The following is a 63,463-nucleotide window of genomic DNA, read 5'->3' on the forward strand; positions in this document are numbered from 1 at the left end:
TAGACAAATACAAGATTCCTCTGCACTCAACCCATTATCAATATATTTAAGACAGAGACATTTTGTGCATACTGCTACTGAAAAATGCCTTACCCTTTAAACAACACAGGGATTGTTTGTCCATATATTGCAATATATTTAAGCTGGCCAACTACGTCAAAGTCATCCCATATCTGGCCAGTCCTATGCTCAATTTTCATCTGATTCATTAAGAATTCTATGGTTTAATTATACATTTTATAAAAGGGACGAATACGTTTTACCTGCAACTTACTAGCTGCTTTCAAAGTAAAACTCCCAAACTTGGCTGCCCTTTTATTAGACACCAGTGGGATCACCTGACTATAGTTGGAGGGGGTGGGAGCTACAACATGGAGCTGGTCACTGCTCTTGTAGAACTATAACAAACAAGGGAAAGTTGTGCTCACCACTAGTTTTTAAAAACATTAGGCGGGGGTGCAATGAGGGTGTGACCACAAAATACATATAGACAAATACAAGATTCCTCAGCACTCAACCCATTATCAATATATTTAAGACAGAGACATTTTGTGCATACTGCTACTGAAAAATGCCTTACCCTTTAAACAACACAGGGATTGTTTGTCCATATATTGCAATATATTTAAGCTGGCCAACTACGTCAAAGTCATCCCATATCTGGCCAGTCCTATGCTAAATTTTCATCTGATTCATTAAGAATTCTATAGTTTCATTATACATTTTATAAAAGGGCCGAATACGTTTTACCTGCAACTTACTAGCTGCTTTCAAAGTAAAACTCCCAAACTTGGCTGCCCTTTTATTAGACACCAGTGGGATCACCTGACTATAGTTGGAGAGGGTGGGAGCTACAACATGGAGCTGGTCACTGCTCCTGTAGAACTATAACAAACAAGGGAAAGTTGTGCTCACCACTAGTTTTTAAAACCATTAGGCGGGGGTGCAATGAGGCTGTGACCACAAAATACATATACCGTAGTCAAATACAAGAGTCCTCAGCACTCAACCCATTATCAATATATTTAAGACAGAGACTTGTTTGTTATAGTTCTACAGAAGCAGTGACCAGCTCCATGTTGTAGCTCCCACCCTCTCCAACTATAGTCAGGTGATCCCACTGGTGTCTAATAAAAGGGCAGCCAAGTTTGGGAGTTTTACTTTGAAAGCAGCTAGTAAGTTGCAGGTAAAACGTATTCGGCCCTTTTATAAAATGTATAATTAAGCAATTGAATTCTTAATGAATCAAATGAAAATTAAGCGTAGGACTGGCCAGATATGGGATGACTTTGACGTAGTTGGCCAGCTTAAATATATTGCAATATATGGACAAACAATCCCTGTTTTGTTTAAAGGGTAAGGCATTTTTCAGTAGCAGTATGCACAAAATGTCTCTGTCTTAAATATATTGATAATGGGTTTAGTGCTGAGGACTCTTGTAATTGTCTATATGTATTTTGTGGTCACAGCCTTGCTGCACCCCCGCCTAATGGTTTTAAAAACTAGTGGTGAGCACAACTTTCCCTTGTTTGAGATATATATATATATATATATATATATATATATATATATATATATGTATACATATATACTGTATATGAGCATTGCACCTGTAGTTTTTTTTTGCTTTGAATTGAAAAAAGTTACTTTTATAATGCATTTTTTATTACACCAGGGATATCTTGCCAACCCTAGACCTCAGCTCTGAGTGGCTGCATGGATACCCAATGCTGGAAGGTGAGCCTACATAACATTTCTTTATGCCATTTACTGTATTTCATCATTTTCCATGCTAACTTATTAATGCCTCATTCATGAAGGGTGTATGCACACATACTTGCATGCTAATGGAAGTGCACTGTACTGCTTTATTATTACTACAGAGAAAAATGAATCTTTTTCTCTGAGCTTTCTGGATAATGGGTTTGTAGATCCCATACTTCTTGTACCTGAATAAAACCTGTATTATTATTATTATCCCTTGGTTATATAAAGACAACACATCTGCTATAGTGCTTTCCAGTAATCCATAACACTTTTCACATAACACACTAGGGTCAATTTCATCAGGAATCAATGAACCTGGCTGGAGTACCATAGTGAACTTACACAGATACAGGGAGTACATGAAAACTCCTCACAGATAGTGCCCATGTCATAATTATACTCTGGACCCCAGCACGACTAACCTCTAGGCCTCCACATACTACTCAGTATGTTACTAGGATAGTGATTTTACTAGGATAGTGATGTTTATAATGATTACATTACATGAGCTATACTATTTAGAACTGCTGTAACAGTATTAAGATAACTGCAACTCCTCCCTTCCCTCCTCCTCCTCCTTCATCTTTTTAAAGCACCTTCTCCCTCCCTTCCTCCTGAACTTGTGGGCACCGGCACAGCATCTCCAGCACACCTTTGTATCCAGCCACAGGTGAGTTCACTGATTCCCTAAACAAAGGTTGTCACTTTACTTCCGTCTGCCATATAGCTTATACCTTAATAAACTACCTTAATCAGCAAATGCCCTTTATAAAGTAAACATGGCAGTGGATTGATTAGTTAATTAACCCTGTGATCACAGTGCTGCACTTTAATAGGTAAAGAAGACCATGACTAACAAAATGTATTTTACTTTTTTCTGCAAGAGTAACCTGAATAACTCAACAAAAATTTTAGAGATCAATCAAGAAATGTTATATTATTTTCAAATACAGTTTTGCAGGGTAAAATTGGAGTTTTGCATTGTGGTACTCCAATTTGTTTATAATGACTTGGAATAGTTTTGGAATAATGTGTTAAAGCCCTTTGGGTGATATTTCATTTCTTTCCCAGAACAGGCAGCATGGCAGCTCCACAATGTTTATTTTTTGCATTTCATTTCTGCCTCTCTGTTAAGTGGGATTTAAAAGGCTTTTTTGTGTCGGAGCCTAACATATCAGAAAGCATATTGGTTAATGAGGGTTACTAGCAATTCAAGTCTGAAACATGCCTTTGCTTGGCTATTGTTTTAAAGGGCTGCTGCACAAATGATCATGTATATCAACCCTATGTTGTCCTACCTCTCCAGCTCCGATATTTCTAGATGGGCTGATATTGCACACCTCCTTCTCTATGATGTAAGCCAACCAGGTATTCCGATTATACTGTATAATAGGGGGCTCCTTGTGCCAGATCCAGTGCAAGGTGCAGAGCACAGCACTCTAATGAAAGCCTGTACACTAATGGATACAACTATTTGTTCTGATTTCAGGGATTGCAAAGAGTTGATCCTAAGAGTGTCAGGTGCAATTCAAGGATTGCAAGGTTCATTGTGGACAAAAAAAAATGTTTTTTGCACTTCATACCTCCATTGCAAATATGCCCTGTTGCCACACTGATATATGTTGATGCTTACTCTTTGGTCCTTAGTCGGAAAAACAACTTTTGTCTCTCATTATTAGATCTCCAGGTACAGAGCTAATGGAGGAGTATGTGCCACTGGTACATGAGAGCCTGACTTTTTCCTTATGGGATTATGGCGTCTTTGCTGTGATGCTATTGATGTCAACAGGTATCGGACTTTTCTACGCTTTTTCCCATGGAGGGCAAAAGACCTCAGATGACTTCTTTACAGGAGGAAGGAGTATGTCAGCAGTACCAGTAGGTCTGTCCCTCTCTGCCAGCTTTATGTCTGCAGTGCAGGTACTGGGGGTGCCAGCTGAGTCTTACCGATATGGTGTCAAGTTTCTGCAAATGTGCATAGGTCAGATTCTCAACAGCCTCATGACTGCCTACATATTCATGCCAATTTTCTACAGACTGGGGATCACCAGCACTTATGAGGTAGGAGCGATTATGGGTTTTTTTACTCATTGGGGCTCTTTTATTAACTCTAGGCAAATTACCTGATTGCATTAACCTCATCAACCATTCAGAGTTATTTGATTTTTGACCCCTGCTTTTTTTTCTGTTCAAAGTATCTTGAGATGCGATTCAGCAGAAGTGTTCGGCTTTATGGAACCATTCAATTTCTCTTGGGGACAGTAAGTCTTTGGGTCTCAGGGATCAGGATACCATCCTAATGTATCACATGGTACAACATTTTCTCAATTTATGTCCTTACAGATGTTTTACACAGGCATTGTGATCTATGCTCCAGCACTGATTCTCAATCAAGGTAATTCTAAAACTTGTGTATACAGTATTATGTGCTGAGTTTGGTTTCTTTATCTCAAATTCCCCTTATCTTTTTTTTTGTTTAGTAACTGGGTTGGACATCTGGGCTTCTCTATTCTCAACTGGAGCAATCTGCACATTCTACACAACTGTGGTGAGTTTAAATAGTTCTATTTCTTAAATGCACATAAAAAACCTTCCAAGAAATACATTTCTTTTATAGGAGAACTTTGTAATTATAACAGCTACAGAAGTCCAAACAGGTTGAGAAAATAGTATATGTGCTGTCTTAGAGCAACATTTTGGAAGTATTTTTTTTTTCAACTTAAAAGTTTTCCTGGTCATGAGACAATTCTACCATTAAGAGTATGAAAACTATACAAGTCAGGAAATTAACTATTCCTACCAGTTTAAAAAGACATTTAGTTTTGGATGAGGCCCCACAGAGCCTACCAGTAAACCTGACATTTAGGGCCCACTCTCATTATGGAGACCGTGCCAAATGTTATAGCTGTTAAACAGGCCTACGGTGGAGATAAGAAAAGGTTGATGGGAATTGCCCTAGGCTGGAGCCCTATAGGGCTTGAGCTAGTCTATTCCTGAAAACATTAACAAAATGGTATTCTACATATTAACATGGAAAGTTGGATAACACACATCCATCAAGTTCAACCTTTTATGTCTATAAAAACCCTGGTTACTGCTAGTCAATCCAGAGGAAGACCAAGCCCTTCTAAAGCCTCTCCAATTTGCCTCAGAGTGGGAAAAAAAATTCTTCCTGACTCCAAAATGGCCCAGTCCCTGGATCAACTTGAACTAAGAACTAATTTTTAAGAACCCTGTATTTCCTCATTGCTAAAAAAGCCATCCAACCATCTATCTAATATATCTGACAGTACAACTGATTCAGCGAGAGAATTTCACAGCTTCACAGCTTTCACTGTAAAAATCATAAAAAACCACTGGCTACACTGAACTGAGCCATCAGTGTCCCTATCAGGTGAATCTTGAAACTCTGACTCTTCAGTAGTATACATTGACTAATTGATTAAACACATTTACTGTACCTTTTCTGTATCCTTTATAACAACTTTGTTACCATTATTAATTGGAACCACACCCTAAACTCACTAACTCTAATCTTTTTACTATTTTACTATTAATATACTTAAAATGTTTGGGTTCAACAAACATATTATATCCAATATATCTGCTTATTTGTACTACAATGCTTTGAGTGTTTTAAGATGGAAGGTCCTCATGTGTCTCCAGCATTTTTAGTAGATGAGTAATATTACATTTGTAGATGTCATCCCCTTTTCTCCCTATTCATTAAAAAGTGCATCTGTAAAGGGATACTGTCATGGCAAAACATGTTTTTTCTAAAACGCATCAGTTAATAGTGCTGCTCCAGCAGAATTCTGCACTGAAATCCATTGCTCAAAAGAGCAAACAGATTTTTTTATATTCAATTTTGAAATATGACATGGGGCTAGACATATTGTCAGTTTCCAAGCTGCCCCAGTCATGTGACTTGTGCCTCCACTTGAGGATGGAACTACTTTCTGGCAGGCTGTTATTTCTCCTACATAATGTAACCGAGTCAGTCTCAGTGGGACTTGGCTTTTACTATTGAGTGTTATTCTTAGATCTTCCAGGGAGCTGTTATCTTGTGTTAGGGAGCTGTTATCTCGTTACCTTCCCATTGCTCTGTTGTTAGGCTGCTGGGGGGGCAAAAGGGAGGGGTGATATCAGTCCAACTTGCAGTAAAGAGTGACTGAAGGTTATCAGAACACAAGTCACATGACTGGGGGCAGCTGGGAAATTGACAATATGTCTAGTCCCATGTCCGATTTCAAAATTGAATATAACAAAATCTGTTTGCTTTTTTGAAAAATGGATTTCAAAGCAGAATTCTGCTGGAGCAGCACTATTAACTGTTGCATTTTGACAAAAACATGTTTTCCCATGACAGTATCCCTTTAACAGCCTTCTGTTACTTCAAGATCTCATGCATTTGTTTTCTAGGGTGGTATGAAAGCTGTAATCTGGACAGATGTGTTCCAGGTGCTGGTGATGCTTTCTGGATTCTTTGCAGTCGCTATTCGTGGTATACACCTAGTTGGAGGATTTTCCGATGCCATAGAAATTGCAGGAAACTATTCCAGGATTAATTTTGGAGAGTATGTAAAAACTGTTTATCACAGACAGAACATGACATTAAAAACAACTATTTAGATTGTAAGCATTACAGGGAAGGAACTTATCGTCCTCTTTTAACACTAGACACTTACCCCCATATGTAATAAAAAGCATGCATTTTACAGTAACCAACCAACAAATAAGATGTTTGCTTTTAAATAGGTTATCAGTAAATACTATCAACTTCCTATTGTTCCTTTGGGTGACAGCTTTTATCACAAAACCCCATTAATCTTAGTAGCTGTATATTTATGTATTTATTTGTCTGCACTGTTTGTTCTACCTGTCTGTTCTATTAATGTATTTGTACACAAGTAGACCTATATAGAGATATACATACATACTAGTTTGTTTTGTTTTTGACTAATACGTTTTGAAACACTGGAAAATAGATATTTTTACATCTAACCCTTGTGCTCACTACCCTTTAGATAAATACTCAAACTTTCCAAAGAGTAGTCAATGCCCTAAAACTTAGGGGATGGGTGACTAGGATTTATCCTTTTGTTTGATGTTTGACTGGCAGAATTTCTTACCAATGAAGGTGATAGTAAGTAAGACAGTTGCAGGGTTTTAAAATTGGTTTGATGCATATTTGTTTTGTTATAAAAGAACCATTTTTGCCTCAGAACATATATCTGTTTTTGTTTTCTTTACTTGGGATCAAACAGGTTGTAAAAGCATTTATGGGAAGATCTAAAAGAGAGAATCCTTAGTAAAACAAAATAGGGTATTCTTAAAAGACAAAGACCTGTGTCTTTAAGGTGGAGGTATAGTCAAGGGTCAAGGTGGAAGCATTCAAGCCTTAAGATAAACTGACTAACCAAGAGTTTAAGCACATATTAACTGGTTACTCTGTCTGGTGTCTGAATCTTTATTCATAGCTTTGATCCTGATCCTCGAAGGCGTTACACTTTCTGGACTTTTGTCATGGGGAGCACTTTCCTATGGTTGTCCATGTATGGAGTCAACCAAGCCCAGGTTCAACGATATGTAGCATGCAAAACAGAAAATGAAGCTAAGCTGTGAGTAAATGTTTTTCTATTATATATATATATATATATATATATATATATATATATATATATATATATATATATATATATATATATATATATATATATGTCTAACTGCTATGCACAATTGCTGCTACATAAAGATATGGACACCTTGATAAGTAGTGTACAGTCTGTTTTACGATGGATTTTTGATTTCTATCACTTAGATGCAATATTCTTTTTCTACGGGAATTTTTCTTAAATATTTCAGACATTTTCACTTTATCCCTTCACTTATTTATCTCATTATAATATATATAATAGCACATATGCAAGTCATGAACCTACCAAATAGCAGTCTGTGTGTTATCCCTATTTGCTGTAGGCTGTCTTACTTTACCTTATCAGCTGAGATAACGGAGGTAAAAAAGCCACGAACCCCAAGGTGGGGGCAAATCTTTGGCCTATAAGTGTTGTGTTGCACCTTCTTTGTGAGCAAACACATTTTATCTTTTTACACAAAAAAACAGGTGTAGAACACAGAAAGGGTATATTTACTTAGGCTGAAACAAAAAACTATTTCTATAGGTGTTGCAAATATCTTTAACAAACAGATATTTGATGGCAGATAAGAACAATGGGTCCCACCATTCACTTGCATACTCCATATTATCAACCATGTTCCGTCCTGGAATTCTTTCTTTTTGTTAGGTTGTTGCCATTTTGTTAGAACTTTGCTGGAATGCCAAACATCCATCCTACACTGATGGGTAATATTTAATAAATTGCAATATACACTGTCAGTACAAACTTCATCAATACATTTTTCGCATGGAGCTGCTAATTGTTCCAATCTGTTGGGAGAGCTATTTTATATTTTCATGAACATTTTCCTCCAGTTTTGGAGACAGTTCTCTATTCTCTTGCTTTTTCTCTGCCTACTTTCTACTACACCTCATTTCTTAAATTCCCATTGCCATAAAAAAATTTGTACAGATTTTAAATACCTTACTTTACACAAGCATGTTACTCCTGTTATGCAAAATATACATTTTTTAATTTTTTACATTTTTTGAGAGGCAAGATTAAACAACACCAGATTTTAGCATTCCAATTTATGATATCCCATAAGAAATTGGGTGAGGTTGGATAAAATAAAAGTTTCAAGGAGTTGGTTGGCAATTGGTTAGAAGGAAGGTCCAAGCACAAATTACTGGCATATCTATTTAGATTTCCTGACACTTGAATGCAGCTGCACATACTCCCACCGCTGCTTTGCTATGAAATACTCTAGATGACTAATTTACGCTAGCGAAACTACGCCATCATTCGGCTGCGATATCAACTTCTCATTTTAGTGAATTAGTGTTGTGGTAGCGAATTTGAGCCTAACGAAGTGGCACGAAGTGTGGCAAAGCCTTCGAAAGGCGAAAATTTGCCTTTAGTGAATTTGCCTCATTGACTTTATAATGTTTCCATAATCCCCAATAAAGGGCACATTATATTATATACTGGTCCTATTCACCCTGTTTTTTTTTAATACACAAACAACCTTCTTAAATGAAGCAGAACTTTTGTTATCTATAACTTGAACTTTCCATATCTATCAGTAGTATATCAATAGTTATTCTGCTGTTATACTGGTTAACATAAGCCCACACCATTTCCTAGACCTTCTATTTCTCTGGGTTTAGATGAATGTAGTACAGGTATGGTATCTCTATCCAGAAACCTGTTATCCAGAAAGTTCCAAATTACGGAAAGGCTGTCTCCCATAGGGGCAAATTCACTAACAGGCGAAAATTCGCCAGCGATGGCTTCGCGCACATCGCAACACTTCGCCAGGCGTAAATTCGCCTGGACAACGCTAATTCACGAAGATCCGAAGTTGCGCACAGGGTACCGGACGCTGGCGAAATTACGCCAGTGAAATAACGCTCAGCAGTCCGAAGTTACACTAGCGTTGGCTAATTAGCATACGGCGTGCAGTTAAAGTACAATGGCTGTATATGCTGCAGCAAATACATTACATTACACAAGGCCAGGGAACCTTAATAAAATTATATAAAAGTTGTTATAATAATTCCTAAAAAGGAAGGTTAACAGCTCCTTTAAAGGAATGCAGGTAGATTCCTAAACATATGTTTAATTAATTTTGATAATATCATCCTGTTATACATGGCATTAAGATAAGTCTAAAAGTTGATCTTCTGTGACCATTGCAAAGCTATAAAATATCTCATCCCTTATTTATATTAGGCCATGATTATTAACCCTTTCTCCGTAAACACAACCAGTTGTGTTATGATCTTGGCCCAGGCCCCCCCAAATTTCTCCTTGACCCCCCCTGGGACGAAATCACGGGTGATTCAAGGCACACAAAATCACGGGTCAGCCGCCTGCAGAAATAATCATGGTTGGCCTGCGATATTGCATGTGCCATATAGAATATATATAGAAAGCTTTTCAGCACAGAAAGTCATATAAAAAAGGCTTTTTGTTATTGACACTATGTTACACCAGGTGATCTATTATGTGGATGTGTAGGATCTTGGACAATTATAAGTAGTATTCCAAAACTGTATCTTATCTTCTGGGCCATCCCTGGACAAAGGTAGTGTACTGCATTATATCTGAATAAGCTCCTGAAACTAGGAGTTATATAAGGCTCCTAAAAAATCACCTAGGACAGAATTAGCACTACTAGTTACAATGTGATAAAATTAATTTGTCTATATTGAGTCAGTTGTGGACTGTAACACCCAAGTGAAATATTTATTTAGATGATACTAGTATAGTATCAGGAGTCAAAGCAATCTCTTCTTTTTCTAAGTTATTTTATAGAGCCATATATAGTAGTAATTAAAATAACTGGAAATTCCAGTTGCAGGTATATTTACAATGTATTTGAGTGATATAAGTCCAATCCAACCAGTGTCTCTTCACTTTTCTACATTCTCTTTTACCTGTATTCTCCATTTCTTCATTTTCTCCAGGTTCTCTTTCTCCATTTTTTCTCCAGAGATGGAACTTGCTACCATTTGTATGAAAAAACAAGCTCGGCCTCCAATTTAACTCTAAGTTTATATTTATAAAACTATTTTCTACTGCTCTTATACCCTTATTTCCCTTTTCTCACCTCTACTCTTTCTTTGTTCTCTCTATCTTTATTAGGCAAGATTTACATATTGTAACCTAAAGTCTCTCATATAGCCATACCAACAACTGTCTAATTTTTAGACACTGAATAACTTTTCACACATTCTCCTTGTCTCATTGCTACTGAAAAACCAATCACAATAATTCAATTGCTGAAAAATTACATACTTATAAACTAGCCAGTCGTTCAAGTGCACTACGTATATGACATTCAACATTTACATTAAGGGGGTTATTTAATAAACTTCGAATTTATCTGGTCAGTCTTTTTAAGGCAAAAAACTTTTCATGGAAAAAAAACCTAAATTTTTTTTGAGATCTATTATACCTCGATGCTGCTAAAAGCCCAAATCCGAAAATCCGCCATCTCTGTATAAGTCAATGGGAAAGGCACCTATCTCAATTTGAAGTTTTTGTGGTCTGTGCTGGGTTTAGCCTGAAAATCCGACTTTTTCTGAGTTTTCAGGCAATAACTAGAAAAAATTTAGCAATTCAGGAAAAAAAAAATCAAGCTATTCAGGTATTTGCTTGGTTTTATTGAGTTTTTCCACAATCCTATTCATTGGGGTTATTTTATTAATAAAAAAGGTCAAATCGAGCATGGGAGTTTGATTGTGGGTTTTTTAAATAAAATATGAGTTAAATTTGGATTTTAGTAAATTACCCCCTAAGATAACCCAAAGAGGGGTTAAAAAACAGAATAAAACATTTTATGGCATGATTACAGAATTACTTTCATTATGGAAATGACAATGACAAGTGTAATGCAACATAAATGTTTTATGTATGTACTGTATGTATGTCATTTTTAGTACTGTGGTTTGCTGTTTACTGTATATACTGAGACTATAATACTGCAGACTAACTGCATCTTGTTGAATCTAAGCAGTCATTGGTCTACTGATTAATGTTTACATAGCTAGAGATATGTTTAAACTGATGGTAGAACTACAGCTGTTAGGTACTATTTTAGCCGCATCTTACCAAATGTACAGAGCTTATTGTTAAAACAGGAACATATTCTGCGCAGATTTTATCACTTCAAATGGGCCCTCTAGCGTAAAAGAGTGTTTAGAAGTCCATGAAACTAATTTATTAAATAAAATGATATTCTTTGAAATAAACTATCTAGTTCCAACTTCAGCCCCAACCAGCAGATTTAACATAGGAGAATTTCTAGCCGAAAAAATGCTTTATTTGAACTCCTACTTTATTTCTCCCCAATACTGATTGTGTATGCCACCTGGATTTTTACATAGGTTTGTCCAGCTAGTTGTGTTTAGCACATATCTTGCCACCCAAGCTGCTTGGTGCATTGCAAACCCTACTAGCAACAAGAAGAATGAGCTAATTTTCATTTGGGGTGTTTCCTTTATTGACAAAAGAGGAGTACATTTAAGTTTATTTCCTGGTAGCCATGCAAATTTATCGGTATAATTTTGAGGGAAAGGCTGGCATGACCTAATAGAATGGAATCTGCAGTAACATGTTTATAATACACATAGGTGGTTATTAGTTTGATTGTACTCATGTCAATAGGGAAATAAGTCTTGATTTACTCTAAGAAATGGAAACCATAATAGAGGCATCATAAGACTAAGTATAGAAGTAGAATCAAAATCTGGGTTCTGTAGCAAATAAAATGGAGGCCATGAGCTTGATAAAAAATTAACAAGGAATATAGGCATTTTAAACTAATGCTTTGTTTTGAAACTTCTAATGAAATTGAACTAGTCAATGGGGAGGTGATTTAGAGTTTATGTCCCCAGCAGCTAGTGCTACAAATGTGCCAATGGCCTAATGGAGTAAAATACTTTAGACATGTACAAATCAAAGTCAATGCATTTAACCTACAGTATATTTAATAGATGCAATAAAGTACTCTTTGCTGATTCCCCTGAGCCCACCCATGTCCCTTATAATACCATTTGTTTATATGTATGCATTTTTTATTTTATACTGTATGTTTATGAAGTCTAAAATTGTCTCTGTAACACTCATTAGCAGTCAGATGGTTAAGAACTTTTTCTTTCCCTGTAAACCTCTGGTTTTGGCTGAGTGAAAATGTGAGTGTCTCTAATCACAGAGCCATACTGGTGAATCAAGTAGCCCTCTGCGTCATCGTGTCAAGTGCAGTCACCTGCGGCATTGTGATGTTCGTCTATTACCTGAACTGTGACCCCCTCTTGGCTGGATATGTTTCTGCCCCCGATCAGGTAAGAATAAATATATTGCATAAATACTGTATATGGATTAGTAAATCATTAATAATCACACACATTTGAAAGTGAAAGAAAGATAAAACACCTACATGTTCAGGTACATTATAACTAACATAGGCAGTCCATTCCCATCATAAAAGTATCAATATCATGAGTAACAAGAAAAATACAAGGAAAGCCTGTATTTATATTTCAAATGTTTCCTGTTTATATTATTTTATCTCTACTGTAATTTTCTTGCTTGTTTAGGTTATTATACACACTTAAAAGTAATAAATAATAATAAAAATGTACAGAACTATAACTTGCAAATAGCCTAAATCAGTGCTGTCCAACTTCTGTGGTACTGACGGCTGGAATTTTTCTGGTCTACGTGGTAGAGGGCCAATAATGGAAGCCAGTGTTGACCACTACCCTTTTTAAAACCACAACACTTTCAACCACACCCATGCCCTCACAAAAAAAACGTTAAGACCATAACCACATTAATGGTGGTCGCACACAGAAAAACAAAATGGTTGGTGCTCACTGCAGGAATATCACTCATCACTTATATGTGAAATAAGTTTATTAAAGGGGATGTAAAGGCAAATAAATAAAATCCAATGTTTACTTTCTTTAATGAAAAAGAAACCTATTGTATCTTAAATATACTTTAATTAAAAAATGTGTACCATTTTTATAAGAAACCTGACTGTATGCAGTGAAATTCCCCCTTTATTTTACTTGCTCTGACTGCTGCGGATAGGAAACATCAGATGGTCCCTAACTGCTCTGCAGAAAAACGATCAAACTTTCAAACAGCAGGGGGAGGCTTCCCCACCTTACTTCCCAAAACTCAAGCAGCTTTGTTTGTTTCCCTGTTAAGCAGCCGGTGACCATGTAGAGATTCATATCCACAGACCCAGTGCAGTCTGCATGATCTGATATAAATTAGTCTTGCTTTATCGGCTTCTATGGAAGATATTATTTAACTTGTTCTGTTTTGATAATTTATGACTATCCCTAAGCTTAACCTCCCAACAGAAGCGCAGACCACACTGAGCATGTGCATGGTCTTGGTCTTGCAAAGATGTTTAACAAAGTTACAAGATGATGATCCCCTGTGGTCAAATTTGAAAGCATAAATCATTTGATTAATTAGGCATCTGGTGCAGTAAGTTCATGTTAATATTTAGCATACAAAATACAGCATTTCTAGCATTATTCTATTTTAGACTTTAGTTCCCCTTTATGTCATAAAGACATACCTTTAAATCCATAAAAATATCCGGAAAAATCAGATTTTTCACCCGTTATTGCCAAAATCCCAGAGCACATCAAAAAATCATTGGGACTTCTCCCATTGACTTATATGCAACCTCGACAGGTCTGAGATGCTGGATTTTCAGATTCGGGCTTTTCCCATACTCGGGGTTTAATAAATTTAGAAAAATTCGTGATTTTAAAAGTCTGATTTTATAAAAAAAAAAATCACAATTTTTTTGTGATTTTTGCATTCGGAGTTTAGTAAATAACCCCCATTGTGTAGAGAGTGCAGATGTGTTCTCAACACTGGATGAGCCAAATTCTTGTCCAAAGGCCAGAAATTTGTCTCTTAAAGAATTTTGACAGTGCCTGATAAAATAGCCCCTGCAGCAAAATTTCATCTTGCTCATGTCAGAAATAGAACTGAACTTGTACAGTTTTTTATTTATGTGATGAACAGTAGCATATCATGCAATCCCCAGGCCTCATCACCATGTTGTTATGTGTAAATATGGGAGAGAATAGTCAGTCATTGGTCCATGTCAGCTCCCAACCCTGGTTTTGAATTTACACCCCAGGAGTCTGGTTTATATTAATTAGTTTTCAGTGCTCATAATGTGTACCCAATTGAGTTGCCCTTTCTTAACCATTTGAACCATATATGTCAAAAGTCACAGAGCATGGTTAAACAGCATTACACATAAGACCTAGGTAAATATTGCTACTGTAACCATAAATCATTGTTTTAATGAGTGACAGGAGTAATAGGAACTGTTATAAAAGAAAGTTATGTGAAACAATAAAAAGGTTATAGAGCAGATTTTAGGGGGCAAATGGAACAGTATATAGAGAGTTTTTGTTACGTAATTGGTATAGGGAGTGGCCATTTAAAGGATATGAGAAGGAGATTACACTATATAGCACAACTGGTACAAAAGTAAAATAATATATAGAAAAAGTGGTAAGGAGCAATGGGGGGTTATAGGACACAAATACAGGCATTACAGGGAAGACTTATGAGGAGCAATAAGAGAAATTACATGGTACAAGCCCTTAAGGTAGATTGTTTTACATCAATTGAAATAAAATGGTAAGTTTTTGTAGCCGTTACCCCTGCCCTTGACTATATATCCCATTGTAATATAGTAACATAGTGAGTTATGCTGAAAAAAAACACACATCCATAAAGTTCAACCTTTTAAGTCTATATACAGTATAACCTGCCTAACTGCTAGTTGATCTTGTTACAGTACATGCCATACTTTGTGCTGGAAATCTTTGATCAGTATCCTGGGATACCAGGGCTTTTCCTTGCTTGTGCATACAGTGGAACATTAAGGTAAGACGAACTTGTAGACTGTATTACCATTGCAGCCGTATTTTTTTAATTAAACCTAGGTTATATTTTACATAGACAATTAGTATGAGTATGAGTAATGGTTGTAGAGTTTAGTGCCAAAATAAACTTGATATGTATACTTTACTTTATGGTCCATTTAAAGTAATTCGAATAAAAGATGAATGCTACTCATAAAAATTACATAATTGTCCTTAAAGGAACTGTTCAGTATAAAATAGATAGGCTGTACAAAATAAAAAATGTTTCTAATACAGTTAGCCAAAAATGTAATGTATAAAGGCTGGAGTGAGTGGATGTCTATCATAATAGCCAGAACACTACTTCCAGCTTTGAAGCTTTCTTGGTTTCCACTGATTGGTTACCAGGCAGTAACCAATCAGTGACTTGAGGGGGGGCACATGGGTCATAACTGTTGCTGTTGAATCTGAGCTGAATGCTGAGGATCAATTGCAAACTCACTGAACAGTTATGTACCATGTGGCCCCCCTTAGAGTCGCTGACTAACTCTGAGATAGAGAGCTGAAAAGCAGGAAGTAGTGTTCTGGCTATTAAGTTACACATCCAGTCACTCCAGCCTTTATACATTACATTTTTGGCTAACTAACTTTATTAGAAACATTTTTTATTTTGCACAGCCTATCTATTTACCCAGCTTTTATTTTTACACTGAACTGTTCCTTTAAAATCTAACAGTGATTGCAAATGATGATGATATATAGATAGAGCAGTTCGGTGTGCACAGTGCTCGTTCTCTCAAAACATTATGGATTTAAAATAATTTTGAAATATTAACCTCCTAAAAAGTTGTTAATGCATGCTTATATTAAGTTACTTATTTCACACAAAGTAGAAGGAGCTATGGCATGTTTGGCCAGAGGAAATAACACTGTTGAAATTGTCTCCAAGTTGATTGCAGGCAGCTTTCTCCATTGCCAATGAGCTACTCTTACACTATTGCTGATATGATTCCAGTTTTAAGGCATTTCAAGTATTTTGCTGTGCATGCCCATTACAGATGAATATGCCCTTCTTTCAATTAAAAGAAGACTTCATTTTAAAGAATGGCAGAAGTATTGAAAAGCCACCTTGCTGTTTAACCATTGTAATTTGCACAGGTTGGAAAGCCTGCCTGCCATGTTCCATAAGAGAAAGTTTTAACTTGAATTAAAGTCACACTTTGTCTCATGAACCCTTCTTTCTCCCATAGTACGGCATCCACTAGCATCAATGCCATGGCTGCAGTAACAGTCGAGGATCTTATAAAACCAAAATATCCCAACATTCCAACAAAGAAACTAACATTCATTTCCAAAGGACTTTGTAAGTTTTCCTCTTCAGTTCAGCAAATCAGTGTCAAATCACTTGGGGGCACATTTACTAAGGGTCGAAGTGAATTCGAAGTGAATATTCGAATTCAAAAACTTCAAATTTCGAACTAGTCTTTGGGTACTTCGACCATCGAATAGGCCTAAATTCCACTTCGACTTCTATTCGAAGTAAAAAAGTTTGACTTCGAAAATCGAAGTACTGTCTCTTTAAAAAAGTTTGACTTTGACACTTCGCCACCTTAAACCTGCCGAATTGCTATGTTAGCCTATGGGGACCTCCTAGAACCTATAGCCAACATTTGGCTAAGTTTTTAGAAGTCGAAGTAAAATAGTTTGTTCGATTTGACTTCGACCGAATATTCGATTTAAAAAAACTTCAACTTCGAATATTGAAGTAATGCAATTTGATGGTCGAATTTCGAAGTTTTTTGCACTTCGAAAATCGACCCTTGATAAATCTGCCCCTAAGTATACTACATGATAAATGTGGTAGTGCTCATCTCATTTTTGAAGTATTTACTGCACTTTAAGTTGTAACTAGGGTTGGTTGGAAGTGATCTCCCACCAGGCTGCATCCATATGAGCCATTTTTCAGTTCTAAACAAGCAGTTGGGCCCTTGGGATGTCTGTTTACAAATCACATTCACTGGGATTCTGATACCAAATGGGTTCTGGTCAGTGGAAGTGGGTGCCAGGTTAGGGCCAGTGAGGTAGTAGCTGGCAGGACCAAGGGTTCAGGGGCGGAACTACCGGGGGAGCAGGGGGTGCGAGCGGGCCAGGGCCCGCACCCCCTCAGGGCCCCCCGGTAGTCCGCCCGCCGCATGTTCCCCGGCCAGTTCCGGGTGTACAGAGGGGGGCGGGGGGCCCGGCTGCGCGTCCTGCATTATTATTGTTAACATGTATTTATATAGAACCATCCTATTCCACAGTACTGTTCAATAGATGGGTGTATTCAATGAATATACAGATTACATGTAAATATAAATTGACACATAATACTGATTTTTTTCGCTGAGTATTTCTAAACTGTAATGCTTCTGTCTGTTTCCTTAACTTATCCTTTGCAGCTCTGATCTATGGATGCTCCTGCATAACAGTAGCAGCTTTATCATCTCTACTTGGTGGTGGAGTGCTTCAGGTATGATTAGGGTTTTAATTTGAAGGTATATTTATCTAACCATAATTTTAGTGAAGCTTCTAACTCTGTCTCTTTTATCACACAGGGCTCCTTCACAGTTATGGGAGTGATCAGTGGACCTCTGCTTGGAGCATTTATGCTGGGAATGTTTTTTGTTTCTTGTAACACCATTGTAAGTACATATGCTGTACATTCATCAGTAATTAACCAGTAGTCCCTCACCTTGAAATATATGCAACATATTTGTTTTGGTATGTTTGGTATGTTTAAAATTTGATCAGCATCAAGCGCAAGAGCAGGGATGCTGGAATAATGAGAAGAAATGCGCCTGTAAAGTAGTCCTATGGAGGCTAAGGGTTTTTTAGTTCTTCATTAAGAAAGAATGAAATAGGTAAAGGTGATTTGATGGAGTGTAAAAAAGGAATGAATTGCAGCAGTGTAAGCAAAATTCAATAATGGTACTTAAATGTTTTTTGGGAGTTTCTTTTTTTTTTCTATGCTGTTGTCAGTCAGGCTGGTTGTATGAAAGGTGAAGTTATTTGCAGTAGATAAAGTTCATTCAGTGACGGGGGAAGATGTTGAAGTTGGCTGTCCATCAAAAAAGATTAAGTAATAAGGAAGTAGTACTAGAAAAAAATAAAAAGAGCAAGCATACATTTGATTGAAACCAAGAAACAGCAGAGTAATGGAGGCCAATGAAATGTAGAATGTCCAAGGGTAGATAATGCATAGTATACAATAATAATATACATAATAATACTCTTCAGTGGTTATCCTGGACCGAATCGTATAGATTGAGGGAGGTATAGGTCCTTTTCCTTATAAAACATGCTTTTGGTTAGATAGCGGTTGCCCCAACACTTTTCTGTGATTTCAATATAATATAATAGACAGTGTACTTTGAAAGAGCATTTAATCACAGTTAAGTAACTATACTTTTTGCACTTACCATTTTCTCCATTCTCAGGGAGTGTTTGCAGGACTTTTGGTGGGATTAGTGTTGTCCCTCTGGGTAGCAGTTGGAGGTACAATTTATCCTCCCAGCGCAGAAATGATGGGTGTCTTGCCAACATATGCAGAGCACTGCCCTTTGTTTAACTCCAGTAAAGGAATAATCTATGGCCCAGCACCTGTCCAAAACATCACACATACTATGGAAAGGTAAGCATGTAATGGAATCATTAAAATAAAAAAAAAAACGGTGTCTGGAATGAGGAGTATAGATGTGTTAAAGGGCAGAGTTTTCTAAAACAGTGCTGAGTGTGGCCAATGGCATTTGGGTGGGAAGGAGGTGGATCAGGGCCATGGAGGGACAGGTAAAAAATAAATCTGCAGGCATAAGTACTCCAGTCTCAAGCCAAGCCTCTTGATATAGTCAACAACTAATTGTATTGTAACAGAATTGTTGTTTTATAAAAGCATATCAATGTTTCTTTGCACTCTCTTTATAGCATAAAGCAATGCTGCTCTTAACCTCCAACACTCGACTGTAGATACTGTTTATATCTATAGTCCATTTATACAAGGCATGCATTTTGGAGTAGCTCTGTCTTGTTCTACTAAACAATCTTATTCTTTTCTTGCTGTAAATCTGTCACAGGTATTTACAGTCAGCAGTGTAGTAAACATAAAGGGTAACTAAACCTGTGTTGTCTTCTGAGACACTGTCTCTGTAACTAATAATAAAAGCTGTGGATCATTGGTCTTGCAGATAAGGGATCTTTCCATAATTTGGATCTCCATAGCTTTTAAGTCTGCTCAGGGTTGGACTGGGGGGCCCGGGGCCCACCGGGACTAATGTCCAGGGCCCCCTCCGACCCCCCCTGCCTCCCTACTATGACGTGCCGAGCACGATTGCACGAAGGCGCTGCTCGGCGCGCCTGCGTGTAGGCGCCGTTCCTCAGTAAAAGGTGCCGCGCGCATGCGCAAATGGCGCTGCGCGGCACGTAAAAAAAACTTTTTTTCTTTTAAGGACGATCGGGACGGGGGACTAGCCCGGCGGGGGCCCATTAGGGGTCGGGGCCCACCGGGTTTTTTCCCGGTATCCCGCCGGGCCAGTCCGACACTGAGTCTGCTAAAAAATCATTTAAACATAAAGTAAACCCAATAGAATTGTTTTGCCACCAATATAAATTTATGCACTTAGTTACCATCAAGTACAAGCTACTGTTGTATTATTACAGGAGATGCATAAATGAAGGTTGATAATATCTAAATAGAACACATTTGTCCCTTTCTTGCAGGCCTGCTCTAGCTGAAGACTTGTATGCCTTGTCCTACCTTTATTATGGAGTCGTTGGCACATTTAGCACAATTATCATTGGAGTGATAGTCAGCAAATTTACAGGTAATATGATTTCTCAAATTCATTTTCATATTTTTTTACCCCTCCAATATATCAAAATGTTTACTATAGTACATATCATTGGAGTGATAGTCAGCAAATTTACAGGTAATATGATTTCTCAAATTCATTTTCAGATTTTTTTCTACCCCTCCAATATATCAAAATGTTTACTATAGTACAAACCATTCTGTCACACAGAAAATCTGCAAGTCAAATTGCAAAATAAAGTAGAAAACAAAAATACAAACCAATGGCTGAAAAATAACAATATACATGTGCTTTGTAGCAAGGATTTTTTTCATAATTGTTTAAGAAAAATTTCCCTGCCAAACATATCTATTGAGACATGTCTTGTCATCAATTTTGCATGGAGACCTTACTGATTTTTGCTGACTTGTTACAGGAAAATAAACAGCCACAAAACATTAACCCTCCATAAAAAAGGCCGAGAAGTAACAACCTGATACAAATAGTTATTTACACCTAAACATTGCATGCATTGCTGTGCATTTTTTATTTTATGACTATACTTTGGGGCAGATTTACATATGGTCGAATATCGAGGGTTAATTAACCCTCGATATTCGACTGGCGAATGTAAATCCTTCGACTTCAAATATCGAATTCGAAAGATTTACCGCAAATAGTTCGATCGAACGATCAAATGAAAAATCGTTTGTTAAATCGTTAATTAACCCTCGATATTCGACTGCCGAATGTAAATTCTTCGACTTCGAATATCGAAGTCGAAGGATTTACCGCAAATAGTTTGATCGAATGAAAAATCGTTCGATCGAACGATCATATCCTTCGAATCATTCGATTCAAAGGATTTTAATCCATCAATCGAACGATTTTTTTTCGACCAAAAAATTGTTAGAAAGCCTATGGGGACCATTGCACCTTGGTAGGTTTTAGGTGGCAAATTAGGGGGTCGAAGTGTTTTTTAAAGAGACAGTACTTCGACTATCGAATGGTCGAATATTCGAACAATTTTTAGTTCGAAACGTTCGATTCAAAGTCGTAGTTGAAGGCCAAAGTAGCCAAAAAAAACATTCGAAATTCAACATTTTTTTTTATTCTATTCCTTCACTCGAGCAAAGTAAATGTGCCCCTTTGTGTCATATTAAAGTGGCACCTGAGTAATGTGTAAAAAACGAAGCCCGACCAATCCTTCGAAATTAACGTGAAGTTAGTGGGATTCGAACGATTGTACATCTTACGATTTTTTGTCCGACATCTGTCGGCCAGGTTACAAAAATCTTTATCGATCCCAGTGCAATTTATCTATGTTTGCAGGGCCAAGCAGGCAGCTACCCTTTGTTTTCCTGGCAAATGGTAAAAATCTTTACATCTATGGCCAGCTTTAGTCATGCTTTGAGAGAGGATTACCAACCATAGAAATAAAGAAACATATATGTTATTTATATGCAGGTCCTACTAAACGGGAGACAATAGCACCAGGCTTGCTATGGTGGGACCTTTCTAACAGTGCTGCTTTCCAGCCGATGGAGAAGAAAGATGATCTAGAGAAAACAGAAGTTGAGGTAAGTGACTTAGCTGTGTATAGGAGATAGCAATGACCAAAGCACCCTAGAGTTACATGGTGAGAGAAAAATTGGGGTCATTTACAACAACCCAAGGCATAAGTGCAATAGCATTAAGGGGCCCAAGAGCATGCTTATCCAGCATGATGTAGAGAGCTGGGTGGAGGCCAGCCCTGTCCTTACCACCTGTCCAATGGCAAAATTTCAGCAATATGTTGTCACCTGCATCTGTCACTACTCCCTAACTTGCACATCTAAATGATGTACAAGTCTGGGGGCAGATAGGGAAAGATAGTAGGGATGCTTATGAAAAAAGGGCTGCCAAACATTGGCAGTGCTATATTCATGGGGGTAGCTTGGAAGTTTATATGCTGAAATAGGGTGCAGTGACCCGCAATTATCCATTTAGGAAAGGTGGCATAGAGGCACCCCCTCTTATACTCTTATGCACTTGATATAGAAGTGCAGGGGTGGAGCAGAGCCAGACCTCATGAGCAAGTGTTGTTTGAATAAGCACTAAAGGGCACACTTTGTGCCCCTTAGTGCTCTAGCACTTGCATTCCGTACTGTTTGTTGGAGAAGACTTTTTTTCTTGTTTTATGCTGGTTCTTAGGGTTTGTTTATATATTTTTTAACCAAACCATGATTATTCATGGTCCATGATAAAGCATCATGTTTTATTCAAAATGTAACTTGTTTACCAAGGTGTGTGAAGTGCAACAACTGTGCTGCAGCAGTTGCATATGCATAGGAAAACATTGGTGCAACTACTTAATTTAACTAACATTAAATCCCACAGAATTAAATACAAAACTCCTGCATGTTGGAAAGAAAGTACAATAACAGTGTTATGTTTCTTTGATATTCCCTAGGAGACCCTCTTAAAAAAGGACAACACCTTTCACTGCACTACCTTCCTTCCAAATCACCTACCACATTCTGAGACCAGCACATACCTTCTGAGCGAGGAGTATTCCCCAGGAAATGATTCATACAGCAATGGAGAGAAAACATATCCCCTCAAAACAATTAATGGCTATGAGGACAAAGAATCTCGTGTGTAGGCTATCTCTAATTTGGATGAACACTGCCCTAATCTTGGTGGCTGGACCCAAGACTTACTTTCAGCATCATTACTGTATATAAAGAGCCCTTTAAAACCAAGTCCACATGTAATAGAACTTAAACCATAACATTTTATTTTTTGGTATTTGGTTGAATGATTATGTCAGCAACTTGTCAGGAATTTGTTGCTTTCCATTGTCTTTTTCAAGCTGGGAGACAAAGATGCTTTTGAGGAATTAGATATATACTCTATGCTGTTTACAAAGCAAGAGGAGTATGAGGCCCATATTTCTGAATAAAAGATTAACACAAAAAATTAACACCATATCGGCATACGTGCTGCTAAAATGGTAAATATTTAGGATATAATCTGTGTTAATTTGCCTCAGTCGCCATTTAAACCTATTCTGGCTATTATTATTTTTCAAGATCTAACTATAAAAAAACAAGGAGAGGTGAAGAAAATAAAGTGACAACAGCCACTGGTCCCTCTCCCAGGACAAAACTTGTTTTCTAAGATTACATCGACAGACACAGTTCCACAAAGAATGCAGCATCTGCCTTTATCTTCACATAAAAAATATTAAAGAGACAGGCTCAGGCAAAATAAGCTGGCTGAATGTCAAGCAATGCAACAGAACTGCACACTTTTTTCACATTTGAGAAGTGTGTACCATCAGATTCAGACTTAGACATTGAATCAATAGAACATATTGCTTGTTCTCGTCTGACATGTCTTTGGCCAGCAGAAAACTAAAACCAGTTTGTAAGAAGATTTTATGTTCATTATAAACCAACAGTAAAGTTGTAGGGTATAACATAGTGCATACAACCTTTTTGCATATTTGCATTTATAAATTGGTAGGAGCTGCCATATGTCTGTCAGCTGAGGAGTTCTCTGTAAATAATAGTAACCGTTTATATGTATGACCATGGCAGGTATTGTTCTGTTGAAGCTTATGGAAATGTTTCCAGTCAAGCTTAGCAATATGAATTGTATGTATACAGCACTCAACTTTGCTGTTTTGAACACTTAGAAGGTAAACCTCCATTGCAAATTGTATTTAGTATTTATTTAGTATTTAGTGTTCCTGACTCCAGGGATACCATACAAAAAAAAATGTATAAGTCTCATTTACTAATGCAATGCAGTGTGGGAAGTTCAATTTTTGCATACAAATTGGCACTGTTTGTTTTCCTACAATGGAATGCTTTTTCCCCAGATTTCCCAGCAAAATTGCAGCCAAGGGCCCAATGTTTCAAAATGAGTGCAATTGTGCATGCACATGGGTTCAGTGAAGAATAAGTCATACTGAAAAGCAATTATTAGCTGTAAATCATTGATGAAGCACTTGCTCTTTCTTTCCCCTCTTCAGGCTTATAGTACACAAGGTATTTGGTTGAAGGCTGTGCTCAAGTTGAAAATGACTTGCCATAGTAGAGCATGGCAACACATGGCAATAATGGCAGTCAGACAGCTTCTGCTTAGAAAAACTAAAGTAAGCATCTCTGAGAAGAGGTCACCTGTTTTGACTTCTGTTGTTTCCCACCTGAGCTTAATCTGCCTTAAGCCTCAAGTAGAAACATATCTAATGAACAATATCTAGCCTATTACAATTAACTTAAATTAAAAATACTATGAACAAAGTAGAATCACCCTGTTCTTTTTATCTTTCTTCAAAAGAATGAATATAAATAATAGTAAAAAGCAAAACTTTTTTCTTTAATTAAACAAAACTGTGAACTAAGCAGGAGCTTAGGCTCTTTTATTCACTCCTCAATGATAATTAAGAATCATTGTTAATAGCATTTCACGTTTCTATGTACTTGTATGTATGTATCTTTCGATTAAAAATGTTATTTACAAGAAGTTTAAATCACATTTATTCTAAAGGAATTGGAAACTGCATTTCATGTTCAAAGCGTAAATAAAATTATTTGATTTAAGAATTATTGGACCTATGTGATATTATTAACCATATGGTACAATTATTAAAATCCTACCCTTATGTTAGGCTTGGATACTAAAACTGCATAATGAACTCTGTTTATTTTCCCACAAACGAGAATACTTCTAAAGAAATCTTTTGCAACATTACAGCTCTGGGGGACAATCTTTGGCAAGCAGCTTCCAGCCTAATGAGTACACCTTAGTGAACCTGTATTTAAGGGAGAAGTGAGGGGGGTGGGGAGGGATGGAATCACAAGTACCTCCCACATTCCAATGTGACCTCAATTAGGTATACTGACAAGTCCACAATATGCAATGTCTCTTAGTATAGTCCATATAAATTCCATGTGGTAATTCCCTAGTACAAAGTCCAAAGAAAAACATCTCCAATGAAAATCATTGTTCATTGAACAAACACAATTATATGTGAATATTAATTTTTATTGATATGTAATAATCTACCTACCTGAGACCTATAGTTCTGCATATGGCTCTCAGCACATTTCCTGAGACGCTTTCTATACACGCAGTTGTTCAGAATCACACTCAGGGTGTTCAATGTCGATTTATTAATAACCTTACAATAAAAACAAAGTAACAATGTTAAAATACATAAGGTGTGATGATACAGAGATTTAAAAGACAATATTAAATGCATTCAGGAGACTGACGACTTACATATGTATAAATGAAGATGGCGTATAATCCCTATTGAGATCCTCAAAGCCAAAGAGTGTCTAGTTTATGAATCCAAAACATTTCCCTATGTTTTAATTGGAGAAGTCTGTCACCCCTCTTCTGAGTATTTCAACTGTATCAATGATTTGGAATTTGAGCTGGCTGATAGAATGTTTCGCCTGGTGGAAGTGGGCTGGCAAGGAAGTGAGATTTCTACGAATTGTGGATTTGTGTTTGGAAAAACGTTCCTTCATTTGTTGGGTGGTCTCTCCGCTCCCCACACCCTCACTTCTCCCTTAAATACATGTTCACTAAGGTGTACTCATTAGGCTTGATAAAGGACCCGGAGGGATCCGAAATGTTGCCTTGCTTGTGAAATGCATATTGGCTAAATGAATCACCTTTTTTCACGCAGCAATCGTTTTTTGGTGTGCTTCTGGATTTTGTCTATACAAGTACTTCAGGTGACATGATATGGTTTTGGCGCTTCTCTGAAATATGTCAGGGGAGAAAATGCCTTGTGTGCAATCAGTTTATCAATAAGACATTTATTCTAAGAGAAAGGTAATTTGCTTAACTACCTTCTCCTCCCCCAATTATTATGAAGAAGCAGAAATTTGGAAAACGAAAGCACTTTCAGTTTTGGTATGCCATATAACAAGAACCACAGATGGTTCTTAATTATGACAGTAGGCTAGGCATATGCTTCACACAAGCCCTAGTATTCAGAATTATTCAGGTAGTATATTGCTCCATTAAAGAGAAAGTTGAAAATACAAACAGTCTAATCATATGCTATGTCATAAATTGAAAATTGGCATGATACGTAACAAATAGTAGGCAGAATTACATAGCTCTTTGAGACCGGACACGATTTCCCTTTGTGTTTATGATCAGGCACAGCCCAAGATTTAATTATAAGGTTGGCAGAACCTGTGTTTATTTTGTCTGTAAGGGTTACCTATAAACACATTAAATGGTTTCAGTCCAAGTATTTGATCAGAACACAGACTCTCAGAAGCTAAGTGAATAAATCTGTCAGTAGAAAAGGATGTGATCAAACATTGCATTGATCTAACAGAATGAAAACCAGATTCCCAAGAATTGTAATAGCACACAAGGCATTATTCTCTGCCAGCATTTTTCAGTCGATAGAGAAGTGCAACATCCTGAAACGTCTTTGTCCTTCAATTTACTACTATCTTACTCCATACCCCTAATCTGCTAGACCCTGTGCAGTCTGGTTTTCCTGCACACTCCATTGAGAATGGTTTATGTAGAATTGCAAACAATCTCCAGACTGCCAAAGAACACTATTCTATTCTCATTCACCTGGGAATTCTCTATTTCCTTGGTGTCAAACTAGCTGCATCTGGGTTCTCTTTCTGCCATTCTAAACACTCCTCTGTTGCATTTGCTAAAAAAGTTGAGCAGTTGAGCTTATTGTGTTGTCCTTAGAATTCTGTACACATCCCCCTGTAGTTCTCCCTGTACACACTCTCTTTTTTTCATTTGGCCTTAAATACCACTTATATTGAGATGACTTCCAGATGTATTTAGACTCCCCTTTATTAATCAATGACGTTCAGACACAGATCTCTAACTGCCTTCTGCTATCTCTTCCTGGATGAACACCGCCACTTCAAACTGAACCTAACTTAAACCAAGCTCATTGTCTTTCCACCCAAAGCTGGCCCTTCTCCTCCTCCTTTTACCATTACTAGTGATGGCCTGACTATTAACAATGTTAATTTGGAATCCATGCTCTTATCCTGTCCTTATAGATTATTGGAACCTCCTACTAACCTGTGTCCTAGACTCCTACCTCAGTCTTAAAATCCACTGCAAAAATTCTCCAGTTTTTCCTAGGTTGGAACCTGTTCATTGCCTCGTAAAATGTTTTTCTTGAAGCTTCTTACCTCTGTAATGCCATCCCTGATTTCCTCTATAGGAAACACTCTTTAACCCTCTTAAAAAAGAAACTCAGTATGTCACTGTGATTTATGGGGAAAAAAACACCAGAAGAAAAAGGCCAATCTGTTTCATACGCCATGTGTGTAGTGACAAAATTGACTTAGATCTGCCTATCACTACAAACATGGGGCAGATTTTGGGCAGAAAAAAAAAAACACAAGCAGTATTTTTAGACTGGCAGAGGAAATGCTCAATGTGCCATAGGACTTAGGTTAAGGACATACAGAGCTCTGCCTTGGCATCTCACTGCCTATATTTTGGGTGGAGAGAAGCTGATGTACTCTGTCGTTTTGACACAAAATGCATTTTTGCACTCTTCACCTGAGGAGAAAACGCAGAGGTACAGTTCCATGTGACTTTAGCTTTATGTTATACCCTCTGCTCTAAATAGATCTTTCCAGCTGCCCCTGAGTTTTGCCTCATATTATCTTTAATTCTCCCACAATTTCCCCTCAACGCCATTTTCAACCTGTATGCCCCTGCTTCTGTGATTTCTCCCCCCCCCCCTCCACCTTTTACAGTATCCTTTCCTGGCAGATAGGAATGGTGGTGAAGAACAGGCAGCTGCTATTAGGACTCATACCATTTCAAATTCACTTGTTGGACATGATTGCTGCAATCTGATCTCCAATCTGGAGAACTAGTCAAGGGGATCCAATTAGATTGCAGTTATCGCTTGAGAAAGAAAAGCATATCCAGCAGTGAAGGGAGGAAGGGCAAGTGATGTGATTCCTCCATCTCTCATAAGGGGGCCCAGCTGTGCTGCACTTACATAACTCCCAACATTTGAAAAACTAAGAGGGCCATGAATTAACTGACGTGTACTATGCTGGTGAATATTTTAGTCATGCCCACTGGTGGATACACTCAATAAAAATGAACTTTTATTAATATTTGGTTGAAGTAAATGGATAAGGAAAGAAAAATAAATTATTGTTTAAAAAGTGGGATCATTTTAAATCCACTTATTATCAGGGTTAAAAAGATCTGTATTTGCCACAGAGCCTCTGTTGCTCAGCTCTTTAATCTTTAATCAAAAGACCACTATACCCTGGTACTAGAGTGATGTAAAGCTTTCCTGGCAATTAACCCCTTGGATTTTACCAGGCTGACTGAATGCCACCTCGTCAAAAGAGCAGAGATTAGTGCATTGTGCTGTTAAGAGTTCATACCAAAAACAAAGAGGTATGTGGCCTAGGTGGAGATATTCTGGTTTCTCCCAAACAGTAGGTCCTTAGCAGAAAAATAAAGTGTAACTCCTTTTGTGAAGAAGAGAGTGGCTTTACATGACACCAAAATCACACCAAATACAACGTTTCTAGAGGTGTGTGTGTAACCCTGTCCATTCCTCAATGTGGGTTGCACATAGGGTTGCCACCTGGCCGGTAAAAATGATAGTTGATCCCAATGTTATTAATAGGAAAAAAAGATAAATATATAGGAAGGCCGGTATTTTTTTCCAGAGAAGGTGGCAACCCTAGTTGCACACCTGAAAAGTTGTATTTGGTGTGATTTTGGTGTCATTTAAAGCTACTAAATAAACACCCTCTCTTGTTCGCAAGCAGAGCTACACGAGTTATTAGAGTTCATGCATGTTTATAGAACTTGTGGATATATATTACCTAGAAGCCTGTATTATCTCACTACAGATCACAAAAAAACATTAGATGCAGAGTAGTTAAACTTTACAACACATAATGCTTTCCTTCTTATTAATTATATGAAATATTGTTCCACTATTGAAAATACTAGCATAGATTGGGTGCATGATACGCAAACCTTTTAAATGCTGTGTTATGGAATGGAGAGCTTGTGGACCATTTCACTTTTTATTTTCTTTTGTTTAATTAACAGGACTTCTTGTCTGCTTTATTTTTTTCTGCTTTTGGATTAAGCCAAGTATTGATCTGGGTATCACTGACACTTTATGATAATCCATTACTGGCTGTAATGAAATTATTCCTAGATATTAGTATAACGAATAGACTCTAAAGGTTTTACGATGTTTATAACTCCAAAACAACTTTCTAGCAGCTTCCCACTCTGCAGCGCTAAATAACGCTCCCTCGTCAGCGTGCTACGTTATGCGTCAACACGCATACGTGTTGACGGTGACGCCAATCTCGCGAGATGAGACTTGTCACGTTTAGATTTTATGTGTGACAGGAGGCTATGAGCCTGCAGTAGCGTAGCTTTGCGGGAGGTGTAAGTAGTGATCCTGAATTGCGGGCTGTATTATAAAACGCAGGGCTAACCTTTTGGGCAGTATTCACTTAATTGGATGAACTGGGCCCCCTACTGTCATTGAGCTGCACTCTTTGGAAACGAGATGCCTGTATGTTTGTCTCCTACAGCTGTTTGTACTGCTCGGTTTATCAGGAAGTTTAGGTCTTCTATAGAGATTGGATAGGCTGGGGAATGTAGTTTACAACCCATTCCCAGTCCTACCCAATTCCAATGCGGCTTTACCAAGACTCACATTTTTGCTTGGGGCCCAGCAATCTAAGGGCAAGACAGCTGCCCCACCTTCAGACCCCCCAAACCCACCAGGCCTAGACGACTGACTTGACTTGAAATGTATGTGTGTGGTGTGTGTATATATATATATATATATATATATATATATATATATATATATATATATTTTTTTTTTTATATATATAGATATAGATAGATACAGTTAGGAGCACTCACGGGTATAGTGATAAAGAAATATCTTTTATTGGAGTGTTACAAACTACCCCACAGTTTGTAACACAGTTTGTAACACTCCAATAAAAGATATTTCTTTATCACTATACCCGTGAGTGCTCCTAACTGTATCTATTTGTTTCCCTCTGAGGAGCACCCGGGATTTGATCAACTGAGGGTGAGTGCCGGAGAATCATATGACTATATAGATATAGATATATATATATATATAATACACAAAAGCCATGAATGTCTTGTAAATTATATCCTTATAAAGGTGAGTTCTGATGTCATTTCTGTCACATGACTCACTGAAATTTGTGTATTATAATAAATAAAGTACCCCCAGTTGCAAAATATGACGATGTTAGAAGTTGCCTCGGAATTCCATGACCTGTATAAAAACACTCGGCCTTCGGCCTCCTGTTTTTATATGTTCAAGAAACTCCTCAGTAACTTATAATATCCTTATAATTTATTCACTATATAGTTGCATGAGGCAGTAATATCTATCTGGTAATAAAAATTGATGACTGATGTTGGCTTCTGTTTTCTTCCAGCAGAGGGATGCCCAAAAAATTCCAGGGCGAAAACACCAAGTCAGCTGTTGCCCGTGCTCGCAAGGCTGAGGCAAAAGCAGTGTCAGATGGCAAACGTCAGAAAGAAATCGAGGATGCCTACTGGCAGGATGATGACAAGCATGTCGCCCGCAAAGGGCAGAGGAAGGTAGGAGAATGCATAGACTGTTATTTCTTATCTTGGAGCAGTGATGGTTTTGGTAGATTATGTGAAATATAATTTTTAAAGGGGATCTATCACGAAAATGAATTTAATATAAGCTTCATCTCACTGAAATAAGACACTTTCTAAATACAATCAATTACAATTTTTTTGCCATTTAAGAAATAATCAAGTAAGTCTTCAGTATCTCAGTATCCAAAACCTGTCACTCTTCATGCTCTCCTCATGCTGAGGTCTGGGTCAGATTTTAATAGACAGGTAGGTCTACTATGCCTTTTGAGGGCTCCCTTACTTAGCAGAGTAAATCAAATAACCAACTCCAGCACAAACAAAAGGAAACAAAATAACAGACTCTGGCAAACACCCTGCATGCAGAGAAACAAGATTTCCATCAGAGCCATTTTTTTTAAAGAGTGAGCACCTGGGTTAAGGGTGCAACCCCCCCCCAAAGGATGTAGAAGACCTAACTGTCAATCAAAAACTGACTCCAGCTACTGCATGTAGACAGAATGAAGAGAGACAAGTTGCTCAGAGGGGGAGAGTGAAGAATAACTTGATTATTTCATAAATGGTGCATACTTTTTTATTGATTATATTTAGAAAGTGTCTTATTTCAGCAAGATGATACTTATGTTACATTTTTATTTTTGCGATAGATCCACTTTGAGTATATAGCCTAGTAAAGTTAATTTTTTACTACAAAACTGCATGGAACATTATGAACACCCACATTCCATATGGAAAAAGTATATATACCATGTTACTAATGTATTTATCTCTAATGCATGGATGGACATTTTTTTTATTTGTGCTGAGTCATGTATGGCAATGGTTAAAATACTTTAAATATAATGAATATAAATATGAGTATATACCAAGCATTGTGTGGGCAATGACATTCGTATCTGTGGTTTCCTACAGAGGGCTTTTGCCGATCTTGCAATTGTTTGCAAGCGTATGTCTTACAGAGGCTAGCTTAATCCAACAGACCAGTCAGCTCTGGGGAGTAACCACACACACATTTGCACACCAAGGAAGTAGGATGACTAGCTTGGAAAAATCATTAAAAAACAAGCAAATGATTTAAAGTGATTCTTCATTGTGTGTGTGCGCTTCAAACATTTGTTGTCAGAACACCATTAATTGTACTCCACGCTCACTGTAGGGTGGATAATACATCTCAAAATGAGTCACAAAATCATGTAGGTCATGTAGCTGTCCGCCTCTTTGAGGTACAACTTTCTTAACAATAATTGTGCTGGTAAAGCTCCTTGTATGAGTTACATTTTTTTTCTTCTTTCGAAAAAGTCCAGAGTTGATTGTAGTATGAAAACAGGGTTAACTTACCAAAAAGGGGGGTCCAGGTGCACAAGCCACAGACCTTCCTCTTTTGGGAGGCAATGGATGCAATTCGATATTCATATAGGACTTTGTGCCATGAATAATGAATTACTATATGAATATTGAATTACATTTTTTTTCTTAAAGGGGTTGTTCACCTTCCAACACTTTTTTCAGTTCAGTTGGTTTCAGACAGTTTACCAGAAATAAATAGTTTTGCCATTTACTTTCTATTTTTTACTTTATACCATTTTTTCAAAATCTAAGTTTATAGTTTAATGGCCCCGTCTCTGGTGTTTGTCTGGCAGCTCAGTAATTCAGGTGCAGATTCTACTGTTACAATTTTGCAACATTTAGTTGATACATGAAATGTATTACAACAGCATACAGTCGGCTCCCCCCCTCCCGAGCTGCTTTAGATAAATTACATTTTACACTTCAGTATTGGAAAAACAGTCACACAGAAAATAGAAAGTAATTGGAAAAAGTCTTTATTTTTGGTAAACTATCTGAAACCACCTGAACTGAAAAAAGTTTTTCAGTTAGAATTGATACAAAAGTTGCTAATACTCCAGAAATGCTGCTGAGAAATGTATCAACTAAGAGCCCCATTTATCAAAGGTCGAATTCTGAATTCATGTAAATATTTTTAAATTTGATATACTCACAATTCGACTGGGAGTTTATTTAAGAAAAAATAATAATATTCAATCAAATGCTTCCGACCCAAAAATTCGAATCGTATTGGATTTGTATTCAATTCATACAAATCACATTTTTCTCCCGAACAAAAAACTTGAATGTCAAGAACACTATTAACATTTACAAATGGCTCAGCAGACCTCTGCCATTGACTTGTACATGACCTCAGCAGGTTTGAGGTGGCGAATATTCGAATTAGGATCATGATCGAATAAAGGGATTAAAACTAGAATGTGTGAATTTTTAAACTCGAAAATTCAAATTGACTAATCGACCCTTTGCCAGTTGCAAAATTGTAACAGTTTAGAGTCTGCACCTGAATTACTGAGCTGCCAGACTGAAATACCAGAGACAGGGACATTCAACTTGAACTTAGGAAAAAGTGGTACAAAATAGAAAGTAATTGAAAAAAGGCTTTATTTCTGGTGAACAATCGGAAAACAATTGAACTGAAAAAAGTGTTTGAAAGGTGAACAACCAGATCTGGTTAGCAAGCAGCATAATGAATTATGAAGTTTCCTAAATACCATAGGAGCATACAACTTATTTAAACCTAGACTGAGTCAAATGTATTCATGTTATATTAGCAGATCTTTATCAGCGAACATTGAAACCAACTAGCATGGTTATGTCACAGCTATTCTGAAAGGGGCTGCAATTCATTGCTGTGACAAATGACCTACCCATCTAAAATACCCAAAATTGATGTATAGAATGGCACCAAAATAACCAGCGTGACCTCATAGTGAACAAAATAAAATATGAAGTAAAACGTGAAGCAACACAAAGTCAGACTTACATTGACTGTATAGATAAGACAACAACAAATGTTATTTTAGACATGTTGCAATATACGTATAAATGTCAATTGTTACAATGTAACAAACAAGCTGGAAGAAAAGTAGCAGTTTTCTTAATATGGCTGCGAGATACTGCTGAAATCGTGCTGATGGGAAACATCCATGAAGTGTGTCCAAACATCATGGAAGTCCCGAATACAACTAAGTCATATCACAGAGTTTGATGTTGTCAGGTAGCATGGGCTATTACAGGAAAAAAATCAAATAAAATGGAAACTATACCCCTAAACATTGTGGGTCTCTAAAAATGTATTGCAATTGGGTAATTTTTTGAATTTTTCCGTTTAGACCAATAAATAACAAAAGACAAAGATCTTTTCAAATTAAAATAGGCAAAAACCAATGTTGAAAAAATGGGTTATATTGTCCCTTGAAGAGGGCATATAATTACTTTGTATAAATATATAAATGGCCATAAGAAGCTCTTGGATCCTTTATTCACTAGAAACTCCTTCCAGCAAACACGAGAGCATCCAGTCAGATTAGGAGAAAGGAGGTTCTTAAAATGCGGAAAGAGTCCTTGAAAGTGAGGATTGTGAACTTCTAGAATTCTCTCCATGATGCTGTTATATTGGCAGTTAGTTAAAAAAAAATGAATGTTCGATGCCTTGTTAGTAAGGAAGGTGCTAAAATATAATCTGCCATCTGTGTTTTTAAAAATGAGCTCCTCCTGTCTGACCAATGAGATTGCACCATTCCATAGTATTATAGAGCTACTAAGTGCAAAGGAGAAACTATATACATATGATTTGTCAAGGTTGCAGCATTTGCTCTATTTAACTGCAACCCTTATGCTGGATACATGTTCATTTAGAATTATTTTTATATATTGATAATGAGTGCAGAGGACCTCTTGTATTGGGATATATATATATATATATATATATATATATATATATATATATATATATATATATATATATATATATATATATATATATATATATACACACACAAAAATTAGGACAAGGAAGGTAGGATGAATAAGAACCACATGTACAGCTCACAGAAAAAACAACCCCTCAAATTACTCAGAAGTTGTCAGTGATTTCAAGAAAGGTGGATGGAGGTTTAAAGTGTCTCCCAAGTTTTTCTGATGAATTGAGATATTTAAAATACATGTTTTGTTGTTGCAGTTCTCGTGCTCTCCACTAAAGGGCATATTCTCTATGCAGATCTGCTGCACAAAATAAAAGGCATATTTACATTTACTCACTTGCTTATGGGAACCAGGATTTTTTTCTCCCAAACAGTGCAATTTCCCAACTGTTATCTACTGAAGGTTGATTAGGTGTAGACCATGCTAGGCAGAGCTTTTCTGTCACGTACTAATCACTGTGTCACCAAATGGCTTCGTAATATAAATATATATGTTTGTGTGTGCATGCAATTTATTACTAATTAATTATTCTATGTAAGTGACACACTTAGGCCATTTTTTGAGGTTTTAAAGCCTCTGTTTAAAATATATATTCCTCAAAACTAGAAACCATTCAGCAAAGGAAATGATCCTATTTGATACTTAAGAAAGAATCTGCCGAAATAGCTTACATTCAGTATTTTTTTACCAATTTTTTGGAGTACAGTCAGCATTCATTATATATTTTTGATGGTGCTAATCTGTGACGTATAGAAGTGTGTGACGATTTTGACAATGAAAACAAAAAAAAAAATGAATGAACTTCGTGAAGCACTTCTATTTGAATGTAACAAACTTACTACATGTTTTTCTGGAATACATGAATGCGAGGGATCTGTCTGAGCTTAGGAATCTTAGAAAGCAATATTTATGCAAATTTGCTCCCTGTCAGCAGCCTATAGCAACCAATCATTAATTTTCCTTTCATTATTCTTGTATTATTTGCCCACCGGCTGCTAGGAGTTACTGCAATGCAGCAAACTTGAACCCTATCGTACTATGACCAGAATTTTTTATTTAAATAACGGACATAAAATCTGGTTTCTTTTTTGTAACTTAGATTTTATTAATTTTAGATAGAAATGATATAGGCATAACAGTGGTAGCCGTCATAATTTTTTTGTATCATTCCAACCAGAAGTACCAGAACATAAATAGTTATATAAGAGTATATTGTCTGATTTCTTGATCATCTCTGGCTGCTCGTGGTCATTTTTGTTACATTAAAAATGTGAAAGTGGTTGTTCACTTCCAACAATTTTTCAGTTTAGTTGTTTTCAGATAGTCCACCAGAAATGAAATTACAATCTTTCTTCTGTCGTTTTTTTAATATTGAAGTTTAAAAGTTTTAATTTTTTACCTTTTAAAGTCTTTCTGAAGCAGCTCTGGGAGGGGGGTTGCCAATTCTCTAAGGCTGTTCTAAATTGATACATTAATTGATACATTTTGTTATCTTTTGTTCCTGTTGAGCATAATTCCTGAGTTTCATTAAAGGCAGCTGTTATAATTGATACAATTGTTACTAACATTCCATAGATGCTGCGGAGAAATGTGTAAACCGAATGTAGCAAATTGTAATAGTTCAGACTCTGCACCTGGATGACTGAGCTGCCAGACTGAAACACCAGAGACACGAACATTAAACTTACATTTTGGAAAAATTGTCAAAAATAAAACATGGAAAGTAACTGAAAAAAAGTTTTTATTTCTGGAGAACAATCTGAAAACAACTGAAATGAAAAAGTATTTGGAAGGTAACAAAAACCCTTTAATGGAATTCTATCTGCAAACTGTATTATTTTTGGGGCAGATGGGGAATAGTATATGTTATTCCTGCATGACTAACTTGCACCGAATCCAGGATTTAGTTCAGGACTTCTCCTTCTTCCTTTTCAGAAGGATTTGGATTCTGCCGAATCCTTGTGCCTGTCCAAAACGAGTCTGAATCCCATATGTAAATTAGGGGCCAGAAAGGAAATCACATGACTTTTCATTACAAGACAAGGAAGTAAAACATTATTTTCCACTTTACTTTCCCGTCCCTAATTTGCATATGAAAATTCGGATTCGGTATTCGGCCAAATCTTTTATGAAGGATTCGGGGATTCTGCCAGATCCCAAAATGTGGATTCGGTGCATCCCTAGTTTTTAACAGATTCGTTTTTTAATCTTCAGCCTAACATTGTCTATTGCAAAAACTAAACTATTACGATGGAATTATAATGAATAATTCCATTATGACGGAATCGTCCAGTTAGCGAAGATGAAATCTGTCAGTAAAAGCACAATTGTTTTGGTTGCAATTAGATTTTTGTACTATTAGCATTTTTTTGCCTACAGCTTTCAAGCTTAGAATTTAGACTTCCACCTTGTTTCTAGGGCATAAGTTACTAGCTGTAAGGCAGCAGGTTTGAAGCCTGGATTTGCCAGAAATGTACTTGCTTGTAGAATTGCAGATGAAAGCAAAGTGCATATATTACATTTATTTCAAATGTGCTCATATAAGTTCTTTCTGGTGTATAAAAGTTTACCTTATATTTACATACAATTACATGGTAGATCCCTTTTTTTGTTGGACTGGCAAGGACACAATTTTAAATTACATTGTGGTATATTTATCTAGCACCCACTATATATATATATATATATATATATATATATATATATATATATATATATATATATATATATATATATATATATATATATATATATATATAAAATAGCGCTGGTGTCGGCACTCCCAAATCATCAAAAATCAAAGAGGCAAAAGTGCTGGTTAAAGCAGGTTTATTTTATCCAACGTTTCGGTTCTATATTAGAACCTTCCTCAGGGAACAGAAACATTTTTACTTTTAATATCTTTAATATGGTGGTGTAGTTTCTAGGGATGTACCGAATCCAGGATTCGTATCCTAATTTGAATTTGCAAATTAGGGTCGAAATTTCGTGATTTTTTGTAACAAATCAAGGAAGTAAAAAATGTTTTCCCCTTCCAAGCCTAATTTGCATATGCAAATTCAGATTTTGTTTGGTATTCGGTCTAATCTTTCACGGAGGATTCGGGGGTTCGACCGAATCCGAAATATTGGATTCGGTGCATCCCTAGTAGTTTCAGCACTGGGGGCCCTAAATTTGGTTTGATCAATGTTGTTAATTTTATGTTTTCTGTGTGTATGTATATGTCTCTTCAAGGTGTTATAGTTTTCTCTGACACTAAAAAGCATATTGGTGTTTTATGTTTTCAGAAAGACAGACTCCTAATTTGTATGTGTTCTAGATCAGTGCTGTCCAACTTCTATGGTACCGAGGGCCGGAATTTTTCCAATCTACATGGTGGAGGGCCGATAACGGAAGCCAGTGTTAGCCACTCCCTGTTTTTAGACCACACCTATGTTACCGCAAGACCATGTCCACATTAATAGCACACCAAAAAAACAAATGGTTGGTGCTCACTGCAGGGATCAGGGCCAGAACTAGGGGTAGGCAGAGTAGGCGGCTGTCTAGGACGCCATCATTGAGGGGCGCACTTTTTTCATGCGTTTATTTAATAATTTGTTTCAGTAATCATGGTCACCCGTTGGGTGGAATCCATCTCCTTCCTCTTCTCCCTCTTGCCGGCAAGTAATGGCTCCTTCTGTGCAGTGCACCACGACGTGCATGCACGAGTCAAAGAAGCCACTGATGTGGTTGGGTGACAGAGAGAGTCAGAGAGCTGGGGGGCTGCTTGGTATGGCTCGCTGCTCTCAGCCTTGCACAGTTGCACTGAACTGAAGACATTCTTTCTATTACTGTGAAAGTGTGAAGCTTCCTGCTGGCACAGCCAGGTACAGATTTGGGCCCATATGTTTGCTGCTGGGCTGGGCGCTGGCACAGGTACATAAATACTTGGGGCAATATGATGGATCAGATTTATTTTTGGCTGCTGCTGACACAGGTAGAGATTGGGGGCAATATGATGGCTGCAGGAGGGCTGTATGATGGATGGCTGCTGGGCTTGCTTGCACAGGTATGGGGCAGTAATATAAATGATAAAGTTTCCTACACTTTCTTGCTCTCTTTATTTAAAAACCATCATGGTAAGGAGGGAAATGGTAATGCAGGACAGGGGGGCACTGATTGAAGCTCTTGCCTAGGGTGCCAAACTACCTTGTGTCTGCCCTGGCAAGGATGTCACTCATATGTGAAAAAAGTGAAGTCATATTAAGACATACCTATAAATCCATATGCCTCCTCCTCCCCTGTGTATAATACAGTACCCCAGCATATGATTAAACACCTTAGGGGCCACTAACAATACTTTTCAAATGCTAACAAACCCCCAGAACAAATATCAAAGTATGACACACACAGGGAGCATAGGGAAGACAGAGCAGGAGACAGGAATCAGGACCAGTCTAATATGTACTACATACAGTGACACAGTGCTGGTGCCCCATTAGCATTTTAAATAAAGTGTGAACAGTGTGGGCAGTTTCAGTCTGGGTCTCAGGTGTGAACAGTACAGGATTTTAGGGGAGTGAACAATAGAGGTGTCACAAGTGTGAACAATGCAGGGGGATCACAGGTGTGAACAAAGTCTGAATTTGAGGTTTAGACAATGCAGGGGCCAGTTAATCTCTGTAGTGATACCTTTTATATTTTACATATGGTAAACAGACACAGCAGGCAGACTTTGATGTGGAGGGCCACACGAGGGGGGGCCAGTTGGACAGCCCTGTTCTAGATTATAAACCCATTGTTCTCTAAACAAGGTACTGGTGGGAACTTGATGTGTTGTTTCTTTGTAGAGCACTAGTGATTTTCAGACTTTTTGGGTTTAAACCCCAAGTCTTCTTCTATGGTGCAAAGGGTATAATTGAAAACAAATCTTAACCTAATTGACTTTCAAAGTGGAACTACCTTTAACTTCACTGGGAGTACTTGGAAGGCAAGTTTCACATTTTGGGAAGCTCTGCCGTATTCTTTTGTGTTTGTAAATTAACAGTTAAAGTAAATTGACAGTTCTTCCAGTACAAAGGGAGACAAAGCTGTACCTAGTCTTTATATGGTAAGTACCCCTTTTTATGTATGTCCACTTACTGATATGCTGCTAAACACTGCCACAGAGAGTAGTGACTGTGTATAGATCTCTAACTGGATGTCTGTAAATCTTAACATTTCCTAAATAGACTCAACTTCTTCTTTTTTTTTTTTAAGCTTTGATTACGTTTGATACAAAAAATAGGACATAATTTTAACCCTTACAAAGAACACAAACTGTAAATGTTTTAACTGGGACACCGTTATTTGCTCAAGGGCACCTTTATTAACAGAGGGATTGGGCCTTTTTGTTAAACTGGTTTTAAAGCTAGATGCAAGAGCTTCTTGGGGGCTAATTGACCAACTTGGAAACAGCAGCATATATTCACAGGGCTGCACAGCTATTCACTAGGGCAGACACTGTCTTCCAAAATGCCTAAGGACTCCACGCCCCTCTAGCAGACACACACAGCGATTGTATTTGGGACTTCCCGCGGCATTCTCTCTCCTGTTTCTGGAGAGAAATTCTCTCTCTTACCGTTATGTTGAAGATGGTAATTTAGGACACTTGGGCAGTGGACATAAATGAGAAAGGAGCCTCAGGCTTAGAAGAGTAGACTTTAGATGTTTTGTCCAAAGCCATTTGTTAAATTGTGCAAGAGTTTGCATAGACATAAGCAAACAAAGAGCTGAATGTTTAGGAAGTCGGTAATTACATAGTTGGTGTATTTGGGGAAACATACAATTATCAAGGTCAGCCTTTCATGAAGCATCTGTAATACACACTATGTGTGTTTATAATTTTCCCTTTTTTCACAAACAGACAAAACTTATTTATAAATGCAAATGCATTCCTTACTGTACTGTCCCTTGCAAGGAACTAGTCCAGGCTGAGCATGCTGAAATTATGGTTTGGTTCTCATAGAGAATAACATCTACATTGTCCTCCTACCTGGACATTTTTTATCTCTCCAGATGTCCAATTCTCTAAAAAAAAAAAAAAAAAAAAAAAACATTCCCCAATGAGATTGCAGTAGGTACTGCATACTAGAAGGCAGGGCAAAGTATCTAAAAAGAAAAGCAGGTTTAACTAACGGTGGGTTGGAGCACTGCAGTTGCCCAAAGCATTCCATCAGCAATCACTTTTTATCTGCCAACAGCAAATTAGATGACCGCTACAAAGCTTTGTTTTCTAGGGGTTCCTGAACAGATGGAATTTACAGTATTACCTAGGTTAGCCAGTGTCTAAGGCAGTGATCCCCAACCAGTTGCTCGTGAGCAACATGTTGCTCTCCAACCCCTTGGATGTTGCTCCCAGTGGCCTCAAAGCAGGTGCTTATTTTTGAATTCCAGGCTTGGAGGAAAGTTTTGGTTGTATGAAAAACAGGTGTACTGTCAAACAGAGCCTCAATGTAGGTTGACAATCCACATAGGGGCTGCCAAATGGCCAATCACAACACTTATTTGGCACCCCAAGAACATTTTTCATGCTAGTGTTGCTCCCCAACTCCTTTTACTTATGAATGTTGCTCACAGGTTCATTAGGTTGGGGATCCCTGGTCTAAGGTAATGTTATGGGGCCTGTTATCCAGAATGCTTGGGACCTCGGGCTTTCCAGATAATGGATATTTCCATAATTTGGATCTTCATACCTTAAGTCTACTAGAAAATCATGTAAGCTTAAATAAACGAATAGGCTGGTTCTGCTTACAATAAGGATTAATTATATTCTAGCTTGTATCACGTACAAGGTACTGTTTTATTATTACAGAGAAAAAGGATAACGTTTTTAAAAATTTGGATTATATGGATAAAATGGTGAATATGGGAGACGGCCTTTCCGTAATTCAGATCTTTCTGGATAATTGGTTTCCGGATAACGGATCCCATACCTGTACAGTGAATTGTGTAAGGCTTAAGTTTAGTTTTGCAGTCTAAGACTTTCGTTTAATATTTGGTATGGAAAGATCCATAAAAAGGCAGCTTTGTCTGACTGAACACATTTCATTCATCCATATGCACTGCTGTATCGCTTGCACTTCAGACCTGTCACATGCAGAGGAGTTAATAGGTCAGTGTGTGCTGCTACACAGAGGCTCTCTAAAGAGAGAAGGAGCTCTTACACAAAGGCCCTACTCTGCATATATCCACCACCACCTCCTGTTTTATTTTCCTTCAACAAAATTCTGCCACAGAAACTTTTTAACCTATAACACCATCCATTGTGCATCTTACCTCCTTGTATATATTAAGTCAAAATATAATTTGGCCACACCCTACATTTGGGGTTGCTACCGTTGAAGCATTTTGGTGGCTGCTAGCAGTCACTTGCCATAGTTTAGATAGGAAAACTTGTTGGGTGTCTCAGCTGATGGTTTGAAGGAAGGAAAAAACTCACATGCCCATACTCTTCCATTGTGTCCAATCTCAGTGGTGTGTTGGTTCCCTCATACTGGTCTCCAGTCCAGTAGACATCACATGTAGGGGGTTTGGTAGGTGAGAAAACCATTCTTCACACATGAGATAAAATTCACTGTCCGGCTTTATAGGAATAATAAAACAACAAACAGGCATCTATTACAGATGTACTCCTACCCTATGACATGTTAGGTCACCTGACGCGTTTCATGCCTCCTTCTGGCACTTCATCAGAGGTGAGGTCACAGGATATCCTGTGCCTTATATACCTGTGTTCATTAAAAAAAATCTCAGCTGATGTTTTAACCTGGCTCAAAGGGGCAAATTCACTAAAGCGTGAAGCGGCTAAAGCTAGCCAGCGTGATGTCATTTCGTTACTTTTCCGATTTACTAACGGGCGCTGGCGTAAATTCGCTGGCAAAGTGGACCTACTCTAGTGCTACTTCACACCCTTATGCCAGGCGAAGTTGCGCTATGGCGAAGGGATGTAACTACGCTAATTCACTAACTTGCACATTTTAATTAACGTAACCTCTTGTGTAAGACTTGCCTTCGCCACCTCAGACCAGGTGAAGTGCAATAGAGTAGATAGGGATTGCTTCAAAAAAAGCTGTCACACATTTTTTTCAAAATGAATCAGTTAATAGTGCTGCTCAAGCAGAATTCTGCACTGAAATCCATTTCTCAAAAGAGCAAACAGATATTTTTATATTTAATTTTGAAATCTGACATGGGGCTAGACATTTTGTCAATTTCCCAGCTGCCCCAAGTCATGTGACTTGTGCTCTGATAAACTTCAATCTCTCTTTACTGCTGTACTGCAAATTGGAGTGATATCACCCCTTCCCTTTGCCCCCCCCAGCAGCCAAACAAAAGAACAATGGGGAGGTAACCAGATAGCAGCTCCCTAACACAAGATAACAGCTGCCTGGTAGATCTAAGAACAAGACTCAATAGTAAAAACCGATGTCCCACTGAGACACATTCAGTTACATTGAGAAGGAAAAACAGCAGCCTGCCAGAAAGCATTTCTCTCCTAAAGTGCAGGCACAAGTCACATGACCAGGGGCAGCTGGAAAATTGACAAAATGTCTAGCCCCATGTCAGATTTCAAAATTGAATATAAAAAAATCTGTTTGCTCTTTTGAGAAATGGATTTCAGTGCAGAATTCTGCTGGAGCAGCACTATTAACTGATTCATTTTGAAAAAATTTTTTTTTCCCATGACAGTATCCCTTTAAGCAAACATGCTTGAAACAAGCCAGTTATTTGAACTTATTTTAAACAAGGGTATGGACTGGTAGCTGTTTGCTAGGGACTATGTATCAGTTGCCAGAAAGCAGCTTGGTTTTTGTTACTAATTAGGTTCTTTCCTATCCTTCCTTCACTCTGAAATACATACAGTTGCCAAGAAGCATACATTCTTCATTGAGTCATAACACAGAAAATAAAATAAAAACATTAACAATTAATCACTGCACATGTTGTTTACGTATTATATTGGCTGCATCATACTAAAAAAATAATAATTTTTTAATGGGTATTTCTCCTTTAACTACTGCGAAGTCACTTGGAGTTTTTATTTATTTATTTTTTTGATAGATTTGCCCTATAATGCATCTTTGGCCCCTGTGGCTTGATGTCTAGTTGTGTTAGTAATGTGACACTCAATGCTCCGCGCCCCTCAGATCTTCTGTCCTGAGCATTGCTTACTGCATCACCCATGTCAGCACTCCCTTTGTTTTCTCTGGAAGCGGAGTATTGCTAAACACCTGATCAGACAACTATGGAAGTGGCATAAGTATTGCACAGGGCACTTAATTAAGAGTGCATAGCAATCTGACACCATCATTCAGAGGGAAGCTGTACAGCCTACTGACTTTAGCAGGAATAAGGTGACCTAAGGACATTCCTGTGTGTTATACCGTAGGGTTTGAATTTATTTTGTTTTTCTTTAAACGTACAGTTTCACACTTGAGCAAGACTAGGGATCCTTGTTTACCTGTTGTCCTATATATATTAGGGTACGGTATAATACTCTGGAGGAGAATCCCCTGACGCTATGCTTTCTAGTGACACTATTGAAGATCATGAAGATTAGTTGCATGCTTGCTTACCTTAAGCTGGCCATAGACGCAAAGATCTCATCATACGAATCGATTTTCGGAACGTGTGTGGAGAGTCCCGACATTTTTCGTCTGACGGAGATTGGTCGTTTGGGCGATCGGACAGGTTAGAAAATTTCTGTCGGCTGCGGATAATATCTCTGCGTGTATTGGCGATCGTACGATTTTCAGTGGGAGACTGTCACTAGCTTTTTCTACAGTACGATTGCTGTCAGGGGCAGCGGGGACGCCCGCCGCGTCCTCTTCCTTCCTAGGCACCGGTTTTCTAGGGGCGCACGCGGCGTGCTTCTGCTGCTTTTGTTTGCACATGCGTGCTACAGCGCAAAAAATTCAAATATTAAAAGGGCCATCATACTAGTTTTCATTTATAGGTTGTTCCTGGTGCCTTTAGCTGTTTGCTATTCTGATTCTGAGCCTGATTCTGACTACCTGTTGTGACCCCTGCCTGTTCCTGACAATTCTGACCTCTGTATCCTGATCCATTGCCTGAATTTCGACTACCTCTTCTGCCGTATCCCTCTGATTGATCTCCTGGTTTTGACCCTTGCCTGCCTGACCTCGCTTTGAACACTGCCTACCCAGACCCGGCCTGAATTGTTTACGCTGACTACTCTATTGCCTAACGCCTTGTACTGCGACCTTCTGTCCAAAGACTTTGCTCTACAGTCGTGCCCCTCTGCCTATCCAGAACCCTCATCTTGCACCTCTCGTTTAAGTCCAGGTGGCATCCAAGTAAGCCGAGGGCTCCTCCCGAGGCCCAAAGGCGGTCACACTACTGGTGAAGCACGAGCCGAGACCAGGGTGCCTGGTGTTTGTTCTGGTGTTGGGTGCCGAACGTGACAGTCGGAATGGTAAGACTTTGATCTGAATGTTAGTGGCAGGTCGGGAGATGGGAAAGTCCTTCGTACATTGATTCGTACTATCGGAACATTGCGTCTGTGGCCAGCTTTAACCAAGTCTCTTCATATATCAGGTGTGTGAATTCTGGTGTATCTGCCTGATAACAAAGAGTCAGAGCAGGCAGTAAGAAAGCAACTCACATACTGGGAACATCAAGATTCTTTCAAATTGCCCTCTATGAAGGTTACTTAAAATTTCTGATACAGACACTTGTCAGGTAATTGTTATCTAAAAATACATACTGTCTCACTTCAGAATGATCATAAAAGCCCTGTGTTCAATTGCCCGAACAAAATCTTTTTATTTTTGCTACATTAAAACAAACAATAAAGAACGTCATGTAATTCAGGGGCTACAGGATAGATACACTAAATTGCTATCAAACAAAACCTTATTATTAGTCGTGTGTACCACAAAAATAGAACAGGATGTGTTAACTCTCATGCACAGGCCTGCATTCACAATGTGTTCAGATATAGTTCACTGTACATAGGTCATAAGATTGCATGAATAGAACCAAACTCATGTATCTGTATATAATCTAAATGTGGTTTGATGAGTGTATGTGTATACATATACATACACGTTTCTTTGAGTACATACTAGAGCCTGGTGCTGTTTCTGCTTTGTTCCGTTTGATTTTAAATAGTACAAAATACCTGTTTGTGGTCTAGAAACTCGGCTTTTGAAATTAGTCTGTGTTAAAGGAATTCAAATACTATTAACATCTTGAATCCCTATTGGTGAATAGATACTTTAAAGGGGTTGTTCACCTTTGAGATAACTTTTAGTATGATGTAGAGGGTGATATTCTGAGACAATTTGCAATTGGTTTTCATTTTTTATTTGTGGTTTTTGAGTTATTTAGCTTTTTATTCAGCAGCTCTCCAGTTTGCAATGTCAGCAACCTGGTTCCTAGGGTCCAAATAACCCTAGCAACCATGCATTGATTTGAATAAGAGACAGAATAGGAGAGGCCTGAATAGAAAGATGAGTAATAAAAATTACTAATCACAATAAATGTGTAGCCTTACAGACCATTTGTTTTTTAGATGGAGTCAGCGACGCCCATTTGAAAGCTGCAAAGAGTCATTGGGGAAAAAGGCAAATAATTATAAAACTATAAAAAATAAATAATGAAGACCAATTGAAAAATTGCTTCGAATTGGCTATTCTATAACATACTAAAAGTTAACGTAAAGGTGAACCACCCCTTTAAGGATCTGGGATGTCCAATTTTTTAAACTATATTAAACCACACCAAAAGACATTAAGGACCTAGACTTAACTAAACATACATATTTCTTGTTAAAGAAAAAAAAACATATTTATTAATCAATTCAACCTTTAGCCTGCATAAATAAATAAAAAAAAAATGTTTTTTTTCTTTAACAATAAATATGTATGTTTAGTTAAGTCTTAACATCTGGGGGCTTAAGTTCTTAATGTGTTTTGGTGTTAATGTTAACAGGAATTAAAACTGCAATCAAAAATTTTGTGTGACCTTGGCAGAAGAAGAAATGTTCTTTTGTATAGTCAATCTATGTACCCCACGCTACTCCTTGTTTCACACACTCTTTGTAAGGCTGCAGTTCCATTCTGACTCGTCACATAATTATGGGCACCATCAGTGAGATTCATTCCGTGATATTTTTGGACTACCATGACTGGGATCTTGTGCTTTTTATCCATGTACTCTTGGATTCTGATGCCATTCATTGTTCTGCTAAAGTTGGACCTCTTGCAAAATAAAGGTTGTTGACTACGGTGTCATCTTTCTCACACATCAGAGATGGGAACAATGTGCCAAATAAATAAATATAACAGGAGATCATGCTGCAAACCTTTAGGGGGGGTTGATATTCTAGTTGATTCTCTGGGACAGTCACTGGAGAGTCTCTTATAGAAAGGTTAATGTTAGAATTTAAATTTTAAAGCGTATGATCCAAACAAATGTCTTTACTTATATTTAATGTTTAGTTAATATTTAAAAATTGAACTTTTTTAAAATAGATATAGCCACTTTTTTTTTTTTTTTTTTTTACAGGGAGACAATGAAATACAGTGGAACCCCGCTTTTACGTACCTGGATATGATATTGTTTCTTTATGTTCCGGTGCAGGAAAACCATAAAAGCTGGGTTCTACTGCATATTTCATTTAAATGGTTCTAGCTGTCTGTGTACATGGTTGTATTTTCTGTAGGGGCATCTGATGGCCATGCCTAGAGTGATCGATTCAGTGGGCAAACCAAGGGTGCTTATACAGGGAACACTTTTTTTTTTTTTTAAATGCTGGATTTTGCAACAACTGTCCAGGGTGATAGCAGGGGCTTTTAAAAAAAAAACATAAGCTGATTTATGCATGCTCATACACTGTATTGTGCACACTCTAGTTAGGTTAGAAGAGAGTGGATAGGGGGTCATTCCTACAGTGGTGCTGGGTATTAATCCGGCACTGTCTGTATAAAAGTGCCATGACTGAATCCGAGCCTAAATCAGTGAAACCTAGTGAGATAATATCATATGCTTTTATTTATTTTCTTAGTGCCGTCACTAAAATCATTGCGCTGCAGGATTCTATGAGAGCAAAAAGTTTCAAACCACTGACCATTTTTTTGAGGTGAGCTAGAATTAGTGCCTAGAGAGCGGACAGGGCCATGTCTACCAGCAAATGGGTAAACGGTAAAGTGGCTATAACTCTTTTTTTTTTAAATTAAAATAAATGGTAGGTTTTCATTTTTTCATTGCCATATGTATTTTGATGCTAATATTCATTAAAAAGGGGTACTTGGCATACCTGAAAAGTACAAATCTTGCTTTTGTTTTGATTCATGTTCACAAAATAGCCTCAAAGTGTGGTATCCCTTTTCTCTGTCTATATGGCCATTAATGACATCAGCTAAATATGTAAGGCAATACCTTTTAAATGGAACGGTGTGTTTGCTTTTTTTCTTACATTTGCATTCAAATATGAAGTCAAACATATATATTCCACTTCCATAAATGTGGCCTGGAATGATTGCCAGTACACCATCTGCCAAGGATCCGCACCTTTCTACATAATCGTAAATGGGAACACTAATCCGAAAGGATTTCACCTCTGCGGTCTTTTTATGAAAGGTTGCTGATGTTAGAAAGACTGGGTCCCTGTTAAATTATACATAATAGTGCTATTACTCTCTGCAGTTCGCTTTGGCACAAATGTACCGTTTTGATCTTTTTGAACTGTGCCAGTCAGTAGATGTGTTTTTATATAGTTTTGTATCCGTTTTTGTTTTTTAATGCAAAATCTTCTCCATGTTCATAATTTATCTTCATTTCTCAGATTTAACTATAAAACTACATCTACAGCAACAACTCTTTAAAGGAGAAGGAAAGGTTAAAACTAAGTAAGCCTTATCAGAAAGGTCCATCTAAATATACCAGTAAACCCCCAAAGTGGTGCTGCTCTGAGTCACCTGTCAAAAGAAACACTGCATTTCTTTCCTTCTATTGTGTACACATGGGCTTCTGTATCAGACTTCCTGTTTTCAGCTTAAACCTCATTGCCCTGGGCAAGAGCATGCTCAGTTTGCTCTTCATCCCCACCTCCCTCCCTTCTCTACTGTAATCTGAGCCCAGAGCAGGCAGAGACTTAGGCAGGAAGTGATGTCACACCATGTTAATACTGCAGCTCCTATCCTAAACAAACAGAGAGCTTCTAGAGCTGTTTACTCATGTATGGTAAAACATTCTACAGAATAAATATAGCATTCTAGCTTGCACTATTGCAGCTAATCTATTGGCAATAAAATGCCTCCATAGCTTTCCTTCTCCTTTAAGGGAGTAACCAAGGCACTTACCCCAATATTTAATTAAAGGCTCTAAGTTTGCACAGGTCAGTTAACCATAGCAACCAATAAGATGTTTCCTTTTAAGCAGGTGACCGGTAAAGTCTACCTGCTGATTGGCTGCTATGGCTTACTTCTGGGCAAACTTAGTGCATTTTATTACATAACACCCTATATCATAGACATGCAAACTTTGGCAGTATAAGGGCATCAAAATAGAGAGGGAAAAGGGTTTGCACCAAAGAATAAAATTAATGCAAAAAAAAAAAATAATAAGAAGCAGGAAGGTGCAGGACCATTAGTATCAGAGGGAGGTCAGCTGGTTGATGAGGGCAAAAAAAACATATATTATATATAGACATTAGGTTTTACAATTTTGTGGTGAGCACAACTTCCCATTTTTGTTGTAGTTTATACAGGAGCAGTGACCAGCTCCATGTTGTAGCTCCCATCCTTCCCAGCTATAGTCAGGTGATCCCACTGGTGTTAATAAAAGGACAACCAAGTTTGGGAGCTTTACTTACTCACAAACTCCCAAAGAATCTGACTGAAGGATAGATTACAAAGAGTGGTGATAAATGTTACATTTTCTGATTGGACCAGTATTGTTAGTGGAGTCCTGCATTGGTCTGTCCTTGGCCCTTTGCTTTTTAAATAATGTAAATGTCACACACTAAACGGTAGTGTATTGGGGCCAGGCTCTGTTGAGAAGAATCTGGGGATTTGTGAGGATAACAAGCGGTGTAACTCTAGGCAGTGTCACTTAAGCAAATAAAAACAACATTTTGCCTCTTTATAGGTCGCTAGTAACGCCTCATCTTGCAGTATGCAGTGCAGTTTTGGACTCCTCTGTTAAAAAAAAGATATTAATGAGCTGAAGAAAGTGCAGAGATGCATGGCAGGTAAAAGAGATGGAAGATTTAAACTATGAGGGAAGACAAAGCTGGGGTTGTTTTGTATGAAGAAAAGACTTTACAATACCTGGTAGTGCAGCGGGGACGCCCATCTCCATTCACATGGCCGCCCACAATCCTTTTATGCATGCTCAGTCTTTTATGCAATCTGGTGCAGTGCAATGATTTTGCAGCACTATGGCGTAATAGTACAAGATGCAAAATTCAAATACTTAAATCACCATTACCTATTTTCAGTTACCCAGCGCTGGTCTATCTAGTAATGTTCCTGTGTATTTGACCTTAGCATGACCTTGAACACTGCTGATTCGCTGCCTGAACTGACCATTTTGCCTGCCTTTTGACTAAAATGTTTTTAAGGGTGACTGGATGACTAGAACACTCATAATATCCAAGGCTATTGTTAGGTTAGTTTATATAGGTATCATTATATATAGCTTATATATTTGTGTGTATATATAGATCTGTGTTAGTGTGTATATCTTGATAGTCTTTGGTGTTTTTACAACCCAAACAAACTCCTTAACTATGTCTACATGGTAATAATTTTGATTATGATTTTCTCTTTACTGTACATGTATTTAGAATCATTCTGCTGTGTTTAGGTAGAACCAACATTTTATTTGATCGTTTTAAGCCTCTTTGGCGTGGGAAAACAGAAGGAAATACTATTTGGTCTTTTGGCGTTTAAAAAAGAAAAACCTCAAATGGACAATTTCTGTTATGCGTCCACCATGTTGCATGATTTATACACGCCAATCTATAGTTATTGATGCCAGATGTCGTGTACATGGGCCCATATTTTTTTTTATTGCTTGGTGCAAAACTTGCTATTAGCCAGGATGGCTGATATCAAGGATTTCAGAAATGGATAAGTTTGGATCCTGTAGATTTAGCTGGCTCAAATGCTGTAGTGGGCAAATCCAAACGGTCTTTGCCCATTCAGTTTCTCTAGATATTTATTTCAACAGAGTGTTCTCTTTTGGAAGAATGTCGCTGCATGGGAGGCAGAACGTTGCTCCACCATGCCCTTCCCCCTTTAATTTAAGGAATTTAAAGAAAGGTGATTTATTCCTGGATGGGCTTTGGCTTCTATCACTTGACACTGTGTTTAAATGGCATTTCAAATGACAATGTCCCTATTTCAACTTTATAGCTGCAATTTTTGTAAAAGATTCTTAGGGGTCTATTTATCATGCTGTGTAAAAAGTGGAGTGAAACATTACCGGTGATGCTGCTCATAGCAACAAATCAGATCTTTGCTTTTGTGTTCTATCTGTTGAAATCTAATTGCTGATTGGTTGCTCTGGGCAACATCACAGGTAAAGCTTCACTCCACTTTTTGCACAGCATTATAAAATAGGCCCCTTAATGTATTCTTACATTGTGCTGGATTCCTGCTACCTGGATCAAACCTGAATGTCAAAAATGGCTGCAGCAGTGATTAAACAATGCTGTGAGAAAAAACTGCGACCTGTACTTATATTACTTTAAAAGAAGAGACTGCATCATTTGTTGAAATTGTTATTTTGCTCATTTGTTGTATAAACACTGCTATGGGACAAACTTTGTGTGTCCATTGTGTGTTTGCTGAAAACATTGCTAAAACTGTATACAGAATATATCTTAACCAGTGTGATAGGAACATAATTTACATTTCTTTTATAATTTGATTTGTTTGGTAGCATAAGTATTAACAAATGGGTTTGTGAATTATTTCCTTGTTTATATGCAAATAGATGAAGTGTATTATAAGCACAGGCTGAGTTGCATCACCCTGTAGCTGTTGTCACTAGTATAATTGTATGTTTTATACATCTAGGACCGTTGTATATCTCTAATCACATTAATAACTCGCTGCTAGTCAAGCTAGCTGGTAGGCTACATGTGTTCCTTAAATATTTATATAAATATCCAAAAAGGCTGTGGACTTGCCATTTTCTGTAAATAAAAATATTAGAGGTTGTTCACCTTTGATTTAATCTTTACTATGATGGAGCGAGTGATATTCTGAGACAATTTGCAATTGGCTTTCATTTTTTATTATTTGTGGGTTTTGAGTTAATTAGCTTTTTATTCAGCAGCTCTCCAGATTGCAGTTTCAGCAATCTGGTTGCAAGGATCCAAATTACTATAGTAACCATGCAATGATTTGAATAAGAGCATTTATATTTATATAAGAAGCATGCAAAGTCAATTTTATGGTAGAAAAAGGTTCAATTTCTGGTGTCAGTATCTCTTTAAATCTAAAAATAAGCTGAATTTACAGCGTGTAAGACTCAATGGTAAAATGTCAGGTTTTCCTAGACATAATCTAATGGATGGGTATAGAGATCTACTGTACTGGGAGTGAGAAGGAAGTCCTGTCATTAAAATTACTGAGCACGTCGGTATCCTTGAACACAGGGGAGTCAGACCTCTAGACATTCAATCCAGAATCAATCTCAGACAAAACTAGTTTTATGGCCTCTAAAAGCCCATGTGCTTATTTTAAAAAAACTGTATGCTTAATCAAACTCATCTATACATTTTCTGTTGCAAAGATTTTTGCTTGCATGAACCAATCCTGTACCCTATTATGTTTGTGTCGCCACACCTTTTTAAAGGAGAAAAGCAGCGTCTGAATCTTCTTATATTTCCTTTTCTTTATATGTTAGGAAGACAAGGAAAAAAAACGCCTAGAGCAGTTAGAAAGGAAGAAGGAGAGCCAGCGATTGCTAGATGAGGAGGATTCCAAGATGAAGGCAAAGCCAACCAAACCTGCAGCACCCTCCAAGGTGACACGGGCGGAGATTGAGGAGACGCTATGCAAAGAGGAAGAGCACAAAGGTGAGCCTGGTGTGATGCTGCTATTGAGCTGATAACTGTGTTCCTTTGAAAGAAGAGAAATAAACTCATTTATACTTTTAAGCCACCACTGAGAAACCCAAGACTCACCTGGAAATGCCTCTAGAGGAGAACGTGAACCGCAGAGTCCTGGAAGAAGGTGAGGTGGAGGCCCGAACCGTAGAAGATGCCATTGCCGCTTTGAGGTTGGTTATTGTTAAACACTGCAAGACTTCTTTTTAAATTCATCTATATTCTGTGTGTAATTGTAAAATATATGTTCTTTTTCCAATGACCTAAAAGGCTATCTTCTCAAGACATTAATTTCTCCCACCTTTAGATGTCCCTGTTCCTCCCAGTCTCTACACTTAGCTTAAATGCACTAGATCATAGCAGTAATGTTTTTTCCTTTACTCATTATTTTTATACAGTTTACAGTCAAACATGGTGCATGAAATATATTTAACACAATGTGTGTGTGTGTTTTCACCCTTTATCTTAAAATTAAATCCCACATTTAAGTCAAGGTATCAGCTTTGCAACTAAAAGAAGTACAACCAGTACCAGTTATGATTGCTAGTTTCTATTGTATGAAAAAATATCTGTAGGGCTTGAGGTGGCCAACCCTACATATCCCGCAGGGTAAACGTCCCAACTTATTTTAAAATCTTCTAGTTCCCGCATTCTTCCTCTAGGTTGAGAATGTACAAAACCAACCGAAAAAACTTTATTGCCAACAGTAAGGATCAAATTAAAGTTTGTGTGCTGCCTGGTAATTCCATGGCATGTTGATGGGGCATATTCTGGGCAATAAAGAAAAGCGCAGCAGAAAAAATTACCAAAGTCTAACCACTTTCCTTGTACACTTCTTGTTGTGTCCTCGTTGTGTCCCCAGATTTATTAATGTAAAGTATGAAGACATGTCAAAATATTGTCCATGCACTTTTTAAGGAAACTATTTTTCAAATAGTGCAAGGACTTTCTCATTCTATGTCACAGATTAAGCTTTGATTTTTTGTTTAGACATTGTTCTCTTGTTCAGATAAAACCCATTACTCAGAAATCTCAGAATTTACTGGAAGGCCATTTTAAGCGAATAATTAAAATTAAATCAAGATTTAATGCTTTCCTTTTTCTCTGTAATAATAAAACCGTACCTTGTACTTGATGGTAACTAATCCATCATGCATGAATCCATATTGGTGGCATGTATAAATGTATTATGTATAAATGATTTGTAGTAGGCTTAAGGCAGTGCTGTCCAACTTCTGTGGTACCGAGGGCCAATATTTTACTGGCCTATGTGTTGGAGGGCCGATAATAGAAGTCAGTGTTGGCCACTCCCCCTTTTAAACCACACCCACTGTAAACCACACCCATGTTACCACAAGAACCTTTAAGATCATATCCACATTAACGGTGGTAGCACACCAAAAAACCAAATCAATGAAGTCATTGAAGTCATTAGTCTGAATTTGAGGTTTAAACAATGCAGGGGCTAGTTAATCTCTGTAGCGATACCTTTTAAATCTTACATATGGTAAGCAGACACAGCATGTGGGGGGCCACAGAAGGGGCCAGTTGGACAGCCCTGGCTTAAGTTATTGAGATCCAAATTACGGAAATTTCTCCAGAAAACCCCAGGTTCCAAGCATTCTGGAAAATATATACTATACAGATATGGCGCCTATTATCCAGAATGCTTGAATTCTTGGGTTTTCCAGAAAAGGGGTATTTCTGTAATTTGGAACTTTCTGGATAATGGGTTTCTAGGTATATAGGATCCCATGCCTGTACCAGTATTTCAAATGAACTCTCAGATGACCCAAACAAGAAACTCTCCTATATATTAATGCTCATTTTAACACTTTCAGAGACATTGTCAGCACAATCGGATTATATGGGTTTTGATGTAGGCCTCTGGAAGCGCAATCAGCATGTATAATTCAGTATGTAGAAGCAACTGGAATACAAAAGGTCATAAAGAGTTTACAGGAATAAAGTTAGGTGGATAATTCAAAAAACACTGGCATACCCACAGAATATAGTTAGTAACTGCTGTAATCTGTGGGCCTAGAAACATTTTTCACCCCAGTGATTAAGTTAAAGGCTATGATATATGCACATTTACATCAGTTTATAAAGGTGGTGGCAGACGGGGAGATTAGTCGCCCCATCGACGCATCCTCTCTACAGAGGGCGACTAATTTCCCCTTCCTGCCTGCAAGAATGCGAATTGCCAGCGGGATGGCATACATATCGCTTAGTATTTCGAAGTCGCCCGAAGTTTCCTCGTGAGGCAACTTTGGCGACTTTTGAAATGTATGCCTTCCCACCGGTGATTTGCATTCTTGCTGGCATTTGGGGAGATTAGTCACCCGCAGTAAAGAAGGTTTGTCAATGGGCGACTAATCTCCCTGTCTACCACCACCCTTAATGTGTCAGGGCTGCCGCCCATCTTTACTGGATTTATGTGCCCCCTGCCATTCTTTATAAAACAGGCTGTATACAAACTGATTTTTTTTTTTAAAAAAGCAACTCTATAAAACACGATAAAATAACCATATAATGAAAATGCACTGTGGGGAAGCAAAGAAAATCTTTGCATATCAAGCATCAAATTATTCAGTAGACCCCTGGCATTCATATTTAAGATGCTTTGTGCTGGTAAGTTACGAAATGTGGTGTATATAATGGGGTAAAAGATAAGCTTTGTGATGATTTTCGGTGGTCTCTATGCCAGATACTTTGGTACACCTATGCACAATGGGCATCAAACTGTTTGGAGGACCCCTGGCAATCATATTTAGGGTGCTTTTTTTCGGTACGTATTGATACATGCTGGAAAGTTGAAGCTTTGAGACAATTTTCAGATATTTCATATCTTGGGAAAGCCTTGTAGTTTGGAGCAGAAAGGCATGGGTACCCATTTTAGATTCAGTAGAATGTGTAGTTTCCAAAACTATATGGTTTTGGGGGGTAAACATATATTTGTGTTTTTACCCCACAAAAAATGCAGTCAATGCGTTGATTTTTCTTTAGCTGAAATGACCCACAGGATTTTTTGTACGCGCTAACTTCATTTTGGGGCCTCTTAATGCCAGATACTTTGGTAAACCTATGCATAATAGGCATCAAACAGTTTGAAGGAGCCCTGGCAATCATATTTAGGGTGCTTTTTCTTGGTACGTAATGATACATGGGCGATTTGATGCTGGAAAGTGGAAGCTCTGAGGCAATCTTCAAGTATTTCACCAAAACCGACAATTTTGGGAAAGCCTGGCGACTCAGTAGTTTGGAGCAGAAAGGCATAGGGAACCCATTTTAGATAAGGTACAATGTGTACTTTACAAAAATATATGGTTTTGTGGGTAAATGTGTTGATTTTTCAGTAGCTGAAGTAAAGTCTTGGACAATTTGGATGCAATAACTTCATATTGGTGTCTCTAAATGCCAGATACTTTGGTAATCCTATGCATAATGGGCATCAAACTGTTCAGTGGACCCCTGGCATTCATATTCAGGGTGCTTTTTCTTGGTAACTAATACAATGTGGGATATGTGGAGCAGCAAAATAAAACCTTTGAAGTGGTTTTTCAAATTTTTAATACATTTTTATAAAAAAAAACGTTATGTTAAGAAAAGCTTTGATGTTTGGTAGTTAGAAATAGAGTTACTCATTTTGGAATCAGCCGTATGTGTACATTTCAAAAATATATGGTTTTCTGTGGAACACCTACTATTTTAGGATTTTTTTGGCCTTGGAAACTAAAGTATGCCGATTTCTGCCTTAGTGCTTTTAAAATTCGGTAATATACTGCCGGGAGTTTTTACTGTACTAAAACTATAAATATTTGGTATTGGCCTGTTGAGAGACACGAGGCTTTTCAAATCAGTTAGATTTTCACGCGTAAAATGAAGCATTTTTCTGGTATAAATTCATATATTATGAAAAATAGGAATTTTTCATTTTTTTTTGTATTTAGTGCTATAAATCTTTTTGCAGAGGTGGAAATACATGAAAACTCAGATTTAGAAAGCTCTAGTTCTCCCGAAAAAAAACAATGTATAGTTTTCCTAGGTAAACTAAAGGTTTTCCCCTAAATGCCCCTAAAGAGAGCACAAAATGTTTCAAAAACGTCTGGCACTTTGAGCAAATGAAATGCGAAATTCTTCTGGCACTTAAAGGGTTAAAGGAGTGTTAACTTTTAGTATGTTATAGAATGGTCAATTCTAAGCAACTTTTTATTCGTCGTCTTTGTCAATTTTTTTATAGTTTTTTAATTATTTTCCTTTTTCTTCTGACTCTTTCCAGCTTTCAAATGGGGGGTCACTTTTACTTATTTTACTTATATTACTGTTCAGACACTCCCCTAATTTTATTTCAGAGTCTTCGTCAAATCAATGCATGGTTGCTAAGGTCATTTAGGCCCTAGCAACCAGATTGCTGAAATTGCAAACTGGAGAGATGCTAAAAGTTAACTTGAAGGTGACCAACCCTTTAATCATTGATCTCATTGTCCAACTGAGAGGACTGTTACTTTTAGAACTTTTTAACATTTCATTATTTTAGGATCCACAGTTTAGGACACAGTGATGGCTGAGGTGTATATTTTGGTACATTTATACCCAATTGCACAACCGTTGACATTTGAAAGGTACAAAGTGTGTTATTGTGATGGTATTTGTGGTTGGTTGTCTCATCCCATAATTCGTGTTTCCACAGCGTTGGCAAAGAGCTTGACCGCCATCCTGAACGCAGGATGAAAGCCGCCTTTGCAGCTTTTGAGGAAATAAATATGCCCTTGCTCAAACAAGAGAACCCCAATATGCGGCTGTCCCAGCTGAAGCATCTCTTAAAGAAGGAATGGATGAAGTCTCCAGAGAACCCAATGAACCAGCAGCACGCCATGTACAATTCTCACTAACAGATTCTTCCCCCCCCCAACTCATCCACTCGTTAATTTGCAGAACTCCCGGCAAGGGGAAACTAGCTGAACTCACCCCTCTAAGAGGGTAGGAATTTGTGAAAAAAATTAAGTCAAAGCAGAAAGACTCTATTCAGTATTATGGGATCCCATAATGCATTGTGGAGTACGTAACCAATGTTAATCAGTGTGTGCCAAATGGCTGGCCAAGGAAAATAACTCCAACTGGACTGAAATGACTTAACAGAATGCTTTTTGGAGGAGGAAGCGGAGTAGTAGCCAGAGAAATTAATCCTTTTCTTACTAGTTCCCTCTAGCGTTAAAGGATGTAAAAGGTCATTAAAAGTTTTGTTACACTGTCCCTCAAATGAATTGGCGGTTGTGATGTTATTTAATAGGAATGCCGGTGTGACTTATGTAAACAAATACATTTTACGAGTGGATGCCATTTAATTAATCCTGTTGCTATGTGTTGGGCTGTTTACAGAAGGGATAAAGAGCTGCCTTTTTCTGGAATATGTGCTGCAGTAGGACATACAGTACAGAAGAAAACTGCAGTGCACAAATAAAGTCCTTGCGACTCCTCTGTATCATGAAACATTGACATATTTATTTCATTGTTTTAAGACCTATTCCATATTTAAAGGGGACGTTAAGGAGGTAATCATGATATTACTATTTCATATGCAGGAATAAATAAATCTCATTCAATATATACCTACATTTCTTTCAAACTGTTCATGATTTTAATTCATGTCTGTCTGCACTACAGGGCTGCCTCCACTACCTTTCATGTTCCTTAGCTGTAGCCCCAGATAGTCTTACTTTTAGGGTTTAAGCACACAGGCAGATTCGGGAGATTTAGTCGCCAGGCGACTAATCGCCTCTTCTGCGGGGCAACAATTTCCCCGAAATGCCTTCCGCCTGCTATAATGACAAAACGCCAGCACCAATTCACTTGCGGTGCTTCGATTTCCGAAGTTGCCTCGAGAGGAAATCTCTCAACTTTGGAAATCGAATTTCTCATTATAGCAGGTCGGGGAGATTGTCGCCCCGCAGAAGGGGCGATTAGCTGCCAGGCGACAAAATCTCCCCGAATCTGCCCGTGTGCTTGAAGCCTTAACCGAGTCATCTATCAGAATGCTGTAGTTAGGCTAATTTAAAAGATCACGGGGCAAATTTAACGAAATGTGAGATTAGAGCTCATCACAGATAAAATTCACTCGTGTTTTTTCATTCCTATGGGATTGTTAGGATCGTATTTATCAATGGGTGATAGTCAGAATCTTTTGATACATCCAATTCTAAAAATCCCACAGAAATGAACAGAAGGTGAGTGTTTTTTTTTTTTTTAAACTGTCACTATTGCAACAGGGAAAAAGATCTGACTTTTGCTACATTGTTAAAAAAGTCAGTGGCAGGAAAACAAGTGTATATTGAAAAGTAAAATGTTATAAATCAGTAAATTGATGATAAAAACAAAATTTATCACTTATAATATGTATATACAGTGCATTTAGAAATGTCTTTGTCTGTAAAAGACAAGAAAGCAGGGCATTGCCTTAAAACTAGCCTATTTAGTTAGTAAATGAGTCTTTATTATTGGCTGAGCGTAAAAGGAAGCTACAGCTCATTAAACATTTGCCAGCAAAAAAATATTTTGTACTTAAAAATTGCAGGTCTACCAGAATCTTCTAATGCTGTGGTAGGTTTATTAGGCACTCTCACTGGGTGAACATGCATGTGTCATACCTGCTGAAGGCAGAGCTACCCACAGGAAGTTCATATATAACTCATGAAACAAGTCGCATAGAGTAGCTCTGTACGCCAAATGGATCAGCTGAAAGATTGATACTGGCATGCTTTCCCCTGAGATATGTTATGACATGCCAATCTCATAAATCTCAATTCATTTTTAAATATAAAATTCTCCCTGGAAATATTTAAAGGGGTGATTCACCTTTAGGTTAATTTTAGTATGTTATAGAATGGCTAATTCTAAGCAACTTTTTATTTATTTTTTTATAGTTATTTATTTTTTATAGTTTTCTTTTTTCTTCTGACTCTTTCCAGCTTTTTAACCCCCATACAAATGCTCTGTAAGGCTACAACTGTATTGTTATTGCTACTTTTTATTACTCCTCTTTCTATTCAGTCCCTCTCCCATTCATACCCCAGTCTTTTATCCAAATCAGTGCATAGTTGCTAGGGTAATTCAGATTCTAGTAACCAGATTGTTGAAATTACAAACTGGAGAGCTGCTGAATAAAAAGCTAAATGACTCAAAAACCACAAATAATAATGAAAACCAACTGTAACTTGTCTCAGAATATCCCTCTCTACATCACGTTAAACGTTAACTCAAAGGTGAACAGCCCAATTAAGGCTCTGAAAGGCATTCAAAATATCTTTCATGTAAAATAATAATTTTTAACTAAAAACAACATAAATGTATAAAGTAAGGGTCACTGCAAAACTAATATTAGCCTTTGTCACTTTTTGTTTTTTGTATGCCCAAATATATACCAGCAATTCTACATAAATGCTCATGAATATTGTTGACCTTTACACTACTGTAGCAATGAGAAGCCTTACACAAGTTGCATAAAGACAGATCTGCCCATTTGAGCCTACAACTAAATGGGAAAATCATTGACCAGCTGGACTTCACACACACAGTTGTAGCCAAATCAGATCAGGTAGGTGGACTATTAATTCATCTGATGATTGTATATACTAATATGATCACAGACCAAACTTTGGGTTTAGCAACGTCTAAATTAAATTTGCATGATTATGGGTAGTTGCATTCAGAGTTTGGGGTGTTTGGACCCCTACACATGCCCAGTGCCAGGCAGTTTTGTTGAGCCATCTTACCCTTGTGTACCCATCTTTAGGGCTTATGTCCGAAGATATATTTATAAAAGGAAAAAAATGACAAATGATGACAGGGCAATGCATTAAGCAATATATACTAATTATATAATAAAATGTAAACCATATTTTTCAAAAACACAGCTGCAATATGCTTTAAATATGAACATACATACCAAATTTCCTACTGTGAAACACTAACAATATCCATAAATTTGAGTGCCTTGTGCAAATATTGGAAACCAGTGATGTCCAACTTCTGTGGTAAAGAGGGACGGAATTTTTCTGGCCTACATGGTGGAGGGCCGATAATGGAAGCCAATGTTGACCACTCCCTGTTTTTAAACCACACTCACTTTAAACCACACCTATTTTACCACCATGTACACAGTAAGACCATGTACATAGTAATCGTGGTAGTACACCAAAAACCCAAATGGTCGGTGGTCACTGCAGGGATATCACTCATATGTGAAAAAAGTTGTCATATTAAGACATAACCTTAAATCCATAAGCCTCCTCCTCCCCTGTGGATAACACAGCAACCCTCAGCACATGATTAAACACCTTAGGGGCCCCTAACAATAATTTTAAAATGCTAACAAACCTCCAGAACAAATGCCAGGCTTATGTTCCACAGGCACACACAGGGAGCATAAGACAGGTAGAGTATGGCAGGCATAGTATGGCACACACAAGGAGTATAGCGCGGGCAGAGTATGGCACACAGAGGAAGCATAGGGCAGGCAGAGTATGGCACACACAGAGGAAGCCAATGGCGGGCAGAGTACTGCACACATAGGGAGCATAGGGCAGGCAGAGTACGACACACCCTGGGAGCATAGGGCAGGTAGAGTATTGCACACTCATGGTGCATAGGGAAGGCAGAGCAGGAGAAAGGGAAACCTATCATGACCACTCTGCTCCTTATAAGCTGACATTATTGGAGATGAAGCCCAGCATACTGTGTCATCAGCAATTTTACAATGAAACTAGAGTTGGATATGGCCACACAATCAGCAAAAACAAAACGTGGTAAAGAACGGTCAGACACAGATGGTTACTGCAAAAGTTGAGGTGCTTTAATTTGAACACAACATGTTTCGAGCAAGAGCTCTTTCTCAAGTGTTACCAGATACAAAGGCCACACACATTATTAACCAATTAAACTCCACCCCTAATTAGTGGTGAGATACCATAGCCACCCGCACTGCGTGATGAAGCATCTTGGCCACTGCAAGGGGAATACATTTTTCAGCCTAGCCAATATAGAGTATAATAAGTTCAACAATACTACATCAGTGTCCATAGTGTTGAAATAGAAAAGTACATTTAGATCCGGAAATAGTCCATCATTGTCCAAAAAGGGGATCTGAAAAGAACAAAAAACCCTGGCACTGCACATAGCCTGCCAAGAGCTTTGGTTGCTTCACATAAGAGTAAATCTTATAGTAAACCATACAATAACTTTTAAGCATTACTGTCAAATTTTAAGTATGATCTTACCCTTCTGTATTTTATTAAATTATTTTCAAGTATATTTTCAAACTTCTAAGACAGCCATACTATCTGGAAAAGAAAGAAAAATACATCATGTACGTATACACAGTATAAAGTTCATAAAAAGCTACTAATACTCCAATAGTAATTTAGACCCTCTGGATGTAAGCTGTTTAACCTACTTATCCATTTTGACTCCTGCCGTAATAGCTATCTATTCATGTTCCCTCCTCTCTGTGGCCTCCCCACTTCTTCCAGTACTTGCCAATTCAATTGTACTTGACTATGCTTTAGTGTGAAGATTGGCCACACAGTCATGGGTATAGAGAGTATAGAGCAAAGGACACACATCCTTGTGATGTACTTGTATTTAATATGATGGAATTACAAATACAACTACCAGGAAGATTTGCCAAAAAGGTACATTTGCAGGTAGTTGTTTTGGTGTAGCTTTGCTACAAACCCTGGCAAATATCCATAGGAACTGGAAACTACAGCGACTTTAGTTCAAACATTGCAAAAAAAAAATTACGCAACACACAAAGACTATCATTTAAAACTCTTTGTATCTAGCATCTCAGAAATACAAAAATATATTTCATATAGTGCCTAAAATTTATTTAATTCTATCATTATCAACTAAAACCTTTTCTTGTTTACAGAACTCGGTCCATCAATGTGCGTTTGACAGGTTTGGCGGCTCTGTCCTAGAAGGTCAGATCTGGTTTTAGATGACCTATCTATAGTGAAGAGAATCTCTAGCAGCTTCTCCGCTGATGTCAGCAGACTGACTTGGAAACAATGGAAAGGAGGATGCCTGGCTTTTCATGCATGCTGAGAAACTCTAGAAATGTACAGCTTGTGCAAGTATAAAATTAGCTGACTTGCACTTGCAATATACCTTTTCTGTTGTTAGTGTTTGACCTTTATGTATTATTCCCTCAAAGTATGGGAGCCTCTCTGCTTATTTTGTCTGCCATATATCTTGCCCTGTGTAAACCCTAAGCATAGACTTAGGGAAAAAAACTATATATAGGAGTAATGCTTTTATACATTGATATTTTACATTTTTACCATTTCTGGGACCCACAAAAAAATTCTTTTAGGGCCATAAACTTTAGTAGTAAACGATAAATATATATATATATATATATATAGATAGATAGATAGATAGATAGATATATATCAGTGTACTACTTGCCTCCTATACCACCTGGACCTCTCAACAGTTGCATGGTCTGCATCCTCTATAATTACACCCCGCTATAACTTCATTTATTTGTATAGATGTCACAGTGCAGAGGAGGATTATTTAATGATAATACTATGTCTTCATAGTAATTGATAGAAAATAAATATAAGGCCAAATTGGGGTTTTCTCCCATTTTATGGGGTTCAACTTTTTTTTTTTTTCAACTTTCTGTTTATTAAAGTTAACACAAAAGTTTGACAGACTGTAATATAGCATTTTGTTCATACATACAACAATAAA

At 37.6% G+C, this 63,463-nt stretch overlaps 2 protein-coding genes across 5 annotated transcripts; both read left to right on the forward strand.

The window, feature by feature from the left end:
* The first annotated feature begins 1,672 nt into the window (after window positions 1-1,672).
* Window positions 1,673-24,728, forward strand: slc5a5.L (solute carrier family 5 member 5 L homeolog). Its single transcript, NM_001093422.1, is given in 17 exon segments — window positions 1,673-1,737; window positions 2,361-2,437; window positions 3,447-3,828; window positions 3,963-4,028; window positions 4,111-4,162; window positions 4,248-4,315; window positions 6,190-6,344; window positions 7,248-7,388; window positions 12,607-12,736; window positions 15,241-15,329; window positions 16,558-16,670; window positions 17,746-17,816; window positions 17,902-17,988; window positions 18,784-18,977; window positions 20,060-20,163; window positions 21,598-21,710; window positions 22,583-24,728. Coding segments are annotated over 17 exon segments (2,055 nt in total). The 5' UTR covers window positions 1,673-1,716; the 3' UTR covers window positions 22,775-24,728.
* Window positions 24,729-29,490: 4,762 nt separating this feature from the next.
* On the forward strand, window positions 29,491-58,308 carry ccdc124.L (coiled-coil domain containing 124 L homeolog). 4 transcript variants are annotated; one of them, XM_018247765.2, is made up of 5 exons: window positions 29,491-29,583; window positions 30,633-30,795; window positions 52,501-52,672; window positions 52,755-52,875; window positions 57,396-58,308. In XM_018247765.2, exons 2-5 carry the CDS (start codon window positions 30,637-30,639, stop codon window positions 57,595-57,597), a joined length of 654 nt encoding a protein of 217 aa, XP_018103254.1. In that variant the 5' UTR covers window positions 29,491-29,583; window positions 30,633-30,636; the 3' UTR covers window positions 57,598-58,308. The 4 variants fall into 4 exon arrangements, with proteins under 4 accessions (XP_018103254.1, NP_001087524.1, XP_018103246.1 ...); NM_001094055.1 differs by having other exon boundaries at window positions 29,545-29,583; window positions 30,630-30,795; window positions 57,396-58,195; XM_018247757.2 differs by having other exon boundaries at window positions 29,575-29,713; window positions 30,630-30,795.
* The last annotated feature ends 5,155 nt before the right edge of the window (window positions 58,309-63,463 follow it).

This window comes from Xenopus laevis, chromosome 1L, assembly GCF_017654675.1.
Source record: "Xenopus laevis strain J_2021 chromosome 1L, Xenopus_laevis_v10.1, whole genome shotgun sequence".
Taxonomy (NCBI): domain Eukaryota; kingdom Metazoa; phylum Chordata; class Amphibia; order Anura; family Pipidae; genus Xenopus; species Xenopus laevis.

Bases quoted from the DNA above. Each gene is read 5' to 3' on its own strand.
- ccdc124.L (XM_018247765.2), top strand. From the start codon at position 30,637: ATGCCCAAAAAATTCCAGGGCGAAAACACCAAGTCAGCTGTTGCCCGT. The intron at 30,796-52,500 runs GTAGGAGAATGC...TTTATATGTTAG, and splicing joins CCCGCAAAGGGCAGAGGAAG to GAAGACAAGGAAAAAAAACG. The intron at 52,876-57,395 runs GTTGGTTATTGT...GTGTTTCCACAG, and splicing joins GATGCCATTGCCGCTTTGAG to CGTTGGCAAAGAGCTTGACC.